The following is a 72,089-nucleotide window of genomic DNA, read 5'->3' as shown; positions in this document are numbered from 1 at the left end:
TTGAGGAATCGCCACACTGACTTCCACAATGGTTGAACTAGTTTACACTCTCACCAACAGTGTAAAGTGTTCCTATTTCTCCACATCCTCTCCAGCACCTGTTGTTTCCTGACTTTTTAATGATCGCCATTCTAACTGGGGTGAGATGGTATCTCATTGTGGTTTTGATTTGCATTTCTCTGATGGCCAGTGATGATGAGCATTTTTTCATGTGTCTGTTGGCTGCATAAATGTCTTCTTTTGAGAAGTGTCTGTTCACATCCTTTGCCCACTTTTTGATGGGGTTGTTTGATTTTTTCTTGTAAATTTGTTTAAGTTCTTTGTAGATTCTGGATATTAGCCCTTTGTCAGATGAGTAGATTGCAAAAATTTTCTCTCATTCTGTAGGTTGCCTGTTCACTCTGATGATAGCTTCTTTTGCTATGCAGAAGCTCTTTTAGTTTAATTAGATCCCATTTGGCTTTTGTTGCCATTACTTTTGGTGTTTTAGACATGAAGTCCTTGCCCATGCCTATGTCCTGAATGGTATTGCCTAGGTTTTCTTCTAGGGTTTTTATGGTTTTAGATCTAACATTTAAGTCTTTAATCCATCTTGAATTGATTTTTGTATAAGGTGTAAGGAAGGGATCCAGTTTCAGCTTTTTACATATGGCCTTGAATTTCAACTTGATGAATATTCTTTACTGTTTCTTGTAAGGCAGGTATAATGGTGAGGCACTCTTTCAGCTTTTGTTTACCTGGAAAAGTATTTCTCCTTCTTTTTTTTTTTGAGACGGAGTCACGCTCTATCACCCAGGCTGGAGTGCAATGGGCAATCTTGGCTCACTGCATTCTCCGCCTCCCAGGTTCACACCATTCTCCTGCCTCAGCCTCCCAAGTAGCTGGGACTACAGGCACCCGCCACCATGCCCAGCTAATTTTTTTTTGTATTTTTTAGTAGAGATGGGGTTTCACTGTGTTAGCCAGGGTGGTCTCGATCTCCTGACGTCATGATCTGCCCACCTTGGCCTCCCAAAGTGCTGGGATTACAGGCATGAGCTACTGCGCCCGACCCTCCTTCATTTTTGAAGAAAAGTTTTGCTGGATACAATATTCAAGCTGGACAGGATTTTTTTCCTTTTGGCACTTTCACTATATCATCCCACACACTTCTGAATTACAAGGTCTCTGCTGAGAAATTTGCTGATAGTTTTACACAGACTCTCTTTTATGTGGCATGTCACTTTTCTTTTACTGCTTTCATAATTTTCTCTTTGTCTCTGACTTTTGAACATTTGGTTATAATGTGTTTGGGTGATAGACTTTTTTGGATTCATCATTTGGAATCCGTTGGGTTTCTTAAATCTGATGTTCATTTACTTCCCCAGACTTAGGAAGTTTTCAGCCATTATTTCTTAGAATAAACTTTCTGCCCCTTTCTTTCTCTCTCTATTCTGCTTGTTCTGGAACATTCATAATGTATATATTTTTAATGGTGTTCCATAATTCCCTTAGGCTTTCTTCATTCTTTTTTCTTTTTGTTCTTCTGATTGGATAATTTCAAATGACCTGTCTTTGAGTTTGCTTTTTTCTTTTTTTGCGTGATCAATTCTGACATTGAATCCTTTAGTGAATTTTTTAGTTCAGTTATTTTATTATTTAGTTCCAAAATATATAACTCTTTTTTATATTTTCTGTCTTTCTTGATTTTCTATTTTGTTCATGAATCATTTTCCTGAGCTCACTGAGTATCTTTATGATGGTTATTTTGAATTATTTTTCAGGTAATTCACATACCTCTTTCCTTTTTTTTTTTTTTTTTTCTTTTTTCTTTTTTTTGTTTTTTTGAGATGGAGTCTCACTCACTCTGTCATCCAGGCTGGAGTACAGTGGCATGATCTTGGCTCACTGCAACCCTCTGCCTCCTGGGTTCAAGCAATTCTCCTGTCTCAGCCTTCCAAGTAGCTGGGATTGCAGGCTCACACCACCACGCCCAGCTGATTTTTTGTAGTTTTAGTAGAGATGGGGTATCACCGTGTTGGCCAGGCTGGTCTCAAACTCCTGACTTCAGGTAGTCTACCCACCTTGGCATCCCAAAGTACTGGGATTATAGGTGTGAGCCACTGTGCCTGGCCACATATCTCTTTTCTTTAGGGTCAGTTTCTAAAGATTTACTTTTTTTTTCTTTTCTTTTGGGCCATGCTTCTTTGTTTCTTTGTATACCTTGTAACTTTGTGTTGGGATTTATGCATTTGAAAAAAACAGACACACCTTCCAGTCTTTAGTAACTGGCTTTGTAAAGAGAAATGTCTTTACCAAGCAGCCTGGTGTGACGTTCTGAAGTGTCTCAAACATTTTCTGTGGAGACGTCTTCTCTGGACTTGTGCATGTAAATTACCAATTAGAGAGATTTACTGTTTTCTTTTTTTAGCACTCATAATATCTTGCTTTCCCTGGCGTCTGTTTGTAGTATTGCAGGTTCTCTGGATCTCTTTTCAGCCTCCTGGTTATTTTCCTCAGAACTTCCCAGGCTTCTAGCGCATGTCAGATCCTGTCAGTGCTTTGAGTTGTGCAAGATAAAAACCAGTTTTTTTTTTTTTTTTCAGAAGCCTCCACCACCACCCTACCCCCAGCAAAACTGTACTAGTGGATGCATGCTAAGTTATTCTCCCCTCCCTCCAACTCCCAAGGAAGAGGTCACCAAGGCTGTGTCTGTTATACTGCTGGTCCTCTGGCTATGTCTATTATATTGCTAGCTCTCTTTTGTTTTTATTGGCCCCCAGACACCTAGAGTATGCCAGGCTCTGTCAGCACTCCCAAACAGGTGAGAAATAGATCAGTCTCAGCCTCCCAAATGGACGGAATGTTGGACACACACTTCAACTCTTTCTCCAGGAAGAAGCCAGGAGCTGGGAGTTTCCCCCAGTCATGGCATGCTGAGCTGGAGAGAAGAGCTTAGGCAGGTGGGTGCTATGAATTTTTCTACAGTTCTGATGCAACTGGTTTTGTGCTTGCTGGAGGTGCAGAAAGCTCTTAACTGTTTTTGAGATTTCTCACAAAGGGAATTGGTTTATGTATTTTTGTTGATTTGGTGTCTATAAAGGAAACAAGGATTTTGGGCTTCCTACTCTGACATTTTGCTGGCCTAAATTAGTGGACTTTGAGTAATGCAGATTGCTCTCCATAACGTGGGTGGGCCTCATCCAATCAGTTGAAGGGCTGAATAGAACAAAAAGACTAACTTCCCCTAAGCAAGAGAGAGAATTTTTTGGCAGACTACCTTTGGGCTTCAACTGCAACAGCAGCTCTTCTTGATTCTACAGCAGACTGCCTTCAGACTGGAACTCACCATTGGCTCCATTTTGGACTTGTTGGTTTCCATAATAAGTCAACTTTTTATAATAAATATCATGTATGTGTGTGTCCCATTGGTTCTGTGTCTCTGGAGAACCTGGAGTAATACAATGGCTAAAACTACTGGTACAAATCAAGGCACCATGCTTTACTAATGTTTTTGAATTCTTTATTGCCACATGTTGAAAATAAAAACAAAATGCCAGTTTCACTTGGGAATGTTCTTCATGAAGCAGAAAATATATTGGTTTTATTAAATCTTGACCCTTGAGTAAATATCTTCTTAATATTCTGCAACAATGCAAAATATATATAAAGCACTATTGCTGCAGGTGAACTATGACCGTTAACTCAAGGAAAAACACTCTTGTGCTAAATTGGCAAGTGGAATTAGCTACTTTTTTTCTTGGAACTCCAGTTTTTTTTTTTTTTTTTTTTTTTTTAAAGAATAACTGGAAGACTATTCAGACTTAGGTATTTGGCAGACATTATCTTGAAAATGAGTGAAGTTAGCTTATCACTTGAAAAAAAAATGACTGACAGTATTTTCCACCAATGATAAAATTCAAGCTTTAAAACAGCAATTAAAATTTTGAAAATTGTGTTTGTCAGAGTGAGATTGTTATCTTATGAATACTTAAGCTTTTCTGATGAGATCAGCAGTAATAATAATGACTGATATTTGATGTTATAGAATCAAATGTGTTAACATGTTGGAAAATCTGCATGATTCTGTGAGCCAGTACAAAATCACCTATTGGTAAAAAACTTATTCAAAATACCAGAAGGGCCAATGGATTTTAACACAGCAGAAGATAAAAAGTTTAACGATAAGGTTTCACATAACACACAGCAACTAACCTTTAAGAAACTATTACTTGTGCACTTTTGATGTGGTATTAAATAAATATATCTACAGTTGTTTGAAAAAACTATTGAAATATTCCTCTTTTCCAGCTACACAGCTCTGTAGTCCTCACATGTTTCAGCCCAACAATATCTCACAACCTATTGAATGCAGGAGCAAATAGGACAATTTAGGTTTATTATTAAGCCAAACCCTTAAGAGACTTGCAAATTTTAAAACAATGCCACTCTCTTCACTAATGTTTTTCTGTTTTGGATAAAAGTTATTTTTAATAAAAATGTTTTTTATGCACATAATGGGTTTGTTATTGTTATTTTATAGTGAACTAATCAATATTAAACATGTTTGGTTTTAGTTTCTAAATATTGGTGGATACAACTCACGTAAACAAAATCTCTCTGCAGACTTCAATACATTTTAAATATATTGAGGGGGGACCGGGCGCGTGGCTCACGCCTGTAATTCCTGCACTTTGGGAGGCCGAGGTGGGTGGATCACTTGAGGTCAGGAGTTCAAGACCAGCCTGACCAACATGGTGAAACCTTGTCTCATACTAAAAAAAATACAAAAAATTAGCCAGGCATGGTGGCAGATGCCTGTAATCCCGGCTACCTGGGAGACTGAGGCAGGAGAATCACTCGAACCCAAGAGGCGGAGGTTGTGGTGAGCCGAGTTCATGCCACTGCACTCCAGCCTGGGCACCAAGAGTTAAACTCCATCTCAAAAAATAAATAAATAAAATAAAAATAAAAAATAAAAATATGAAGGGGTCTTGAGGCCAGACGTTTTGCTGCAGGGTAATGTGACCGGGCCGTTTCACCGGAGGGGCTCAGTTGCCCGTGTTCATGTGTCTTTTCTCTGGGCTATGTGGTGCGTTGCATTATTTGTCCATATAATTTTATTTTCTCCCTGCCTTTGCCATGAATCTGGGAGAGGTGCACTTCCCTGCCGTTTGGAGCTGTGTTTGGCCACGTGACTTGCTTTGGCTTTTGGAATGTAGAGCTGAGCTTTTAAATGTTTTTGTGGGTGTCCTTTAGTGTGCCCTTTTGTCCTTTGTTATCCAGCATAAGAACATGAGACAAGTAGCCACTGGCCCCAAATGGGGAGATTCATGAAGAAGACCTTAACCCAGCCTTCAGTCTGGAGCCTCCATGAGCCTAGATGAGCTAAACTGAACCCCAGCCAACCTGCAGGCTCACAAGTATGAAAAATAAATGTCTGTGATTGTAAGCCAGTGAGAGTTGGGGCTATGACCCAGCCTTATTGTAATGGAAGCCTTATTCATACAGAGTTCCAGAGAGGACTTCTGTGATCTCCTGCCTCAGGTGGGTGTGGGTGGGTGTGTAGGGATAAGGCTGGCTGTGGGCCTTTCTCACAGCTGAGTGGGGGAAGAGGATTTAAAGGGGTTGGGGGATGGCATCATCATGGAGCGTGTGGACCTTTCACCTAATCCTCTTGTATTGAGTATGATCCTTCTACTCACACCTGTGTGCGGTGACCCAGCTCTTAAGTCCCTTTGATTGGACATCTAGAGAAAGGGAACCTCCAGGGTTGATGAAAGTGCAGCTGATAAACTATGCTTAGTTTTATCAACTGTGCTATTAAAAATCTGATGAAGGTGCAGGATCTGCAATTCCTTTCAGACCTGTGGACTCTCACAATCGATACTTCATTCCTTGTTATGGCTGGATGATAGCTTATTTTATGAACGTACCGCATATTGTTTGTCTATTCAACAATTGATGGACAAAGTGACCTTTAAAAATGGTAAATCAGATCATGTCACCCCCTTTCACAAAATCCTCCAGCATACCAGTAACAAAATTCTCATGGCCAGCCAGGCCTTGCAAAACTGGCTTCTGTCCACCGTTCTTACTTCCTTTATCACGTCTCCCCTCTTGGCTCATTATATTACCAATCACACTGGTCTTTTGTTTGGTTCCTTGAAAATCCTAAGTTTAGACCTATCTCAGAGCTTTTGCACTTGATTTTTCTTCTGACCAGGGTGCTCTACCTTCAGATAGCTGCTCCTCCTTCAAATAGCTGCTCCTTTCCTATCCTCCCTGTCATTGCCTCTGTGAGGCCTTTCTACATTCTCTACTCAAAGTATTCCACACACCCTTCAACATTTCCTTTCTGACCCTCAGTATTGCCCACTATTGCCTAGTATTTCTACTTGTTCTCCTGTTCATGGCCTTTCTCTCTGTAATATAAGCTTCAAGAAGGCAGGTGCTAGCTGACACCTTTACTGCTCTATGCCTGGACATGGGGTAGGCCTGGCACAAAGTGAGTGCTAAGTCTGCATTCAATGAATGAATGAATTTAAGGTTATTTTTATATATTCCAATCCTGTAAAAAACTCCTGAATTACTCCTTTTATCACTTCCTGTGATAAGCAGAATAATGCCTCCTTCCAAGATGTCTATGCCATAATCCCCAGAACCTGTATGTTACTTTACATGGCACAGTGACTTTGCAGATGTGATAGAGATTACAGACACTGAAATTGGGAGATTATCGTGGATTATCTGGGAAGATCAAATCTAATCATATGTGTCCTTAAAATTAAAGATGCATTTCCAGCTGAGACTTTTCAGAGAGATTTGTTGCAACGTAAGAAAGGTCAAAGAGATGTGATATTGCTAGCTTTGAAGATGAAGGAAGGGACCATGAGCCAAGGAATGCGGGTGGCCTCTAGAAGCAGAAAAGTCAAGGGAACTGTTTCTCCCCTAGAACTTCCAGACGAAATGCAGCTACCTGCCCCTGGATTTTAGCCCAGTGAGACTTACGTTGTACTTCTGATGTCCAGAGCCGTAAGTTAATAAACTGGTACTGTGTTAAGGAACAACAGTGTGGAAATTTGTAATGGCAGCAATAAGAAACTAATATGTGACCTTGCCTCTGTTTTTTCTTTTCTTTCCTTCTTAGATGTTTGACTGAATTTAAGTCAGAATTTACTTGAATTTTCCCAGTGGTGACTAGTTTAAGCTTTCAGTTGGAATTTTAAGAGAGAGCTCTAGTTCAATTCTAGAAAAGTAAAGAAAATTCGATTTTGCCCATCTGACTTGTGGCCTGGCAAATACACATGCACTATGTATGGTTCTAGGATTCTTAGTATGTCATTGAAGCTCTGCTTAGTTTATCAAATGTGCTATTAAGAATCTGATGAAGGTGCAGGGCCTGCGACACCTTTTGAACCTGTGAACTCTCGGAATTGATACCGTCATTGATCCTGATTTAAAAACCTATGCATGAGTTTAAGAAGCATGTAAACCACTAAGCTTTTCCTGCCATCGTAGGCTTTTGTATCTCATTGCTACCCTCTTGGTGGCAGCCGCCTTCCCTCAGATGAGTGCCCTCCCTGGCTTCTGATGCATTTGTAGTGCCATCAGCTGCTTTAGACATCTGGTTCCAACTTTGAGAGCTCTTCCCTGATGGGTCCCAAAGTAGCAGGCACTTGGTCGCTTCCTCCACCTCACTTTCTGTCCCAGCAGAACAACGAGACAACATTTATATCTTTCCTTGCACTATTCACCCGGTCACACATTCAACAGCTATTTAACAAGAGGCACAGAGATTCTAGGCATTGTTACTGGTATAGGAGGATCAGAAATGAAGAAGTCTGACCACAAACAAATACAGAAGTCAACGATGTAGCATGTCAGCTGAGCAGAAGTGTGATGGAGAAAAGAAGAAAGCAGAGTAAGGAGAACATGCATGGGACTCCTGGTTTAGATCGGTGGTTGGGGAAGACCTCATTGAGGAGGTAACATTTGAGCAGAAGCCTGAAGGAGGTGAGGGAGTGAGCCAGGAGGCTATTGGAGGAAGGGCATTCTAGGAAGAAGGAGAAAGTGCAAAGGCCTTGATGCGGGATTCCACCTGGTATGTTTGGAAACAGCAAAGGAAGCCAGTCCCTGAAGGGATGAGTGAGGGGAAGTCAAGAGAAGGTACGCACAGAGAGGTAAGAGGTGATCTGATGGGCACAGGCTTCGTGGGCCACAGCAAGAACTTGACCGGCTTTTCCTCTGAGACTGGAGCCCCTGGAGGATTAAAGCAAAGGAGAGGCCTGAGTCTTTGAAAGTTTTGCTCCAGCACTGTGCTGAGCATAAGTACTGCGGGAAGAGTGGAAGCAGGGAGACCCGTTAGGGAAGGGTTGTAGAGAGGATGAGCACCTGGATCAGGATCATAGTGGTAGGACATGCTGGGATACTGTAAATATTTTTAAAAACTATTACGGAAAATTTAAAGCATAAAAGCAAAGAGAATAGTAAAATGAAACTGAGTAACCATCACTCGGCTTCCACAATAATCAACTCAGGATCATCTTGTTTCCTTGCTACCCACCCTGCTTCTGTATTATTTTAAAGCAAATTCAAGACATCTAATGATTTCATCTGTAAATATGTTAATAAGTGTCTTTAAAAGAGGCCATCTCATTACCTCCATACCATTATTGTACTAACAAGAAGCAACAAGAATTCCTCAAGATCTCCAAAAATGTCTAGCCCATGTTTGAAAGTCAAGCCAATGGAACTTTCTGATACATTGGATCTGGGATTGAGAGAAAGAGAGGGGTCCAGGATGTCAAAAATTTAGGGCCTGACAACTGGAAAAATTGTTTTACATTTACTGAGATGAGAGAGACTGTAGGAAGAGCAGGTTTTGGGGCTGGGGGTGGATAAGAATTTGCGTTTAGGCATTTTGTGACTTGCAGTACGGGTCTGGCTGTGTAACAGGAACGACCAGTGGATTAAATCAGAATTTTCTCCCCCTCTCATACAACAATTCTGAGAATAAAGCTATGCAAGGATGGTTCAGTGGCTACTGTGCTGGGGACTCGATCTCCTATTTTGTTGCTCTTCTATCCTTAAAAGAGCTTCCATCATGTCCTCCAATGGAAGGTGGAGCTCCACCCTCACTTCTACAGGAAAGAGAGAAGGAGAAATGAAGGGGATATGTCTTTTCTTTAAAGGCAAGACCTGAATGTGGCAGATGCCACTTCTCATGTCCCATCGGCCAAAACTCACATGGCCACATGTAGCAAGGAAGTAAATACAGGCTCTAGCTAAGTAGCCATATTCATAGCTAAAACCCAGAGGGTCTATACTAATGGAAGAAGGGGAGATTGGATGCTTGGAAACAGCTACTAAAAGTTAAGTCTGAGAGGCTAATGGGCATTCACATAGAGCTGTTGAGTTCATCATGGGTCTGGAGGTGGGCTCCAGTTGGGGATGTTTATCAGAGAGTTATCAGCATAAAGATGGCATTTCAATCCAAGGGACTGATAATCCTCCCAAGAAGCATAGCCAGAGAAGAGAAGAGAACCAACACTGAGCCCTAGGCCCCTCTGGTATCTCAGGGTTGAGGACATGAGGACACATCAGTGCAGGAGACCATGGAAGAGTATCCACTGAGGTAAAAGGAGAACCAAGAGGGTGGTGTTTTGGAAGCTGAGTGGTAATTTTGTGGAACTAAGTCGAATAAAACCCTCAGGTTTTAGTAGCCCAGGCAGGTGACCTGTTTATAATCTCAAATTGAATTTTGAGCCTTGCTATGTAGCCTATATATTAAATATACTCTTCAAATTTGAAAAGTATCCACTTAACCATTTTCAAAAGACACTGCAACCAATAAGAAATAAGGAAAATTTACCTTATTATTAAAGATTATAAAACTTCACAATGCCTTATAGTTACTTATGTGTATTTTCTCCATTCAATCATGAATATACCTCTAATGCAGAGACTGTGTTTTATGTAATTGTGTATTTAATTCTTTTTTTTTCTTTTTCCAACTTTTCTTTCGGGTTCAGGGGTACATGTGCAGGTTTGTTACATGGCTATATTGCCTGATGCTGAGGTTTAGGGTACAAATGATCTCATCACCCAGGTGCTGAGCATGGTACCCAACAGCTTTTCACCCCTTCTCCCTCTCCCCTCTAATAGTCCCCAGTATTTATTGTTGCCATCTTTATGTCCATGAGTACCCAGTGTTTAGCTCGTACTTATAGGTGAGAAAATGTGGTATTTGGTTTTCTTTTCCTTCATTAATTTACTTAGGATTACAGCCTCCAGCTTCATCCATGTTGCTACAAAGGACATGATTTTTTTTTTTGGCTGCATAGTATTCTGTGGTATGTTTGTATCACATTTTCTTTATCCAACCCACCACTGATGGCCACCTGGGTTGATTCCACATCTTTGCTCTTGTGAATAGTGCTGTGATGAACATGAGTGCATATGTCTTTTTGGTAGAACAACTTGTTTTATTTTGCATATATACCTAGCAGTGGGATTTCTGGGTCCAATGGTAGTTCTATTTTAAGTTCTTTTATCTCCAAACTGCTTTCCATGGTGGTTAAGCTAAATTGCATTCCTACCAACAGTGGATAAGTGCTCCCTTTTCTCCACAGCCTCACCAACAAATGTTGTTTTTGACTTTTCAATAATAGCCATTCTGACGGGTGTGAGGTGATCTCATTGTGATTTTGATTTATCTTTCTTTGATGATTAGTGATGTGGAACATTTTTTTCATGTGTTTGTTGACAGCTTGTATGTCTTCTTTTGAGAAATGTCTGTTCATGTCTTTTGCCCATTTTTAAATGGGGTTATTTGTTTTTAGTTGTTCAATTGTTTAAATTCCTTATAGATTCTGGATATCAGTGCTTTGTTGGATGCATAATTTGCAAATAGTTTTCCCATTCTGTAGGTTGTCAGTTTACTCTGTTGATAGTTTCTTTTGCTGTGCAGGAGCTCTTTAGTTTAATTAGGTCCTGCTTGTCAATTTTTGTTTTTGTTGCAATTGCTATTGAGGACTTAGCCATAAATTCTTTCCCAAGGCCAAAGTCCAGAATGGTGTTTCCTAGTTTATCTCCTAATATTGTTATGGTTTGTGGTCTTACATTTAACTATTTAATCCATCTTGAGTTAGTTTTTGCACATGGTGAAAATTTGCATCTGGTGAAAGGTTGTGAGTTTCATTCTTCTCCATATGGCTAGCCAGCTGTCCCAGCACAATTTATTGAATAAGGAGTTTTTTTTCCCCATTGCTTATTTTTGTCAACTTTGTTGAAGATCAGATGGCTATAGGTGTGCAGCTTTATTTCTGGGTTCTCTATGCTGTTCCATTGGTTTATATGTCTGTTTTTGTACCAGTACCATGCTGTTTTGGTCACTATAGCCTTACAGTATAGCTCAAACTTGGGTAATGTGATGCCTCCAGCTTTGTTCTTTTAGCTTTGGATTGCTTTGGCTATTTGGGCTCCTTTTTTGGTTCCATATAAATTATAGAAAAGTTTTTTCTAAAATGATGTGAAAGATTACTTTGGTAGTTTGACAGGAATAGCATTGAATCTGTAGATTGCTTTGGGCAGTATGATGATTTTAACAATATTGATTCTTCCAATCATGAACATAAAATGTTTTTCCATTTGTTTGTGTCATCTGTGATTTCTTTTGGCAGTGTTTTGTAGTCCTCCTTATAGAGATCTTTCACTACCTTGGTTAGATGTATTTCTAGATATTTTATTTTATCTTTTTGTGGCTATTGTAAATGGGATTATGTTCTTGATTTGGTTCTAAGCTTGAACATTATTGGTGTACAGAAATACTACTGATTTTCATACATTTATTTTGTATCCAGAAACTTTACTGAAGTCATTTATGAGTTTCAGGAACCTTTTGGTGAAGTCTTTAAGGTTTTTTAGTTATAGAATCATATCATCCATGAAGATAGATGGCTTGACTTCTTCTTTTTCCTGTTTGGATGCCTTTTATTTCTTTCTCTTGCCTGAATACTCTGGGTAAAACGTCCAGTACTGTGCTGAATAGGAGTGGTTGTATTTAATTTTTTATCTCCCTTACTATGATGCCTGGCATATTACAGATGCCCAATAAATATTTTTGATTTAAAAAGAAACATATTTTTGGGAATTCAGATTTGACCATAATTGTGTGTTGAGAAAATTGTCTCTTGATATGGAAACTTCCCTGCCTTTCTTCCCTGACTTTCTAAAATATCCTGTATTCAGAGAGCATTTTAGTCAGTCCAGGCTACTATAACATAAATGCCAGCGACTGGGTGGATCATATAACATGCATTTATTTCTCACACTTCTAGAGGCTGAGAAGTCCAAAACAAAGTTGCCATGTGATTTGGTTCCTGGTGAGGGCACTCTTTCTGGTTGCCAGATGCTATATCTTCATATGGTGGAGAGAGAGATTATGTTTCTCTTGTCTTTTTAAAATAAGGGCACTAATTCCATGCCTGAGGGCTCCACCCTCCTGACCTATCACCTCCCGAAGGACTCACCTCCAAATACTATCAACTGGGGATTAGGACTTAACAACATAGAAATTTTAGAGGGACACAACATTCAGTTTGTAGCCAAGGGACTACAAATGGAGTCAGAGATGAAAAAGATGGGCTGTCCCCCAGGCTGAGCCTGGGAAATGGGAGGCAGAGTGGCTTTGGGGCAAAGTCAGAAAAATCAGTTTAGGCCTGAGAGGGCCTAAATGGGTGAAGGTAATTAACTAAGTGCAGCTTTGGACTGGAGAGTTCAGAGAGAATTGGCTCCAAATATCCAGAAGCAGATCTCAAAAGAGGAATGAGAACTAAGAGCTCTCTTGGTTCCTGACAAATTTTCTGATTCGTGGCCTTTTGGTAAAACTCCCTTATTTTGAAAGTAGCCTGTGTGTTTGTTCTTTATAATCAGTCATTTCTTGGGGATGGTTGTAAATTAAAGATAAAGTTTTTTTACTATTTATATTTTTCAAATATCCTGCAATTATCATAGCATTGCTTTTATTTTTATTTATTTACATATTTACAGAGACAGCCTGTTGCCCAGGCTGGAAGCTCACTACAGCCTCAAACTCGCGGGCTCGAGTGATCCTTCCACTTCATCCTCCAAGTAGTTAGGACTACTGGTATGCATCACCACTCCTGGCTAAAGTTTAACTTTTGTAGAGACATCATCATCATGTTGCCCAAGCTGGTCTTTTACTGGTATACATTTATGAGGTACAAGTATAATTTTTTTATATGCATAGTAATTTTTAATCAGAAAATAATAGTATATTTGGGTCTAAACACAAGTTAAGGAGGTGAGGAGAGGCTGGTGGTCCTCTAAGGGCTGGGGTCCAGCTTGGAACTGGAGCCCAAAGAAGACAGCAGTTAGAGGGGGCAGAGCCACGGGGGTCCGCCAAGGGCTGTGGAGTGGGGAGCAGAAGCAGAGATGGCCTGCTGGGCCTGAGTCAGGCCAGAGCCCCCTCAGGAGCCCCCCAGAGCCTGTGGGTGGAGGGGAGCGCTATTTTGTCTTTCCCTCTCCTGAAGCCTTGGCAGCCCAGGTGAGGAGATGAGAGGTGCTGTCAGGCTTGCTAAGTAAGGTTAGGGGGCCGCTGTGGCCTCCAGTGCTGAAGGAGAGGCCAGATCCATCAGCTCTGCTGGCCCAAGGCCCCACATTTTTGTGTGTGTGCACCCCAGCACAGACACTTCTTGGTTTCTCAGTGGAGAGCACCCTCCTTGTCCCCTCTGCCACTAGAAGCTGCAGGAGCTAAGAGATCACTGCTGGGCAGCCCCACCTGGAGTGTCTTGTCTTTCATCGCCTTGGGGTGGTTGTGTTTGTTACCCTCCTTTCTTGATCTGATTGAAATGAATGGGCCAAGTAGCAAAATATCCATGATTGCCCTCCCAGGCTGGAGTCTCAGGACCTGTGCTTTGGAAAGCCTCTTCTCATCCTAGGAGCAGTGACTGTGGCACTGACTCTACCCACACTCACTGCAGCGTCATGGTCCTGGGAGTTTTTACTGACTCTCTTGCCCTGAGATGCATGGTATTCTGTAGGGTTTGCCTCATCTGTTCTCCACTGTCTTCCCTACTCTCACATCATAGCCCCAGCTAACACCTAACACCTCTAATTCTCTCTGCCCACAGTGACCTTTCTCACTGCCTGGAAACACCCCCACCTGCGTGCTTCATGGGTGTCTTGAACTCTGTATGTTCAAAACTAACTTTTCTGTCTTCACCCCAAAGCCAGTGTGCCTCCTCATGTTCCCAAGCTGAGACACTTAGTGTCCCAAACTGAAAACTGTTCCCATTTGAAACTCCTTTTTGTCCCTCACCCCTCCCTCTCCTATCTAATCAATCACAAAGTCTAACCATTTCCACTCCGACAATAACCTTAAATCCACTTTATCTTACCCATCGCTACCATTCCTACCTTGGTTAAGGCACTATTACATTTGTCTCTAACCACCTCCTTGTTGGTCTCCCTGCCTCCCTTAGACTCCCCCATAGATCCTCCCACAAACCCTTCCAGAGTGATTTTTCTAAGCACCAGAGCTGTCATGCCCCTGCCTAATGCCCTTGTCTCTTTTTCCCCACCAGCCTGACTCCCCGTCACTGTGCCCTGGGTTGCAGCCACACAGGGCTGCCACAGTTCCCTGGGCAGCCAAAACCTTCATGCTTTTTCCTCCATGTCCTTTCCCATTCTCTAGACTCAGCGCAGACACCACTTTTCTTGAGAAGTCTTCCGAGCTCCGTGAAGAACACTCTGTCCTTCCTCTTACTTCCCACAGCCCCGTCTTCTCTTTTACCTTGGTCCTCATGGTGCCGCGCTGAGATTGTTAATAAGCCTGACTGCCGTTGGACTGCACGACACCTCAGGGGCAGGGCCCCTTGTCACATTTAGTTTTGCACTCTACCAAGTACCTGGTCCTTAGTAAATGCTCCTACCATATGGAAAGAAAGACAAAAAGAAGGACTCAGTGGAGATTTTCTACTCAACCTTGTTGTGCTGGATTTTTAATGGCTGCCTCCTCACCAGGCATCCCCACTTCATGTAACTATGGCTCCTGCTATCTAGGAGGTACCCTCTCCTTCTGTCTGGGAACGCAATGGGGGCAGCTCTCGCTCAGGCCTGAGCAGAGCCAATCAGCACATCACATTCCTATGGCTTCGGTGAATCACTCAGAGCTCGCTGAGCAGTGCAGCCGGAATCACTGCAAGCACATCACATTCCTATGGCTTCGGTGAATCACTCCCTCCCCGCCTGCTTCACTTTTCATCTTTTAAGAAGGTTCTCTTTCCTGCTAGACTTGAACCAGGGGAGATGTAAGTCTGGGGCTGCTGTCACCTTCTTGCCACTATGTGGAGCCTGCAAATGACAGTGATTCCTGGAGGGGAGCAGAGCTGAACAGGTACAGAGGAGGTGAGGCCTGGTTCCTGAGTGGTTTACCCCTGGACTTTTCAGAAAACAGAAATGTAGTGGGTTGAAGAGTGACCTCTTTCAAAAAATTCATGTTCACCTGGAGCCTCAGAATATTATCTTATTTGGAAATAGTTTTGATTTTTTTTTCCAGACATAATTAAGGGAAGGATCAAGATGAGATCACACTGGAAAAGATGGGCCCTAAATCCAGTTAGAGGGTAGGAAGGCCATTATTCCGTCCTAATAAGAGACAGAGACGGGCACACAGAGATAGAGAAGGTCATGTGTTGATGGAGGCAGAGACTGGAGTGAAGCCCTCCCAAGCCAGGGAGTGCCTGGGTCCACCAGGTGCTAGAAGAGGCACTGAATGGATGCTTCTTGAGAGCCTTTGGAGGGAGCATGACCCTGCCGACACCTTGATTTTGCACTTCTGGCCTCTGGAAGTGTAAGAGGGTAAATTTTTATGGCAGCCCTAGAACACTAATCCCAGAGCCAATAAAGATCCCTCCTCCCCCGACCTTTGTAAAAAATGTAAGCCATTTTGAGTTTTTTTCCCCCCTTTGCAGGAATCCTCATTGGTAAACTGGTGGAATCCAGAGCAATTGTGCTTGACAAATAAAACCCAGTGATCTGGGTGATGAAAGCATAATAGCAAGACCAATCATGAGGAATCCTCAGGGCCCCCGATGAGGAGGGAGGTGAAGCTCCAGCTCTGCTGTACCTAAAGTCTGACAAATAAATGTCCTGAGAATGGAGGAGGTCTGGAGGTAAACGTCTTGTCTCCAGGTCTAACATAAACTACTTTTTGATGAACTTGGGAAGAGTTGACAACCCTCCATGAGGGATGAGAGGCAGAGTGAGGTCCTGGCTTGTCACCCTTGTTAGTATTTGAGTTTCCACATAAAAAGAAATGCCTGAGTTTGACTCCTCTGCATGCCATCCTGAGCACACATGGTATTTCTTATTGAAGTGCTGGGATGGGGAGCTTAGTGGTCCCTGTCTCCTAGACCACTACCAGGCGACAGAAGCACAACACGAACCACATAGATCATTTCAAGTGTTTTTGGCGCCACATTAAAAGGTAAAATGAGGCCGGGTGCGGTGGCTCATCCCTGTAATCCCTGTACTTTGGGAGGCTGAGGCGGGTGGATCACCTGAGGTCAGGAGATCATGACCAGCCTGGCCAACATGGTAAAACCCCATCTCTACTAAAAATACACAAAACTAGCCGGGTATGGTGGTGGGCACTTGTAATCCCAGCTACTCAGGAGGCTGTGGCAGGAGAATCGTTTGAACCCAGGAGGCGAAGGTTACACTGAGCTAAGGTGGTGCCACTGCACTCCAGCCTGGGTGACAAGAGTGAAACTTCGTCTCAAAATAAATAAATAAATAAATAAATGAATAATTTTTAAAAAAGGTAACATGAAACAGGTAAAATTAATTTTAGCAAATGTACATTTGATTTAACCTAATATATCCAGCAGGTTATCATTTCAACGTGTAATCAATATAATAGTTATTAATAGAATATTTTTCATTGTTTTATGGACAGGGGTCTCTACCAGCAGAGCACGTCCATGTTCTGTGTGCCTTAGCACCAGCTTGTGGTTATCAGCAGAGGGATTTACAAGTTTTACTCAAGGCTCTCACACCCTCCAGTTCCTGCATCCAGTTTCCATGAGGCCTCTTTCATTTTGGATCTGCCTGTCATCCACATTTCTCCATCAAGACTCAGCACCCCACCCTTTAAAAATAACATTTCAAATCATTCTTTCATGCAGCATGAGATTTTTGAGCTATGATTCACTTCAAATTTCTGCAGGGCTTAAGTGCTTTAATTTCCTTTAAAATAATGTTGGGAGAAAAGTCAAATAGCCCAGTGGAAAAATGTGCAAAGGATATTAACAAGCAGTTTACATACAAGGAGACACATTTGAGCATCATAAAAAATGCTCAGACTCCCTAGCAGCTGGGAAAGTATAAATCAAGGCAACCCTTTTTCCTACAAATGGGAGTTTGATACTGTTCAGTGTTGGTGAGGGTGTGGGGAAGTGGGTAAACCATGGGTGGGGGTGTTGTTTCCAACAATTTTCTAGAGAACAAATTTGACAGCATCTAGAAAGCTAAAAATGTGCACACCCTATGGCAGTTCTCCTTCCCGTCTTCCTCAGAGAAGTTGTCTCACGTGCACACCAGGAAGCAAACGGGAGAGTTTTGTAAACGGCATTGGTGGTAATAGAAAAAATTTGGAATTACCTAAATGTCCTTCAATAAAGGAACATATAAATACATCATGATAGACTCACATGAATAACGATGATATACCAATTAAAAAGAACGAGATAGATCTACATGTACTCATACAGCAAGAACTCTGAAGTTATACAGCTGAGGGTCAAAAAACAACTTGCAAAATAATACAAAGAATATGGTACTATTTGTATAAAAAGGTTACACTAAACAATACTAACATACTTTTGTGGGTAATCACGCATATGTTTGTAATGATAGAGGGAAGCTTTGGGAAGGAGACACACTAAATTGATGACAGTGAATACTCATGGGGAGACACAAAGAAAAGTGGGGCCGGGCACGGTGGCTCACGCCTGTAATCCCAGCACTTTGGGAGGCTGAGGCGGGTGGATCACGAGGTCAGGAGATCGAGACCATCCTGGCTAACATGGTGAAAACCCGTCTCTACCAAACATTAGTTGAGCATTGTGGCACTTGCCTGTAATCCCAGCTACTTAGGAGGCTGAAGCAGGAGAATCACTTGAACCCAGGAGGCGGAGGTTGCAGTGACCCGAGATTGCGCCACTGTATTCCAGCCTAGGCGACAGAGCTAGACTCTGTCACCAAAAAAAAAAAAAAAAAAAAAAAAGAAAGAAAGAAAGAAAGAAAAGTGAGTTTAAGTGTGGTGGCCAGAGGAGACATCAGCTTTATGTGTAGTATAAAAATATTTCTGGGAATATTCATGTATTACTTGTCGACTTTAAAATTAATGGAAAACACAGGTGTGAGAGCACCTCCTCCCCGTCCCTGGCAATGAGAAGCAGAGGCAAATCTTTCTATTAATACTTTCTGGGCCATCTGATCTCATTTTATTTTACCCTGAGTTTCTGAGCCTGTGAAGGGTTCTGGTGCTTCCTCAACTCATGGTATGACGTTGGAAGTTTCCTTTTCTAGGCATCAGTTTCATCTGTAAAATAAGACATTTCTGCCAGATGATACCTTATGTTTTGTGGCTGCAAAGTATTGAGTCCAAATGACTAAATCAGATTGCTGTTTCTAGAGGAAAGCTAATCTAACAAAAACTCCAAATCAGATGTGAATCGCTGATTCCAATGGCCCGTTTTTTTTTTTCAAAATGAGCTTGGCTGAATTTTATACAGCCATTGTTTCACCATTAAAGTGTGTCACAGATAATGACACACAAAATAAGATAAAATGTAAGAGGCACAATGCTTCATGAAAATACTATCTGGTATCAAATGTCACATTGTTGATTCGTGACTGAATGCCAAAGTCCTGACTTTCCCAAGAGTACTGAGATGGCTTCCAGAACAGTAGACCGTGAATCTAAATAGGAACTGTTAGAGAAAATTGAAAGACCAGTCCATTTGGGTGCACTGCAAATTTGTTGTATAATAAATAATTTGTCTGGCTTCTGTCACCAGTTCCTGGGAGGTGGCCTCTAAAACACTGGAATTTCCCAAGTGATAGAAGTGTCTTTGTTTTTTGTGGTGGGTTCCTCAGACCACACCTGAGCTTATGTTAATGAGATAACTTAGAATGGAGACTGAGCATGTCAGAAAGACCAGCCATGTGATTAGAGAATGAGGGCCAAACGATATCAGCCCAACCTCTAGCCCAGCCTATAAGAAGGCATCTAGAGTTTGAGTCTCATGGCCAATGATTTAATCGATCATGCTTACATAATGAAACTCCAATAAAAACTCTGGACATGGCAGCTTGGGTGAGTTTCCTTGGCTGGCAGTACTCTGTGTATTGTCACACACTGATCTAAAGAGTCCTGACTTCACAGGGAGAAGACATGGAAGCTTCATATTTGGGACCCTCTCAGAACTCTGTGTCTCTCTCTATGGCTGATTCTGATTTGTATGCTTTATAATAAAACTGTAATCACAAAGATAGTGCTGTCCTGAGTTCTGTCAGTTATTTTAGTGAATTATCAAACCTGAGGGAATAATAAAAACCTCTTGCAATGTTTTGGAACTGGTTTGAGTTGGCCCAATCTTGTGCAACAATTTATTCATCCAGCAACTATTGAGTGCTTACAAGTCAGATGAGATCTCTGCTGCCATGGAGCTTAAAGTCCACTAGTGGAGACTTTCCAAAGAGCAACAAAATGGCTAACACTTGCTGAGTGATTACATGTGATTCTAGGGGCTGTCCTAAGTGCTTCAGTGACTTATTTCACTGGGTCCTCATAACAATAACATGAGGTATAATTATTAACACAATCAGCAGATGAGGAAATTAATTAAAGCCCAGAGGGATACACTGACTTCCCTAAGATGACATATCTGGTTGGGACTGAATATGGAATTTTCTCCACATGGTTTGATACCAAAGTCTACACTCTCAAGTAAATAAACAAATGAGCATAGAATGGAAAATTGTGTAAGTGACATCTCCTCTTGGATGTCTGAGAGGCATCTCAAACTCAACCATCTAAGCTAAACATCATACCTTTTCTCCCCCACTTCTAGCCCCCAAATGCTTCTCACACAAGCTACCCTATCTTAGCTGATAGCAACTTCATCCTCCAAGTTTCTTAATCCCCAATCTTGGAGTCATTCTTCATTCCTCTCTTTCTGTCACATCCTAGTTAAATTCATTGGTTAATCTTGTTAGTTCTGCTACAAACATTATTATTATTAATAATTATTATTATTGCAATCTGACCACTTCCAGTGTTCCCAGTCTTGCCCAAGCCACTATTGTTTCTGGTTTGATGGCTTTCGTGGCTTTCTTTGTTTTTTTGAGACGGAGTCTCACTCTGTCTCCGAGGCTGGAGTGCAATGGCATGATCTCGGCTCACTGCAAGCTCCACCTCCCGGGATCCCGCCATTCTCCTGCCTCAGCCTCCCGAGTAGCTGGGACTACAGGTGCTGCCACCATGCCCGGCTAATTTTTTGTATTTTTAGTAGAGACGGGGTTTCACCGCGTTAGCCAGGATGGTCTCGATCTCCTGACCTCGTGATCCTCCCACCTCGGCCTCCCAAAGTGCTGGGATTACAGGCGTGAGCCACCATGCCCGGCTTTTAGTGGCTTTCTAACAGGGGTCCTTGACTCTAGTCTTGCCCACATAAGACTTTACTCAGTGTAGAAGCTAGAGTGATTCTTTTACAGTATAAATTAGGTCATGCCACTCTCCTCTGCTTAAAACCATGCAATAGCTTTCCTGCATCTCATTAAGAGTAAAAGCCAAAGTCCATGATCTACATTCCACTAGCTAGGATATAAGCTCTATGAAACCAGAGATCATTGTTTTATTCATGGATGATACATAGAGGGTGTTCAGTAATATGGCTGAATAAATTAATGAATAAGCTCATTTTAACTACCCTTCTAGGCATTCCAGATCAAGTATGAAGACGAGTATCTTGTTGGGAAGAAGTTTAATAGAGTGGTCAAGAGCATGGGTTTTGGTTGGTTGGGCTCAGTTCTGGCTCCCTTACTTCCTAGATGCATAATCTTGGCCAGGATACCTAACTTTGAGAACTGTTTCTTCGTCTGTAACATGTGGGTGATAATACTTAGCACTTCCCTCATAGCTTTGTATCTGGGATGAAGTGAGAAACTGCATGTGAGGTACTTAGCCCAAAGAAATAACTCATCAATATTAGTGCCTACCCTTGGCACACAATAACTTTTGAGAACTTCTGGCACCAGATACCCAGAGTTGAGTCAAACCTCACAAGTTAAGGCTCAGTTCTCCACAAAACTATTCTCACTTTAGACATCAATCGCAACTTCAGGGATCCCAAGGCCACCAGAACTTCTGACCAACTGGTTACAAATTTGGGGGTTCTTACTACTCCGTCAATTCACTAGAATGATTGACAGAATGCAGGAAAGCGGTCTCTTTGTGATTACAGTTTTATTATAAAGCAAACAAATCAGAATCAGCCGTAAGGAGAAAGAAGACATCGGGTGAGTTCTGGGAGGTCCCAAACATGAAGCTTCTGTTTTTTCTCACTGTGGAGTCAGGACGCTTTAACATATCAATGTGTGACAATACACAGAGTATTACCAGCCAAGGAAACTCACCCAAGCTGCAATGTCCAGAGATTTTATTGGAGCTTCATTACGTAAGCAGGATTGATTGAATCATTGCCCATGAGACTCAAACTCTAAGCGCCCTCTATTAGGCTGGGCTAGAGGTTGGGCTGATTATCACGTGGCTGAAGGCTCCTGTTCCCTAATAACATGGCTGGTTCTTCTGACATGCTCAGTCTCCATTCTAAGTCACCTCATTAGCATATCAGGTGTGGTCTAAGAGATCCACCACAAAACAAAGACACTCTTATCACTTGGGAAATTCCAAAGATTTAAAGGCCACCTCTCAGGAACTGGTGACAGAAGCCAGCCAAATTCTTTATTACACAGTAAAGAGGAAGGAGCATGTTGAGAGTCATTGCCATTTTCATCTCAAATCTCCTCCCTGCTTTTATGAAGCTGACCCTTCTCAGCTCATTATGTCTTGTTATCTCCAGCTCCCCACATGATAGACTGACAACCTTCTCAGTCCCGCTATTTGATTGTCCCCACTGAAGAAAGCACAGGTTTGAATTTTCAGTGCCCAGGCCCCATACATGAGTTTATTTTCTCTCTACAGTCTTGTCTTTTTCATATGACCCCTTAACTGACGGTGTTCCCCAGGGCTCTTCATCAGGGACCCATCTTCTCACAATGTCTTGTTCATACCCAAAGCTTCAATGTCCGCCTTTCAGCCAACCACTCCCTTGTCTCTCTCTCCAGCCTGAACCTTTCACCTGTGCTGCAGATTCCCATAAGCAACCTCCCACAGGGCACCTGCTCCTGGCTCTCCACAAGCTCCTGTTGGTCAGCATGTCCCTGAAGAAGCTCATTTCCCCACCTGCCAAACAAATTTCTTCTCCATGATTCCTCTCTTAGTATTGTCTTAGTCTGGTTTTTTGTTGCTGTAACAGAATATCACAGACTGGACATTTCATAAAAGAAGAGTTTTGTTTGCCTCATGTTTCTGGAGGCTGAGAAGACCAAGGTCCTGAGGCTGCATCTTGTAAGGACCTTCTTGATGTGTCATAACATGGCAGAAGGCATCATGTGGAGAGAGGACAAGAGCATGCATATGTGATCAAGTTTCTCTTCCTGGTTTTTTTTTTTTTTTAATACACCAGTCTCATCATGGACCCCCATCCCGAAGACCTTATCTAATCCTAATTATCTCTGAAAGGCCCCATCTCCAATCAACATATAAATTTGGAGACTGAGTTTCTAACACATGAAATATGGGGGACACATTTAAACCACAGTACTAATGGAACCTAACGGCCTGAGATTGAAATCTGAGCATCACACTCCTCCCCATAGCCCACCAGGACTTCAAGTCCTACAGCTTCTGTTGTCTACATATGTCTCTGCATGTGTCCTCTTCCTTCAGCACTTAGTCCAGGTGCCAAGTTTTCTGTATCCCAAAGCCCTTCATCTTAACTCAACAAAGCCTCTTATACTGTATTATGACCTCCTACCTTCTTGACTGTCTCTCTTCCTTGGCAGACTTCTTTAGCACCTGTTTGAATGTCCAGAACATACGACTTGCTCATCCTCTGTGTGTTAAATGAGTGAATGAATGCACAAATGAATGACTGCAGGGAGAAAAGGTAAGATTGGACAAGGAGTTGGGGATTCAATTCTAGAGGCAGTAGCCTTTGGACCAGACTTGCTGGACAGGGGTAGTTAGTGAAGGTGTTAGATTGGTAGGGGAGGTGACATGATTTAAGGGATACTTCCCCAAGATCAGACAACAAAGGGACACAAAGTTAGATTACAGACACTTCCAGTAACCTTTCAAGGCTCAGCAGAGGCATTAGTGGTTATTTGGTAACAGTTTCCTTCAGTTGGTTCAAGGGCCCCATGGTCTGATTCCAGGGCAGTACTAGAACGTGTGAGAAGAAACACTGCAAAGACTTGTCAAGTATGGAGAGAGGGGATCAAGCAGGATTATCATGGCAAATAAACCTCTCCCTGGAGCCTGGGGAGATGAGCTCAACAATGGCATGAGTGCCTTTTGAAAACCCCTCAAAAATAGCTGGGATCTTTGGGGTTTAGCTTTCTCAACAACAATGAAAAAATGTCATAATTGCCCATTTTAAAAAGCTTCATCCTTCTTTCAACAGGATAAAATGATCCTGGTAATTTGGAGCTCAGAGAAGAAGGCTCATTATGTCTTGTTATCCCCAGCTCCCCAGCTCCCCACATGAAAGACTGACAATGCACTTCCCCGCCTCCTGTTTTCAGTCTCTCCCTGTTAAATCTTGTAGCAATTAGCAGGCATTTCACGGCCCATTTCTGTCAAATAATGTGACTTGGCAAAAACCAGTACCCTTGTAACCATCCGAGGACTGCAAATCATTTTCTGTGTTCCAGATGAAGAGAGATTTTGAAATTTGTGGTGGGTGAGTTGCTGGAAACCAAATACAACCTTCCTGAATCCTGATCTCCTCTTAAGCTTAGACTTGGGGTTAGAGAATAGCATGGACACATCTGTCCCCAAGTGTCCTGACCCCCCGAGTCATTTGCTCCTCAGTTCCTCCTTGTGGAAACTCTATTTTCTTGGTTCTACAGCACCTTACATCTTGGCTGGCTGTTCCTTGGTGTCCTGTGTAAGTGCCTGCTCCCTTGTTGACTTGCTCTGTCCTGCCCAGCTCTCATCTTGGTTTTCTTGGAGGCATCTTACACAATCTTAGCTTGTATTTATGTTCTGACAATTCCCAAGTCTATATGACCAACCTCACCTCTTTTCTGCGTTCTGGACCACACATCTAGTAACTTGCCTGATCTACCCTCTTGAGCATCTCGTTAGTTTCTCCAACTCAGCACGTGCTGGTGTGGTCCCTTCTGCTGTTCTTTTGACTGTTAGTTGGACTGGAAACAACATGGATTATTATTTCAGATAGCCTCTCCAATGCATTTTCATAAAATAAAGTCTGATAGCATTCCCTTATTCCATATCCTTCAATGACTCTGCAAAGACATTCATATTAAGGTTAAATTTCTTACAAAACTCAAGGATTCCCTGACCATCTCCCTTACCACCCGTCTTGGCTCTGTCCATAGCCCAGAGGTTAAAACCCTGGCTCTGCTGCCAGTGAGAATTTAATTCAAATGTTGGCTTCACCACAAAAAAAGCCATATGTCCCTGGGAAGGTTATTTAACCCCGACAATCTTGAAGCTTCTAGCTTATGAGATGAGAGATCATAATTGTACCCTCTTACAGTAGGGGAGGTTAGTACCCACAATAGGAGGGTCGTGAGGATTAAATAGCCCAATCCACTTGATATCCTGCCTGGCAAATATACTCAAGAAGTACTACTTCTAAGTAATGTCAGCTTACCGACTGCCTTAGGGCATTACTTACCTTGTTCCCTCCTCCCTGCCTCACCAGTTCTGATTTAGAAGCCCTACTTCTACTGTGCAGTGATCAGGGTCTCATCCCAAGGCAGCACCTCACATCTATATGAGTTTACAGTTTGTCTGTCTCTTGCCTGGTACAATTAGAGCCTTAAGACCAGAAACTGGGTTTTTACCAAAGCTTATTTCTCTAATATTGTTTGGCTCTGTGTCCCCACCTAACTCTCACCTTGAATTATGATAATCCCCATGTATCAAGGGCAGGACAAGGCAGAGGTAATTTAACCATGGGGATGGTTTCCACCATGTTGTTCTTGTGATAGTGAGTTAGTTCCCATTAGATCTGATGGTTTTATAAGGAGCTTCCCCCTTCACTCAGCACTTATTCTCTCTTCTTCTGCCCTGTGAAGAGATGCCTTCCACCGTGACTGTAAGTTTCACAAGGCCTCCCCAGCCATGCAGAACTGTGAGTCAATTAAACCTCTTTTCTTTTATTTGAGATGGAGTTTTGCTCTTGTTTTCCAGGCTGGAGTGCAATGCACAATCTCAGCTCACTGCAACCTCCGCCTCCTGTGTTCAAGTGATTCTCCTTTCTCAGACTCCTGAGTAGCTGGGATTACAGGTGCCTACCACCACACCTGGCTAATTTTTTTTTTTTTTTTTTTTTTTTTTTTTATTTTTAGTAGATATGAGGTTTTGCCATGTTGGCCAGGCTGGTCTTGAATGTCTAGTCTCAAGTGATCCACCCATCTTAGCCTCCCAAAGTGCTAGGATTACAGGTGTGAGCCACCATGCCCAGTCTAAACCTCTTTTCTTTATAAATTACCCATTGTGGGTATTTCTTCAAAGCAGTATAAGAATGAACTAATATAGCAAATTGGTACCACAGAGAGTAGGGTGGTACTATAAAGATACCCAAAAATGTGGAAATGACTTTGGAACTGGGTAACAGGCAGAGGTTGGAACAGTTTGGAGGGCTCAGAACAAGACAGGAAGATGTGGGAGAAAACTCATTTTATCAGGAGAAAGTCAACCCAGCTACAGAAATTTGCATAAGTAAAAGGAGCCAAATATTAATTGCCAAGACAATGGGGAAAATGTCTCCAGAGCATGTCAAAAGTCTTCATGGCAGCCCCTCTCATCACAAGCCTGGAGGTCTAGGGGAAAAAAAACAATTTTGTGGGCAGGGCCCAGGGTCTTGCTACTTTGTGGTCTCAGGACTTGGTGCCATGCATCCCAACCATGGCTAAAAGAGGCCAACATAGAACTCAGGCTGTTGCCTCAGAAGGGACAAGCCACAAGATTGGCAGCTTACACATGATGTTGGGCCTGTGGGTGCAAAGAAGTCAAAAATTAAGGTTTGGGAATCTTCACCTAGATTTCAGAGGATGTATGGAAACATCTGGATGTCCAGGCAGAAGTTTGCCACAGGGGTTGAGCTCTCACAGAGAACCTGGGTTAGGGCAATGCAGAAGGGAAATGTGAGGTTGGAGCCCCCATGCAGAGTCCCCACTGGGGCACTGCGTAGTGGAGCTGTGAGAAGAGGACCACAATCCTCCAGACTCCAGAATGGCAGATCCACTGAAAGCTTGCACCATGTGCCTGGAAAAGCCACAGATACTCAATGCCGGACTATGAAAGCAGCTGGGAGGGGTCTGTAGCCTACAAAGCCACAGGGTTGGAGCTGCTGAAGGCCATGGGAACCTACCTCTTGCATCACTGTGATCTGGATGTGAGATATGGAGTCAAAGGAGATCATTTTGGAACTTGAAGGTTTAATGATGGTCCTGCTGGATTTCAGACTTGCATAGGGTCTGTACCTCCTTTGTTTTGGCCAATTTCTGCTATTTAGAATGGTGTAGTTACCCAATGCCTATACTCCCATTGTATGTAGGAAGTAACTAACTGGCTTTTGATTTTACAGGCTCATAGGCAGAAGGGATTTGCCTTGTCTCAGGTGAAACTTTAAACTTGGACTTTTGGGTTAATGTTGGAGTGAGTTAAGACTTTGGGGTACTACTGGAAGGGTATGATTGTGTTTTGAAACGTGAGGACATGAGATTTGGGAGAGGCCAGGGGTGGAATCATATGGTTTGGCTCTGTGTCCCCACCCAAATCTCACCTTGAATTGTAATAGTCCCCATGTGTCAAGGGCGGGACCAAGTGGAGGTAACTGAATCATGGGAGGTGGTTTCTGCCATGCCATTCTCATGATAGTGAATTAGTTCTCATGAGATCTGATGGTTTTATAAGAGGTTTCCCCCTTTGCTTGGCACTCATTCTCTCTCCTTCTGCCCTGTGAAGAGGTACCTTCCACCATGATTGTAAGTTTCCTGAGGCCTCCTCAGCCATGTGGAACTGTGAGTCAATTAAACCTCTCTTCTTTATAAATTACCCAGTCTCAGGAATTTCTTCAAAGCAGCATGAAAAAGAACTGAATCAGCATACCTAGTGCCTAACACAATCCGTGGAATTTTGCAAATGTAAAACAGATATGTATTGAAAAAGTGAATGGATGGATGGATAAATGGGAGGATGGATGATAGCTGCATAAGCGGGTGGTTGTGAGGAATTGATGGAACAAGTACTGTATGTGGAATTGTCTATACCAGTGCTGTGCCTGGCCAGGCTCGGTATATGTTGTTTCCCTTCCCTTTCCCTTAACAATCATCCTAGAATGCTTGGTAAGAACAATCTAGCAAGGCAGCTGGGGTTGAGTAATTTTGCCATCATTTTTCTCATTGTGCAACCTTGAGAGTGTTGTTTTAACCTCCTTGCCCCTCTGTTTTCTTGGGGATGAGTCAACCACCTATAGAAAGAGCTAAGAAATCTGTGGAATATGGTGGCCCTTACATAAGATTAACAGAGGGCCTCATGCCACTGGAGAATGTTGTGGGGGGTGTTTAGCAGTGTGACCATCTGACAGAAGTATGGAGCAACATTTGGGGAATGACAGCTTGGTGAAAATCACTGGCACCATCCAAAGAGGACTGTGGGGTCTGGTTGAGAAATCATTAACTGTAAAGGCAGGGAGACAGTGTCATCATTTTATGAGACGTGCCAGGAGCCAGCTGCAAAATAGGAAGGAAAGAAAGACTTCTGAATTCCAGCCAATTTTGGGTAATCAGAGATTGGTGTGGCCGATTGGCCACTAGAGAGCACCACTAGCACCAAAATGTTGCAGGAAGAGTGGGCATAGGGTGGGTGAAGACCCCTTAGAGGAAGGAAGAATGTTTGCCGGCAAATTTTCTTACAGGAATTTAGCATTCTATGAGGCCATCTGTATGATTTGAGAGAGCAGAAACAACATCCAAATATGTTTGTGGAAATGAAGTGAATCAGAACAAAATTCACATGCATCTTTCTGATAGCTTCCTTGCACCGTGTTCCCAGTGTGTTCCTATGCATTCTAAATGTGGAATGTTACACAAAAGTTTTAGTATATTTTCATAGTTTACATTTGACAAATTGAAATTTTTAATACACATACATTCTAAGGCTCTATGTGTAAACTCCTCAGGTGGTAATTGCAAAAGTCTAAATTTGAAATCTCAACTTGGGCCAAATAGCACGCACGTCTGCCTTTCCCACTGGTGGGCTCTGAATATTGGGGATGCTTTCATCCAAATAAATTATTTCATTGCAAAAAAAAAAAAAAAAAAGGGAAAGGAGATAAACAAACATGAAGGAAGAAAGGAAGAGGAGAAAGAGATAAGAGAAGAGGAAGAAACCAAGGAAGAAAGGAAGACAAGCTTAAAATGTCCCTAGTCTAGATTACTCTTTAATAAGTTGAAATTCTCAAACTCATGGTTTCTTCCGAAAGGAAACAGGCAGGATTTGGTTTGGTTTTGCCAGTATCACTCTTAACAAGAGGCAGCTCTTTGAAAAATCAAACTGTCATTAATTTCTTGAATCCTGCTCTAAAACTATTTTTCAAGCATCAGTCATTCAATCATTTTAGCTCCTCTGCAGAAGAACCCTGAAATCTCAGTGTCTTGGCACAATCAAAGTTTATTCTTGAATCATATAAAGTTTAATTGCTATTGGGGTAGAAAGGGAGAGTCTCTGGTCACATGCTCACTCAGACTCAGGCAAACAAATGTGCTGCTAGTTTCCAAAGGGTCCCCAGGGCTGCTCTGGGTATAGCCATTTGATGAGATCCTGGGGGTCAAATGGGGGTATTCATGAGTCCCACGGACCAAATGTTGGTGTCCCCCAAAATTCATATGTTGGAACCCAATACCCAGTGAGACAGTATTCAGAGTTGGTGTTTTTGGGAAGCAATTAAGCCATGGGGGCTCCATCCTCATGAATGGGATTAGTGCCCCTATAAGCCAAGCACCCTTGCTACTTCTGCCATGTGAGGATGCAGCAACAAGGTGCCAGCTATGAAGCCCTCGCTGGACACTAAATCTGCCATTGCCTTGATCTTGGGCTGCCCAGCCTCCAGAACTGTGAGAATATATTTCTGTGTTTATAAATTACCTAGTCTATGGTATTTTGCTATAGCAGCTTGAAGGAACTAAGAGAATGGGCCAGGTTAGGAAGTGATGTGTGTCACCCGTGTCCTTATTCTATGCACATAGCTCCTTCTATCTGCGAAGAGGTGGGGAAATGTAGTCCCTGGCTGGGAAGTTGCCTCCCAGCAACAATTCTATATTAGAAGAAGTGAGAACAAATTGTTGGCCAGTTAGCCCTCTCCATCATATCACTTCTCAGTTCTTACCATGTCTGGGAACCATCTGGACAATTATGCACTTAAAATATTTCTTTAAATTGACTCTTTTTTTTTTTTTCTTTAAAAATGTATTTTAAGGGTCAGGTGCAGTGGTTCATGCCTGTAATCCCAGCACTTTGGGAGGCCCAGATGGGTGGATCACCTGAGGTCAAGAGTTCGAGACCAGCTTGGCCAACATGGCTAAACCCCATCTGTGCTAAAAATACAAAAATTAGCTGGGGGTAGTGGCGGGTGCCTGTAATCCCAGCTACTCAAGAGGTTGAGGCAGGAGAATCGCTTGAACCCGGGAAGTGGAGGTTGCAGTGAGCCAAGATCATGCCATTGCACTCCACCTTAGGTGACGAGAGTGAAACTCCAGCTCAAAAAAATGTATTTAAAAATATGGATTTACTTCTCTAAATGGAAAGAAGCTGCATTACCGGCCACAAGTTAAATGTAGCAGAAAAAGCAACAGCATAAAAACAAAGCAAGATGATTAAATTCAAGCCAGACACTGTTACCCAGAACAAGTGCTGAGCTTGAGGCCTGCTCTGTGTTAAAAAGGGAGGCAAGGCATGGGGCCAAACTGGCTTCTAACCCTGTCGGCATCATCACGATCAGGAGAAGGGCAAAGGTCAAGCTTTCCCTCCTGAACCAAGTCAGTGTCCCTAAAAAGACTGCTTCTGCCCATTGTCATTGTGTGCCACTTGCTCCTCTGACACTTTTGGAAGCTTCTCTGCAGGAAGAAGAGGGGGTACTCCTTGTAAGAGCAAAACAGCAGTGGCTTTGGGTTCTAATGTGTACATTTCTTATACGAACGCTTGTAAATTACTTTCTCTCTCAGTCTCAGCGAGGAGGGAATAGCTAAGTTATTGAAGGAGGCAAACATTGGCAAAGTGCTTTGCAAACCACTTGGTTGGGAGCATATTGTTAGCTGAAAGTGTTTGCATAAAATGCCCCACGGCTATCCTTCAAACCCAAGACTCTAAAGAATTGTTCATTACAAGTGCTACGGACTGAATGTGTGTCCCTCAAAATCTGTATGTTGAAACCTAACCCCCAATGTGATGGGATAGGAGGTGGGGCCTTTGGGAGGTGATCAGGACATGAGGGAGGAGCCCTCATGACTGGCATTACAGCCCTTATCAAAGAGGCCCCAGAGAGCTTCAGTTTCTTCCACCATGTGAGGAAACAGTGGCAAGACACTATGAAGCAGAAAGCAGGCCATCACCAGACATTGAATCTGCCTGCACCTTGATGTTGGAATTCCCAGCCACTAGAACTGGGAGAAATAAATTTCTGTTGTTTGCAAGTACCCAGTTTATGGTATTTTGGTATCACAGCCCAAATGGACTAAAACAATGAGGGAGGCCAGAGCAAGGAAACTAATGTTAACCAGGAAGACTTCACAACAAGGTCCTCAAGAATAGCTAGGTATTCCCCAGGGGAGGGAATCCCAGGCAAGGTGGCAGTCATGCAGAGACCCAGAGCTGGAAGAAGGGTGGAGAGGCTGAAACTTGGAGTTAGGGCAAGATGGGAAGAGAGATGAAGTCAAACAAATGAACAGGGCTCAGATCCCACAGAGCCTTCAATGCTGATCCAAGGAGCCTGGACTCTATGCACAGGCAGTGGGAGATGCAGAAGCATGACAGGATGAGATCTACATTTTGGACAGATTTGATCACTTTGACAGAAGTCTGTAAGAGGGGATACAACGGTGGCATGGCACTATAGGGAGGACTGGCTGAGGAGGGATAAGCCTGGAGAACCAGGCAAGGTGCCATGTGGCAGACTGAGGAGCAGTCAGGCCTGGGAGGATGAGGGGTCAGGAAGTGTAGCAGCCGCCCAGGGGAAGATGATGGTCTGAGACTGTCAATGGCAGTGGGGTTGGAGACTGGAGGATGCTCTGGGTGTATTGGACAGGACTTGGGGAACTTGGGTGAATTTTGCACCCTTGACCTTGACAACATCAGAATTCATTCATCCCCAAAATATTTATTAGCACTGGGAATATGGCCCTGGGAATAGGGCTGAGAGGCAAGTGGGGTACCTATGGCACACAATTTTGGGAGGTACTCCGTCTCTGGGCTGTGTGATAGAGAATCTGAGGTTGAGAGTCAGTGCCTCCTTAAATGCTGTGCTCAAGGCACCTTTCTTGCCTCATTCTGACAAGAGCAACAGGCTACTCTCATGGAGTTTATGATCTAATCAAATTTACAGACAACATGCAAATAACCCATGAAAGTGATTTTACATCATGGTGAGAAACACGAGGAAGACACCAAGGTGTGGCATGTGTCTGTGGGGCAGTGGCCAGGTGGGGCAGGCCCTAGACCTTGCGAGGGGCCTGGGATGCATCCTCATCGCGATGGGAGCTGCCGGAGGGCAGGAACCCTGAAACTGTCCTCACAGGGCTCACAAGAATTATATGCCAGGATCTGGTCAGAAATACATTTATAATTAAGTGCTAATCAGACTGCCCTTTGGCCTACTTCCTTGTAACCGAAAGTCACACAGCACCAGGTACTGACCATTTGCACCCCTATTGTTCCTGTAGATAGGATTTCTGATGTTAGAATCATAAGGCTTTTTCTTTAAGATTTGCTTAAGATGCTCTTCAGACTCTAAATTGCAGTGGAAGAGCTAATGCCAACCAATTTAAAGACCCCCGCAGAGGAACCAAATCAGCGCAAGAAGGCAGTTTCTTTAGCTCCCTGTTACATGAATTCACCTGGCACTCTTCAACTAATCGAAGATCCCCACACCTCGGCCCACTCCGAACCCCTTAAAATTCCTACCCGCAGACCCCTCGGGAGACAGATTTGAGGTTTCCTCCTATCTCCTTGTTTGGCTGCCCTGTGATTTTTAACCTCTGTCTCTGATGCAACCTCTGTGTCTCATTATATTGACTTGCTGTGCATTGGGCAACAAACCCGTGATGGTTACAATACAACACAATTTGGCTCCCATATTTGTACAGCATTTGGCTACACGAGGAGAATGGACTGAAGGGGGAAAACTGGGAAGGCTGGAGGCCACAGGGAGGTCATGGCCATCGTCCATGCAAGAGAGGGTGATGGCTTGGACTGGGTGTTGGCCATGGGAATGGGAGGAAGAGGATAAATTTGGAGACTGTTTCTGAGACAGAGCAGCTGGGACCTGCTGTTGGAGTGGAGACATGGAGAAAAAAAGGACAAGAGAGGATGGATGTAAAGGCACCTGAAAGAACAATTTCAGTGTCTCCAGCTCAGAACTCGCATTGAACAACATACGTTTCTAACGTTTTCTGTTTCTGCCCTTGTTTGGCCATCTGCCTTCTGGTTGATGAAGCTGGTGTGAGGCCTTCAGTTGCTGTCCACAGTGGTTTCTCCTGTCAGAGTCATCTTGGGTTAGGATGGCCAAGGGAGTCAAGGATGAGGAGATGCAGGGTGTTCCTGAAGCTTCATGGGGATGAGAACATCTTTTTAAGCCCTTCATTAATGAGAAATGTCCTCCCATGGGCAGGGAGAGAGCTTTGTGTTTGTGTGAAAGTCCATTAAACTTCATTATTTAGTTGGGAAGATCCTGCTGGGAGCTGGGGAAGGGAAGAGAATCCATTTTCCCTGAGGGCTGAGGCCCTCTGAAGGGTGAAAGAAAAAAGTCCAAGTTAAAGAAAGGAAATAATCTCCTTCAAACAGCAGGTAGACCTGGCAGGAAACGTTAGCCCTGAGTGGAAGAGATAGAGATTCTGGTAAGAAGGGGGCATTGTGTAGCTTTAAGAGACACAGCTTCCACCCTTGCTTCCTCACTTGAGGGCAGCTGCTTGCATCTGTGGGTCTGGCTTTTCTGCGGCAGCCTGGCCAAGGATTTTTGGGACTGGGGCTGGGTGGGGGTGGGAGCCTTGCCTCCCCGACCTCTGCTAGGATAAGTAAACAAGCAGGCAAGGACAAAGGCCAAGGGCATTAAATCCCAATTATTCACTAGCCCTAAATACTTCCTGTGAGAACAATTTGTCATTGACATACTTAATTAGACTCTTGACCAATATTTTCCAGATGTGGGGATTCTTGCTAAAAAAAAAAACAACAAAACCTCAAGCACAGATGTTTTCCATATTTAATAGGACAGCTGAGGCAAACCCTTGGGGAAGGAAAAGAATAGGAGAGCTACAGGCACTGCCATCGTAGCTTAGTGGATCAGGAAAGAGGATCTATTGGCCTTGGGGTCTTTCAAAACAAATAAATGCTGGCAAAGACAGAGGTCACCAGGGGCTGTCTGCTGTGGCCACGGCCCTGGGCTTCCACATCCTCTGAACTTAGAGCATCCCTGACATTGGAAAACTCTGGGTCCATTTTACATATGTGGGCAACTGAGGAGGAAAACTCTGAGAGACCATGAGTTTGAGAGTCAGGATTTGAACCCAAGTCCCTAAGTCCTGGAGTGAAAGAAGCAAGTCAGTCATGTTGAGCAGGATACCAAGGAGCAGGATACCTATTTCCTTTGGAAAATAGGGCTTCAACAGTTACATATTCTTCCACACCACTAATCCGGGGCCAGACCTGGGATGAGGCAAGCAAGAGACCCCTGAAAGCAAGCTTTAAGGGGGTGCTTAGTCTCAGGTGCCCACCCCTGCACTTGTGTGTCTCTGAGAGCCAGCACTTCCTTAAATTTTGCATCTTGGGTTCTTCATTTGTCTCATCCTAGTCCTGTCCCTGAATTTCCATCATTGTCCCAATCTTGTCTTCCTTGACTTCTCACCTAGATTTATCCAGTTGCCTCCTAACTGGTCTTCTGCCCTGTTTTTCCCCCTCATCTATCTACCCTCCACTGCGACAGAGAGATCTTCCTACAGCCTGAACTCCATCCCTGCACTCCCCGGTACAAAACCCTCCCAGAACTCCCGATGGCCCTTGGGACTAGGTCATGCTTCTTAGCAGGACATTTAAGGCCTTCCATCCTCAGCCCTGCTGGGCTACCTGTGAGCCTCCTGCCTTCTCTGCCTCCACCCCACAGTCTTACTCACACCCTGCAACTAACCACAGGACTGTTTGTGCTTTCCCTAGTACATCTGGCTGCTATCCTGGCCTCTGTCTCTGCAACCCAGGTGATCCCGTGGCTGAGAACTCCCTGCCTCCTCTCCTCCCACTCTGCCCCCACTGCGGCTCCTTAACCAGGAGAGCCTCTGTCTTCAAGACACAACCTTTTCTGGCCTGTAGACTCTCTCCTCCTGCTTTGTGTCTACACTGTGCTCCACGCATGGGCCTCTTGTGGCAGCCAGAATGCCTGACTTGTTCACCGGGCTGTCGCCATGGGGCAGTCCATCCCACGAGGACTGCCACATCCCCCTTCTTATTCCTCCCTGCTCCTCTGTGGAACAGACTGAGCCAGGCAGTGGCCACTTGTTTGCTGACTGAATTAATGAGGTAGTTGGGGTGGACGCTCACCACACTCTATAGATGAAGAAATAGGCCGGTCTAGCAGAGATCACAAACTCAAGTACCCCATAGGAACAGGTGGGAGCTGTACCTGAGCGAGGCACGGGGATTGCTCACCATGCATCGGGGCTGCTGGTCCTCTGCTGGGGCCCACGGTTGTCCTGTGCAAAGTGTCACTTGTTGTGGCTGCATCCATCATCTGGATGAGTTATAAAAGGCAAGACAGGAAGATTATATTTGACAACAAGTTGAAATGATTTAAAACACTCTGCATGCAGCCCAAAGCAAATCCACCTGTGTGCGAGTCAGTTTCTACCTGGGGGCTGCTGGTGTGCGACCTCTGAGAGGTTGGGTGATTGTTTCATGCATCTCAAAGCCAGGCCTTCCTCGGACTCTCTGCCCAGCACTCTCTGTACCTTCCTCTCCTCACAGCTCCCATGGCAGGAACAAACAGGTGGCATTTGAGCAAGGGGCAACAGTCAGGGACCTGCATCCCTCCGGCCCTCCCAGTTGCTCACGCCTCTTCCCCTCCCTTGGTCATGGGGCTGCTGCCTCCTTTACATTGTGACTCCCGTGGCATTTGGAGATTGAACTTGATAAAGCTCAGAAGGAAACTGGGATGCAAAGAGAAGAAGGTAATCATGGGGTCACATTTTCCTGTGCTTGTGAAATGACCTGCTTTGACCTAGGATAGTTTCTATCTGTTTTATACCTTTTATTCCTTTAAAATTCTCAAATTGTCAAAATCCTACCTCGGACATGTGGCTAAAAGGGACAACCTTGCCCAACACAGCAATCTGGTGAACAATCACTTGTCCTCTTTTTTTTTGGCAGAACCCCACCAGAGAGAGAGGGGGGGGGAGAGAGAGAGAGAGAGAGAGTGTGTGTTTAAAGAACAATCTTCATTTGATTATTTGATTTGTTGAAAAGAACAAAGAAACACCAGGCCTGCGATCAGGAAACCTGGGTTCTAATCACAACAGTAGTCCCTTCCATGCTCTGAGATCTTGAACAAGTCTCCTCCTTAGTAAAATGAGTGTGCGATAGAGTTTTACAGGTGATTCTGAGGGTAGCAGAGTCCCGTGTGGAAAAGCACATGATACACAGACTGCGATGTGGAGCAGGTGCTCAGTTAAGGACTTGTTGAATATGAGTTAAGGAACAGCAAAACTGGAAGGAATACTAGATATCGACTATAACGGTGGTCGATAATCTATAACCGATGGGCCAAATCTGACTTCATGCTTGTTTTTGTAAATGACGTTTTATTTTACAAACTCATTTACATATCATCTATGGGTATTTTTGTGCCACAACAGCAGAGTGGAGTAGTTGTGACAAAGACTGCATGGCTTGCAAAGGCTGAAATATTGATTGTCTAGCCCTAAACAGAAAAAAGTTCACCAACCTCTGATCTGAATTCCATTCAGTGTGTGTCCATGGAGCAACAGTGTCAGCCTCATCAGAGAGCTCATTAGATGTGCAGAATTTCAGGCCCCCATCCAGACCCACAAAATCAGAATCTGTATTTTAATTAGATCACCATCTGAGTCATATGCACATCAAAGTTTGAGCAGCACAGTTCTGGGTCTAGAGATGCATTCATTTTCCACATACTGCTGTTGCCCAGCAAGATGAAGTGATTTGCCCAGGACAGAACCAAGACTAAGAACTGGTCTCCTAATTTTCATCCCTTTCCTACATCTGCCGTGCCAAGTTTTGTCTCCTCTTTTGCTCTCTGGAGCCTCCTGTTTTCCATCTCCTTCTCGACCATCTATGTGGCACCCAATGTGTAAAGCGTGCTTGGTCAGCATCCATTGTTGGACTTGCTGATGAGAGCAGCTCAGGTTCTTTGAGACCCTGTGCTTTCAGCTGCACTACAGTTTTCCCAGATAAGGAGATTGAGGCACAAAGAAGTTATGGCACTTACTGAAGGTCACGGGGTCGGGATTTGAGCACAGCTGTCTGACCCAGGAGCTTGGAGGTCCTGTCATTGCATGTCCACAAGCTTGTTCTGTCTCTCTCTCTCTCTCTCTCTCTCGCATGGTGAGCCCTCAGCTTATCCCTGCACTTCCACATGGTGAAAACACTTTAGGAAATAACTTGGTTACCCCATTCTTTCATCTCCCGCTAATCCAGGGGTTTTCAAGCCAGAGTTTTATAAAAGGAGGGGGACTTCTTCCTTGAAGAAATGGTCAAGACCAAGTGAGACTGGAACATCTTGCTGAGCCAGAGAAAAAGGAGGCCCTATCAGGTAAATATGATCATATCAGAAGGACAGGACAGCTAGCTTGAAGGAGCTCCCACTGACCAAATTTGGGATGATTTGATTAACAAGGTAAATAATGAAGGGAACATATTTTAACATACTAATTTAAAAATATCCATGACTCCATAGCAGCATGCGTATAATCTCCAAAGAGACCATCTGAGCAACCTACAGATCAAGTAAAGCAATATTTATAAGATCTACTGCAGTAAAGGACACCATCTTGATAGAGTCTCAGAAGGGGAAATACAGGGAAGAACATTTGTAACATTTTTGGGCCTGGTATAGGTGATATTGAGATTGCATGTAGGGTGATCAGCTGTCTCAATTTGCCCAGGGCCTTGATGGTTTTAGAGTTGAAAGTCCTGCATCCTGCGAAAGCCCTCGGATCACTGTCTTTTTTTTTTTTTTTTTAAACTGAGTTTTGCTCTTTTCATCCAGGCTGGAGTGTAATGGTGTGACCTCGGCCCACTGCAAACTCTACCTCCCAGGTTCAAGCAATTCTCCTGCCTCAGCCTCCCAAATAGCTGGGATTACCGGCACATGCCCCCAGGCCCGGCTAATTTTGTATTTTAAGTAGAGATGAAGTTTCACCAGGTTGGCCAGGCTGGGCTTGAACTCCTGATCTCAGGTGATCTGCCCACCTCAGCCTCCCAAAGTGCTAGGATTACAGACAACAGCCACCACGCCTGGCCCTCAGATTACTTAGTCATTGTGAAGGAGAAAATGTGTCTTTATAATAGAGAGAGATGATGTAACAATTTGAACCAAATGGTCAAGTCTTAGAGCTGCCCGTAACAGGATGGCCTGGCATACTGTGCCTCCTGAGAGGACACAGTGGGAGGCATACAAGCCACCCATGCAGTGGTCTTATTGGAAACGTTTGGCCTGAATGTTTGAGTTGAATAACGGGAAGATAGCTGAATGCAGAAAGTACATCTGTTCTGGAATCATGACAGTATTTAATGAGGGGGGTACAAAAATTAAAAAGTGAAATGCAATCTATGTACCTTTACTGAATCCTGGAGAAAGGAAGAAGAAACAAAAAGAAGGAAGGAAAGATGGAAGGAAGGAAGAAGACAGTTTTAGAGAACATTTGGGGACAATCAAAATATATTGAACATTGCATGTTAGATGGTGTTATTGAATTAATTCTGCTTTTCTGATGTGAGATTTTTTTTCTGCTAGTGCCTTGATCTTGGACTTCTCACCCAGAATAGTAAGAAATCAATGTCTGTTGTTTAAATCACCCAATCTGTAATATTTTGTTATAGCACCCTGAATGGGCTAAAATAACCCCCAAATTTACAGCCCATTCTCCAAAAACTGACTGTTGCTCTGGCAAATGGCTCACTTGAGTTAGGATTTTTAATTTATTTGGGCAGAAGTTTGTCAATATCATTTAGAAAACACAATAGATGTCCGTCATACTGCTCCAGAATGAAACGCTGTTATAGTGAGTTGCAGAAAAGCCACACCGGTGAGAACAGGGCAGTGAATCAGTGCACCTGTTGGGGTCCGTGTCGGGGGTGGTGGAGAATGAAAGAACACACAAAAGACAAAGACACATAGAGAACATGGCGGCCGTGTTCAGAGTCTTTGTCTCATTTTATTTATACTTTATAAACCCCACGTCAGTAGAAAGAATGTAATGTAAAACAAACTTTCTTTTCTCAGATGTAACCTTCCTTGTTCTATGCTCTTCCTTATCTGCCCGCCTTCTTGGCGCCTACGGGAGTTCATTAAAAGTTTAATTGGAGATACTGTCCTTGAGCCCTATCTATTCTCAGCATACTGTTTTCAAAGGCCCCTGCATTTTTTCCTTTTTGTTTCTGTTTTGTCTTAATTTTAAAAAGGTAGTCCATATTTGTTTTTGTGGTTTTTTTTTGTTTTTGGAGGCGACGGAGGGAGTATTGAATTACTAAAAGAAGTAGACCCAATTTAAGTGCCCAAAGTAATATACTTTTAGAGATTGTAGAAATTTATGTTTTTATTTGGGTTTATGAGTTAAAGGCAGTAAGGCGTTGACCCAGTTTTTGTAGGGTTACGGTTTTAGACAACATATGTAATTGTTGTCGAAATGTTTTGGAAATGTTTTGAGTGAGTTTTTGGATGTTCAAACTAATATTTTTATGGCCTACTAATAATTTTTGGATTACGGTTTAATTTTGAGAGATGTTAAAAGGCATAGGCGTTACACAAAATTGAGTGGAGTTTTAATTACATTGTAATGTCATTTGAGTACTGAGTACAGTGAGCTGATTTTTAAGCCATGTTAATGTTTGTTTTATGTTGTCCAATTTTTTAGTAAGTTGAGAGTCAATGTTTTGTTGTTGAAGTCATAACCGGTGAGATTGTTTGTGTCATTGTTGTACAAATTTAGTATTTTGTATACTTTGATGTAGAGTGAGTCCTGTTACGGCCGTAGTGGAGACGATGGTGACAAGGCTCATCATTGAGGCAATTATAAGTCTAAGGGCACGGCGGGTTTGTTGGAGAGAAGTCCAAGTATAAGTTTTAAGAGGTGATGCCCCCCACGGTTGTGTAAGGTTAACAGGTAGTCAAATTTTTTTATGAGTCCTGAGGATATAAATATTTTTAGTAAAGTTATGCCACCAAGAATGATTGAGGCAAGACAAAAATGTACACGTATTTGTACAATTAACAATTTTTGTATTATTATTACATGTTAAATTTTTTGTTAATAATAGGTAGGGCTTACGGACACAAGTAATAATATATTGGGAGGTATTTTGATATAACTGAATATGAAAGGAGTTATTTGGGTTAGAAAGATTAAGGGACATATTTTTCACAAAAGTGTTAATGGCATTCTCTGTAGTTAACAACTTTTAAAGATGAGTTTGTACTTTAGGCCTTTTTTACGTTGTATTAAGGTTTTATTACTGTTAGTAGTAATACTTTTATTTACTCAGTGTTATTTTAAAGGTATGTGACTAAATTTTATTTGAAAATTATCGTGTACACTTTAATTAGTTATTTACATTTTATTGTATTTTAATAAAATTTGGGGTTTAGTTTTCCGACATTGTTGTCACTTTAGTATCTTAATATTAGGAGAAACCTCTAGAATAGGACAAAAAATTAAAGAACTAGGAATAGTTTTATTACTATATATAGTATGATTATATTAAAAGCTTTTAGTTACAATAATAACAGTTTTAGTAGTCATATGACTATGATTATAGCGAACAGCCCAGGCTTTATGTGATTTTTGGAGACAATGAGGACTATTTTTTATACATATTGGAAGTCCTTTTACTTTAAATTGGTATGTGTTGATTATAATTTTTGTTTTTTGTTTTATGTTGTTTTTGTCCATATAGGGGGACGGCATTTAAGTAATGTTATTGGTGAAAACCTTGATTTTTGTCTCTTTTTAGGTGACTTTTTGATATAAGGGCAGAAAGGGAATATAAGTCCAATATTTATACAAAGTCTTACTAAGAGAAATAAGTCCCCCGCCGAGGCACATTTAACAAAGGAAGAAATGTATGTTGAATTTAGTTTTTTTTTTTAACAGGGTTTTAATTATTTTGTAGGAAACCACTTAGGTTTGTTTTTTGTGTCCCGTTTTTGTTTTAGAACTTGTTTTTGAACATACTTACCTTTTTTATTAGGATACCAAACCTTTAAATTGTTAGAGGGGACTATCACCGAGGGAGGTGAGGAAAGATGGGTTACGGCAGTGGAATTTTGTAATTGTTTTTATTGATTTAAAAAAATTAAGGTAAAAAGAACCTTTAAAATTTGGTTTTTGGGGGGCTTTTTTTTGTTTGTTTGTTTTAGTAGTTGAGTTTTAAAGTTAAATTTGTGTGTTTAATGATGGCTTGACCTTGATTGTTGTCCGGGATACCGGTGATATGTTGAATATTGTATTGTTGTAAGAAAACTTGTAATTTATGAGAGACATAGATAGGGGCATTATTAGTTTTAAGTATAAGAGGAATGTCTATGATGGCGAAACAAACCAAGAGATATGTAATAACAGAATTAGTTTTTTAGATGGCAACGGAGTGGCCCATTGAAAATGAGAAAAGGTATCAATGGTATGATGAACATACTTTAATCGTCCAAAAGAAGGGACATCTCATGGATTAACCCCAGGATGGAAGGATGGAATGCTTAAAGGAGCACAGGAAAGACAAGCTCGAATAAGAGAACGAGCTTGTTTTGTTTTGTAGTATGTAGGTGGCCGATTAAAAGCGAATTAATTTGAGTATTACCATGAACTAATGGTCCAGGAAATTGAGAATGAGAACGAAGATGAGTGATGAATAAAGGAGTTTGACGTTGGCTCAAAGTAGAAGATAACAAGGAAAAGAGTTTTTGAAGAGAAGAAGTAGTACAAAGAGGTAAAGTGGCCTGAGAAACATAAGAAGTAACATAATCGGCGTATTGAGAATTACTAACAATGTTACAACCAGTAGTAGGGAAATTAAGTAAGACCATGAGAATAGTAAACAGTTTTTTCTGTTGCACCAAGGGATAAGGATAAACTGTAACTTGAGATTGATGAACACTTTAATATTTAGTCTTATTATTGTTACTAGTGTTAGTAAAAAAGGTAGGACCTTGAACAGGAAATACAGAAATTGGTGAGAAAGGCAACACAGAATGCTGCCTAAAAAATGAAAAGATTGGAGACTTAGGATATTGGGTAGAAAATTGTCCAACAAAAGAAGTGTAAGTAACTTGTCAAGAATTAGAAGTTGTAAGAAGATAAGTGATTTGATTATGAGTGAATTGAGGAATAATTAAGGAAGGATTTTTTTCCCAAAGTTGTTGACAGTGATGTCGTTCTTTGATGATTAGTTTAGTTAAACGATTGATATAAGTAGTTAAGTGTTTAGATATTTTATTGGACAAAAAGATTTATTTTAGTGGTCGACTAGTTTGATGAATTATTTTTGTGGGAGGAGGTAAAGTATGAAATAAACAAAAGGAAGGGCCTTTTGAAGTTGTTTTTTAACAAGTTGGAGTTTTTGTAAAGTTAAAGGAGTTAAATGGCGTGAGTTGTCCAAGTGACTGTTTTCTTTTAGAATAGAAAAAAGATGTTATAACTGATATGTTGGTATTTTTAAAACAGGATGTATTTAATTAATGTTTTTTAGAAGTTTTTGAAAATTATTTAATGTTTTTAAATGATTATGTCGAATTTGAATTTTTTGGGGTCGAATATTTTGTGTTTTTAAGGTATAACCTAAATATTGAATAGGAAAATTTAGTTAAATTTTTTTTTGTGGCAATATTAAGTGAGTAGAAAGAAAGTTGAGTTTGTAATGATACAAAAGTATTTTGTTGTTTTTTTTTGGTGGGTGTAGTAAGAAGAATGTCATTCATATAATGATATAAAAAAACAGAAGGATGACGTTTTTGAACAGGATTCAAGGCCCTATGGACAAATTTTTGACACAAGGTAGGGCTATTTAACATACTTTGAGGTAAAACTTTTTATTGATATTGAGAAAGTGGCTGCAAATTATTAAAAACAGGGACAGAGAAGATCCATACAATGATAAATTAACACAGTTAGAAACTGATTGTTTACAGGATTTAAAGTTTTATGTACGAATTTTTGACATATAGTAGGGCTATTAAGTACACCCTGGGGAAGAAGTTTTTGTTGATATTTTTGAATAGGTTGTCTATTATTATATTTAGGAATAATAAAGGTAAACTTTTTACAATTTTGAGGTTGTAATGGAATAGAGAAAAAACAATTTTTGAGATTTATGACCATTAATTTTTAACTTTGTGGGATAAGGGCAGGATTAGGAAGACTGGGCTGTAAATTTTTTTTGGTTGAATGTAAACATTTATAGTTTTAAGAACAAGACAAAGACGGGAATTTTATGTAGAAGTACGTGGCTTTAGATTTTTTTTGGCCATTTGTTTTTTGACTTATTTTTTTTTAAATTTTAAGTATTTTTTTAGATAATGGCCACTGTTTTACCTAAAGAGGAGTGGTTGTTTTACACTTTAATTATAAAACTTGAGGCTGGTGAACAGTGGTTATGAGTTTAAAGGATTATAGTCCATTTTGAACATTATATTTTTGACAGTTGAGGAAATATGAAGAATGTTTAAAAAAGTACCAAATTGTTATGAAAGATTTTGTCTCCAAAGATTAATATTGATAGGAATAATATAAAAAAACACTTCACCTTGTTGACCTTTAGGACCGACATAGGTTAAAGGTTTTATGTTTTGATAACCACAGAAGTAGTACCCAAGTCAGTGAGTATAACTGAAACTTATCTTTTTTTTATTGTATAGGCCACTAATTTAAACAAATAATAGACATATTTACCCTCATATTAATTAACTTTTTAAAAACTATTTTATTAATATGTAATGAATATAAGGGCTTTTGATTAGAAACTAAAGTTTTTTAAAAAACAGTTTTTTTTGTGTTACCAAACCCTCCCTATTGAGAATACGTTTTTTTGTCTTTAGGCATATAAATTGTGAACCTGTACCATAATAAGAATTTTATTAGTAACATTAAGATTAATGATTTTTGAAATTATTATTAATTTTTATATAGTACTGTTGTTTTGACCTAACAAAAGTCCTACATGTTTTTTTTGGCAAAGGGCCACACACTTTAATAGTTAATTTATATACTTTTTTATTAGGAGACAAAGTATAAGGCTGAGTAATAGTTAAGTCAGTAGCGGCGTTTTGTTTAGTTGTCGTATAAAGTTGAGAAACTGGGGTAAGGTGTGGGATTTTTAAGGAGGACTTGAATTTATCTTTTAATGTTGTAGGCCATTGTTTACTGAATGTTGTAGTAGACTTGTATTGTAATTGTTGGGGCCTCAAACCTGTGGGCCCCGACTTTTGTTTTCCAGGAGAGGAGACAGTAAATTTTCACTTTTATTAGTTTTGGAACGACATTTATTTGTTTAATGTCGACCTTTATTACAACATTTGTACATCTTTGAAGGCAGTTTTCTGCCTCGAGGGATAAAAGTGTTTAATTTTTATGACATTTTTTTTTTTGAAATGTCTAGGTTTACCACACTGAAAGTAAACACCTTGTTTGTTATTTTTTTTAAGGCTTTAGACAAAGTTTTAGTAAATAATTGAGTATTATAAATAGTCCCTTCAACACTAACACAAGTTTTAATATATTTATTTAAATTGGCCCCATTGGCTTTTAACGATTTTAACAATTTTTGACAGTCAGTATAAGTATTTTTAAAAGACAATGTTTGTAACAAAATTTTTGAAGTAAAGTCAGTACTTAAAATTTTTAAGACAGTATCCTGAAGATGGGCTACGAAATTTGGATAGGGTTTATTTGTGCCCTGTAAAATCTTCACAGAGGAAAGGGAAGATTTTTTTGTTATTTCTACCTTATTTTAGGCCCTTAAAAACAAAGTCTTGATTTGAGTAAAGGCAACATTATTTAGACCAGTCTGAGTATTAAGAGTAGTATATTGGCCCGTGTCTGTGAGTTGTTTCTCAGTGGGTCCTGGGGATTACACATAACATTTTTTTTAGCCTGTACCTGTGCCTTGTCCATTTACCAGCTGTGCAATTATAACCACTGAGAACGATCAAGAAAAGCCTTCCCCAAAGTCTTTTAGTCTATAGGAATCATCAAATTTTTTGATGAAAAAATATCAAGAAGACCAAGGATAGGGGTCCATAGTTAGAAATGGCAGCTTTCATTTCTTTTAAAAATTTAATTTGTAAGGCATTAAATTGGACATTATTGCCACCATTTGAAAACTGAGCATTAGGAGTAAAAGAAGTACAAATAATTAGAAACAGATCCAGCTTCTTAAAATTTTTTTTAATTAAAAGTATATATAATATATAATAATACTCATATCCCCAAATATAAAGAATCCCAACATATTAATAAGAAAAGGCAAATAACCCAACCAAAAGTAGTAGAACAAAGAAATGACAATAAACCTATATGTCTAACATCATTACTCACTAGGAAATATGTATATTAATACCAAATTGAGAATCATTACATACATAATACAATGGTTAAAATTTAAAAACACAGAAAATATCAAGAGGTAGTTAATGTGTTAAGTAACTCGAATACTCAACTTCTGTTTGGAGTGTAAATTGGTGGAACCTATGTACCCCTATAACATAACAATTTCCTAGCTGGGGTTATTAATACTATATTAATATTAATAGTTAATATTAATGTGCTTATTTATTGACTATTGAAATACTCACAATATTTTAACAAACAATAAGATATACATATATACTGGTTTTGACATATTAAACAGGTGTTTAGTATAAATTTAAAGTATGTCTGATGTGAACAGGGTTTCAACTTTGCCAAACAAAGGTAAAGATAAGGAAGCCGGGGGGTTGGAGGCTCTGGAAAATCCTTTTTTAACAGGGCAGAAGGAAAAGAAACGGGGAAAGCTCGCAAAGGTGAATTAGAAGAATATATCTGTAATATTTGTTGAAGTATTTCCATAATACACTGTATGTCAGAATTTCCCTTAGAAGAAGGAAAAGCTGGCTTTTTCTCTTCTCCCCCTTTTGCTATCCCCCCCATCCTCTGTTATCCTGGCACAAATGGGCTCCATTTCAGATTTATTTTTTTTCCCAAATCCTCAGATACCTTTCCTCCTGTGGCTACATCACCACACTCTGAATCAGTCTCAAGTAACTCTAATGTCTGAGTGATAGAGTTACACAAGGTCCACAATTTTAGAGGCATAATATCCCCTAACTGGAGAGCTCTAAGCAGAGTTTTTACTACCTGTAACCATTCTCTGCGATTCAGCTGCACTTTAGTCTGATACTGAAACCAGTAACGATGTTGTTCAACATGGGCAAACAATCGCTTCAAAGTCTTTTTCTTTCACTTCTACTCCTATAGACAGCAATAGTCCTTGAAACAGCCGTAAATATTCTGAGGCCAGAGAGATGGAATTCCCATAATGAAAGCTTAAGAAGGTTCCCCTTAACAATATCCGGGCCTTACCCGCCCCTAGGGGGGTTCCCCTTCTTTTTCTCCCCTACTCACCCGTGCTGACCCTGCTCGCTGCGCCACTTGTTGGGGTCCGTGCCGGGGGTGGTGGAGAATGAAAGAACACACAAAAGACAAAGACACACAGAGAACACGGCGGCCGCGCTCAGAGCCTCCGCCTCACTTTATTTATACTCCATAAACCCCACGTCAGCAGAAAGAATGCAATGCAAAACAAACTTTCTTTTCCCAGATGTAACCTTCTACTCAGTTCTTTGTTTCTATGCTCTTCCTTATCTGCCCGCCTTCTTGGCGCCTACGGGAGTTCATTAAAAGTTCAATTGGAGATACTGTCCTTGAGCCCTATCTATTCTCAGCATACTGTTTTCAAAGGCCCCTGCAGCACCCTCTTTGTTTTTTGAATGAGAGTGCTGAAGGTCAGAGAGGTTGACGGTTTTGACTCAGGTCACACAGCTAAGTGCAAACAGAACTGGGGCTGGAATCAAAAACTGCATTATGGTGCCAAGCTTCTCATCCTTCACGTACTGACTTTTGCTTTTTAACCCTGTCCATTTCTCTGCTAGACTCAGCAGAAAAGCAAAGTAGCATAAGATACCTGTAAATAAGAGAGACAAGGCACATGTCCCCGAAGTTAAATAATCACAACAGGGAAGCAGACTACAGGTAGCAGCTGCTGTGGCGTTCCCACAATTCCCCTCCATCAAATCCTCTGTGTCCATACTGTAGCTGCTAGGACCGTCTGCAAGGCTCAGAGCTTATCTGTCACTGGAAATAGCCCTTGAGTGAGGAGGATTGCCCTTTTTAGGGAAGCACATGGCCCATGACTGGCTGATGTGTGAATACAGAAGCTGGCCCCACTTGCCTCAGTTTGGCATGACCCTGCAGGGTTAGAGCAGGCCCTGATGTCCCCAAGAAGCGATCAACATTGGACTCAGTCGCAACCGCATGTAGCTCAACTTCTCTCTGGCACACAGCCACTTGCGAATCTTCCTTCTTCTTCTGACCCCACGGAGCTTCCCTGGGTTTTGGGGTGTCCTGCTAGAGATATTCTCTCTCCATTTCTCTCTCTCTCTGTCTCTCTCTCTCTATATATGTATATATGTATACATATATACACGCACACACAAAACTGCAAATATTCACATTGTAAAAGTATAAATGATGGAACACAATACAGTGTTTTTTTTTAACAAACAATGTACTTTGGAGATCATTCCATTTCATACATATAGATCTACCTCATTTAAAAATATGTATATAGTTATATAGTATTCCAAAGTGTGGATGAACTGATTTTATACAACCAGCTCCTACTGTTTAACAATTAGCTTCACACTTCTAATATTTCAATCAGGGCTGCAATAAATATTTGCATGCCCGTGTGATTGTTTCCATGTGTGAATATACATCTAAAACAAATTCCTAAAAGTGGAATAGCTGCATTCAAAATGGATGTACATTTTAATTTTGTTACAGTTTGGAAATTTGCTGTCAAGAAATGATACTAATTTGTACTCTCAGGAAACAAAGTGTCTGTTTCCCCATAGAATAGACACCAGATGAACACGTCTGCCATCTCCCCAGAGAGGACAAACAGTCGCTTGGTTTGCTGTCAAAATGCAACGCAAAGGTTGAAGCCACGCACCTCCTCATTCAACAGCATGCAGGACGATGGAGAAAACCTCCAACTGGGACCCTACTGGGGCTTCTCTTCTTTGAAAAGCCTGCATCTCCTTGGGTGTTACTGCTCATCCTGTCAAAACCAAAACTTGGCCGTCCTCTGATGGAGCGGAGTTTCCATACAGACAGAGCAGTCAGGTCCCCATGGAAACCCCAGGCTTGCTGACCCCAGAGGAAAATGCTGTTACTCACAGTGCTGGAGGCAGATTCATGTAGAATAACCATAATGAAAGTCATTATCCTCGTAACTGTAGGGCCTTGGGGTTTACATTCATTTTTTTCTGCTTAAACTCCCGTGATTTGCACATTTGCGTCTTTTGAATGGGGCCTTCAATGGAGAAGCTGATTACCACAGCATAAAAGAATCTTGTAGCCCTTTCTGGCATGAGATAGGTGTGCACTGCAGAGACGGTCACCACCCCTAAACCTAACGTTCTGGATGAATATTTATCTCCTATTCTCATGAGAGCCAAGTGGTGCCTTCTCACTCAACACCTGATCAATTATGTGGCAATCAAACAAAACCATCTTTAAAAGCACTGATTTCCAGCCCCAGTCTCATTTGGTCCTATTCAACACCAAATGCCTAGTGACAAGCATCATCATTGCCTCATCAGAAACATTGAGAGGCTTCTTTCAATGAATCGTCAACCCTTCATAAGCGTTAGAAAAACTTTTAGCTAACAGAATGATTCTAGACATAGATATTTAATCATAGCAATCTTTACCATACAGATATTTTATGTATCAAGACAAAGATATTGGACATTCCCAATTCTTGCTTTTTCTCCAAATATAAAATCTTCCAGGAATTTATGGATATTAAAAAATATTTAGACCGGGTGAGGTGGCTCACGCCTGTAATCTCAGCACTTTGGGAGGCTAAGGCTGGTGGATCACAATATCAGGAGTTCAAGACCAGCCTGGCCAAGATGGTGAAGCCCCATCTCTACTAAAAATACAAAAATTAGCCGGGCATGGTGGCGGGTGCCTGTAATCCCAGCTACTCAAGAGACTGAGGCAGAGAATTGCTTGAAGCCAGGAGGTGGAGGTTGCAGTGAACCGAGATAGTGCCACTGCACTCCAGCCTGGGTGACAGAGCGAGACTCCGTCTCAAAAAAGAAAAGAAAAAAATATATATATATATACACACACACACACACACACACACACATATACACACACACACATATATACACACACACACACATATATATATGTGTATATATATATTTAACTTGCTCTGACTAAGCCTGTGTTTTAACAAATACCCTTAATAGCCTCTCTTGGGATTTCCTATTGGTATGTGCTTATCTTCTTTGTTAACTCAGTTTTGCAGAGGAAAATATGTGCTTACTTTCAAAATGTATATATGGCCACATCTTTCGTGAAATGGTGGCTCTGGACTAGGCTGATGGTCAGAGGGGATAGAGGGGGAGTGTAATGTGTCATGTGGTCCAGCAGGCATGCTCAAATCCCATTAGCTTTATGACCTTGTGTGGCCTGGCTAACCTTAGTTTCCTAATCCCTCTGCATTTTCTAAACTGAAACAATTCCATAGCAGTAGACTCCAGAAAGGTTGCTTGCATTGCAAACATAGTAGCTTAAAACAATCACCTTATAGAGTATCTGTGCTTTGGTAGATCAGGAATTTGGGAGCAGTTCAGTTAGGTGGATCTGGCTTGGAGCCTCACACGAGGTTGCTCTCACATGATGACTAGAGCCGTGGTCATCTCAGATGTGTTTTCTCTTATACGTCTGAAGCCTGGGCTGGGAAGACTCAACAGCTAGGGGCTGGGAAAGCAGGGGATCCTCAACCTCTCTGTCACGGCGGCTTCAGAGTAGCTGCACTCTCCATACAGTGACTCCTGGAGCCAAGGCAGCATGTGTAGAAAGACCAAGAGCTGAGCGGAAGCCACACCTTTTCCATGACCCGGCCTCGAGGACAGGCCATGTCACATCTGCCTCTGCCACTCACTAGAATTGAGTCCCTAAGGATGGCTTATATGAAACGGGAAAAGGATTAGTCTCCGTCTTTGATAGGAGGAATATTAAAGAATTTGTGGGCGTATTTTAATATCACCACTATATAGAATGCATTATTGCAGCCCTTGAAATGAAGAAGACTGTTTGCGCTGTGACAAAGAGAGGAAGCTGGGAAGGTCCCAAATGTGTTCTTGTGTACCCAAGAGTGTGGTGAGTGTGAGGAGGAGAGATAGGGGCTATGGCAGGGTCTCTAGCATCCCCAAGGACAGTGGAGGGGGATGGCAGTGGCGCTTGTGCCGCCTAAATCCCAGCGGGGACTCAGAGACTCAGAGGGTTTCACTGTGAGCAATGAGCAGGACTGGACATTGCAGTGGACACCAGCATGGACTAAGGGCGGCTGTGGGCCAGACCCTCCCTCGCCCTCCCTTTGCCTACATGCCATGGAAGGCCCCCAGAGCTATGACCAGGGAAGCAGGAAGAAAAGGGCCAAAGAGGGAAGTTCTGAATTGACAGAGTTTATGTCAGTGACTGAGTGTGTCTGGATTATATGTTCTGATATCAGGACAAATAGAAGCTTGAGATAGAAGATGTCTTAGTCTGCTTAGTGTTGCTATATAGGAATACATGAGGCTGGGTAATTTGTACAGAAAAAGGTTATTTGGCGCATGATTCTGATGGTTAGAAAGTCACAATTGGGCATTTGCATCTGGGGAGGGCCTCGGGCTGCTGATTCTCATAGTAGATGGTGAAGGGGAGAGATCACATAGGGAGAGCAGAAGCGAGAGAGTGGGTAGGTGCCGGGCTCTGAAGGAATTAATAGAGTGAGAACTCACCTCCAAAGGAGGGCATTCATCTACTGATGAGGGATCCACCCCCATGACCCAAACACCTCCCATTAGGCCCTGCCTCCAACACTGAGGATCACGTTTCAACATGAAGTTTTAGGGGACAAACATCTAAACTACAGCAGGAGCTGAACTCACATATAGGAAAAAAAAAAAAAGCTGCATTTCTTGCATATTAGAATTTTTTCTTTTTTCTTTTCTTTTTTTTTTTTTTTTTTTTTTTGAGATGGAGTCTCACTCTGTCGCCCAGGCTGGAGTGCAGTGGTGCGACCTCAGCTCACTGCAAGCTCCACCTCCCGGGTTTGCACCATTCTCCTGCCTCAGCCTCCCGAGTAGCTGAGACTACAGGCACCCGCCACCACGCCCAGCTAATTTTTTGTACTTTTAGTACAGACGGTGTTTCACCATGTTAGCCAGGATGGTCTCGATCTCCTGACCTTGTGATCCACTCGCCTCAGCCTCCCAAAGTGCTGGGATTACAGGCATGAGCCACCAAGCCCATCCAGAGCTTTTTCTTAAAAACATCATATATACTTGAAGATAGGGGACCTGGATTTAGTATCTGAATAATCTTGAGTAAGTTACTGAATATGCCTGCACATCAACTTTTTTAACCCAGGGAAACTCGATCTTAGTGGAGTTTTGTGAGTAATTCAAATGATACAATTGTTGAGAAAATATATTCAAAAGTGGAAAATGCTGCAAGCACGTGAGGGGCAGCACAGAGCCACTCCCTATCACCCCTCTGAGATCCCACCCTGTGATTCACCACCCACAGGCTTCAGGTTCACTATTTTCATAAATTCGTTGCCTTTATGCTGAGAATTGCCCATGAAATCACACCCTTGTCAGAAGTAAATGAGAGTTTTGAGGAAATAGGAATGTCAATGTTTTGCCCTTCCAAACATGACAGGATTCCTAAGTGATCCCTAGGCATGGAATAAGAGCAGAATAGGCATTAGTACCACTGCTTAATATCTCAGGACAAAGTTTCTAGGACTGTCTTGAAGGCAACCTTTTATCTTGTATCTGCAGAGCCAAGACTTCTGTAAACCAAACCTGAAGTTTATTCCTGCAGGTGGCGGAATTACAATGGAAGTTAAATTCTCAATCTCACAGTGTTTCTTTTGTTAAAGTCTGGGGAAAGAGAAGACAGATTCCAGTGAAGTCAGAGACATTAGATCCCTAAGTTCCACAAAGCAGCTCTCCCACCCCTGCCTGGGGGAGCTCACCCCTCCTTGACCTGGACAACCTGTGTAGTTTCCTCATACGGCTCTGCTGGTCCTCCCCAGATTCTACCCCCACTACCCCTCCTTGCTTCTTGATCTATGACTAGGCTCAAGTTCTGGCCAGTCCTAGAAGATGAGGTGTAAGGTGTGACGTGTGACGAGGTGTGATACCAAAAGATTGGTGAGATTTTTCCAAGTTATATCGACAGAAATCAGAGGAATGTGTGTGGATTTCAAGAGATTAAAGTGGAAAAAATGTAAAGGTAGATCAGGTTGCATTGACTGTTGTGCATCTGCCTTAGTTAGTTTGGGCTGCTATAACAAAAATACCCATTCAAACGGGAGCTTAAACAACAAAAATTTACTTCTCATGGTTCTGGAGGCTGGGAAATCCAAGACCACGTGCCAGCCGATTCTGTGTCTGGTGAGGGTCTTCCTCCTGGTTTGCAGATGGCCATCTTTTCATTGTATCCTCGCATGGTAAGAAAGCAAAGAGAAAGAATAAAAGCTCCTTTGTGCCTTTTCATTAGGGCATTAAATTCATTTATAAGGGCTCCACCCTCATAACCTAATTACCTCTCGAAGGCCACACCTTCTAATACATTACATTGGGGGTTAGGATTCAACATATGAATTTGAGGAGAGGGGTGGTGGTGACACATTTAGTCCACAGCAGGGTCCATTAGCACACTGCAAATTTCGTATTGTAGCTCACAGGGCCAGGAGTGACTCTAAAGTTTGCTTGATGGGTCAACTGAAATATGGACCCAGAGGTATGTTAGACTAAATAAAAGTGAAAATGGTGGAATTCCTTTGCCATACTGTGAAGGAAGGTATCCACAACTTAGGGAGATTGGAATGTTGCATTTAATTTATCATGTATGACTTGTTCACATTCCCTGGGAGGGCCCAGAGGACATGCTCCTCATCATGGTTGTGGGAAATAAACTAGTGAGGAAAATCTGGCAACCTTGAAGCTTTCCATGGTGGCTGTCAGAAATTAGCTTGTGAACTTCTACCACTGATCTGAGACTCTAACACAGTGGGGATAATGGGATTTAAGGTGGGAAGGCCCGAGAGGTGGCATTTAATCACAAGATGAGGTGGACATGGCTAGGGTAATGGACAGAGGAGTCAAGTCAGTCAGTCATCAGAGCAGCCTGAGTTACAGAGATTGTTGGCATCAGCTAGTTAGTTGTGGCATCTGTAAAACTGAAAGAGATGGTCAATGTACTGAAGTCTTACTTGATCTGTATAAGCAGAAAAGCTCTAGATCTAATGATCAGAGTTCTGGCTTGAAGGATCAAAGCAGAGAATAATGACCCCTCAATTAATTCTCAGGCTTGAGTTAATTTACAGACCCCACACTCCTTGAATGAAGAGGAGGCTGGATCCCCTTGAAGAACGGCCCTGCTATATTGCTGAGAATGTATACTGTTAATCTTCCTCCCCAGCCTTCCACAATGGAATCTGTGGCTATTTACACTGGGGAAGGGAAAATAACAAGACTCAACCAGGATCACTGGATAATGGCTGTGAATTGACACTAATGCCTGATGATCCAAAACATTACTGTGGTCCACTGGGGCAGGTAGGGGCTTATGGAGGTCAGGTGATCAATGGAGTTTTGACTCACATCTATCCTGCAGTGTGCCCAGTGCAACCCAGAGGCCATCCTCTGGTTATTTTCCAGCTCTCTGCATAGTTGCAATATACACATTCAGCAACTGGCAGAACCCCTACATGGGTTCCATGACTCATGGAGTATTATGCTGATAAAGATCAAGTGGAAAGCACCAGAACTGTGTCTACTGATGAAAATAGCAAACTGTATTCCTAGAGGAATTGCAGAGATTTGTGTCATCATCATCAAGGACTTGAAAGATGTAAGGACAGTGATTCTTACCACATTTCCCATTCAACTCACCTAGATGACCTGGATAGAAGATAGATCTTAGAGAATAACAGAGATTTATTTCAAATTTAATCAGGTGGTGATTGTAATTGCAGCTGCTGTGGTTTTGTTGCTGAAGCAAATTATCGCATTATCTGGCATCTGCTATGCAGCTATTGATTCACTTTTTTTTCTCTGTATCTACTGGCAAAGACCATCAAAGGCAACTTACTTTCATCTAGCAAAGCCAGAAACACACCTTCTTTGTCCTACCTAAGGGGTACATCCACTCTTTATTCCTAACTTTTAATAGTCTTCAGAGATCTTAATTGCCTTTTCCTTCTAGAAGATGCTGGTCCATTACATTGATGCTATTATGCTGATCGAAATTGGTGAGCATGAAGCAGCAACTGCTTTAGACATATTAGCAACACACCTGCATATACCAGGGTGGAAAACTTCAGGGTCTAGCTATGTTGATGAAATTTCTAGAGATTTAATGGTCCAGGACTTGTCAAGTCATCCCTTCTAAGGTAAAGAACAGGTTGATGCATCTGGTCCCTCCTATTACTAAGAAGATGACACAATGTCTAGTGTGCCACTTGGGAGTTGAAGGGAGCATAAGTTTCACTTGTGTACATTTACTGAGTGACCTGAAAAGCTACTAGTTTTGAACGGGGCCCAGAGCAAAAGAGGGTTCTCCAAAAGATACAGGCTGCTGTCCCTCCTGCTCTGTTCCTTGAACCGTATGACCGAGCATATCCTACAGTTCTAAAGTGTTAGATAGGGAAGCTGCTTGGAGCCTTTGGAAGAGCCCTGCAGGCAAATCACAGTGAAGATTCTTAGAAAAAAATTTTTTTTCCAGAGACTGGGTTTTGCTATGCTTCCCAGGCTGGACTGAAACTCCTGGGATGAAGCAATTCTCCCATCCAGCCTCCACAGTAGCTGGGACTACAGGCATGAGCCATGATACCCTGCTAGATCCTTAGTATTTTTGAGCAAAGACCTGCTATCTTCCGTGAATAACTATTCTCCTTTTGGGAAGCAGCTTTTGGATTGTTACTAGACCTTAGCAGAGACTAAACACTGACCATGTTACCATGTGATCTGAGCTGCCCATCACAACCAGGGAATTGTCTGACCCACCAAGCCATAAAGTTGGAGGTACAAAGCAGTATGTCAACCTCAAATGGAAATGGTATATGAGAGATCAAGCATAAGTAGGTCATGAAGTTACAAAGCAGTTGCATGAGGAAGTGGCCCAGATTCTCACATCCCCTACTCCTGTTACATTGTCTTCTTCCTCCAACCTGCATCTATGGCCCCATGGTGAGTTCCCTGTGTCCATTTGACAGAGAAAGAAAAAGCTTTGCTTGGCTTACACATGACTTACACGATACACAGGACTCATGCAAAATTGGAGAGGTGCAATGCTGCAGCTCCACTCTGAGTTGGATCTGAGGAGCACTGGTGAAGAGAAATCCTCCCAGTGGGTAGAACTTTGAACGATGCGTCTGATTGTTCCTTTCACATGGAAGAAGACATGGCAAAAGACATGGATCTACATTGATCATGGGCTGTGGCTAAAACTTTGGTTACATAATCAATGACTTAGAATGAAATGGATAACTTCTCTGGTGACAGAGAAGTCTGGGAAAGAAATATGTGAATGGACTCCAAATGGGCACAGAGTGTAACAATCTGTGTTAGCCAATTTTTATTGCTATAAAGGAATACCCGAGACTGGGTAATTTATAAAGAAAAGAGGTTTAAGTTCTGGGTTACAGTTTTGCAGACTTTACAGGAAACACAGTGCCTGGGTCTGCTTGGCTTCTGGTGAAGCCCAGGGAGCTTTTGCTCATGGCAGAAGGCAAAGCAGGAGCAGGCTGGTACGTGACGAAAGAAGAGGCAAGGGGCAAGAAGGTACCAGGTTTTTTAAACAACGAGCTCTCACATGAACTCACAGAGTGAGAATCAGAAGAAGAACTCACTTATTACCATGAGAAAGGCACCAAGCTATTCATGAGGGATCCACTTCCATTACCCAAACACCTCCCACCAGTCCCCACCTCGAACATTGGGGTTCACATTTCAACATGAGATTTGGAGGGGATCAAATCAAATATATACCATGTGAATGCAATTAAAGGATGACTCCAGGAGAGAGAATTCTAATAAGGGCCTGTTCTGTGGACCAGCCTCCTTTCCAGACTCTTCTGTCATTGCCTAATGGGCTCATAAACAAAGTGGTCATGGTTGAGGGGGTGGAGATTATGTTGGGCTCAGCAATGTGGACTTCCATTTATGAAGGCTGACCTGGCTATAGCCCCTGCTGAGTGCACAATCTACTAGCAGCAAAGACCAACACGGAGCCTTTGATATGGCACCATGCCTTGGGGGATCAGCCCGTTACCTTGTGGAAGACTGGTTACACTGGACAACTTCTATCATGAAAGGGGCAATGTTTTGTGCTTACTGGAATAGTCATGTATTTTACATATGGATTTGCCTTCCCTTACTGTAAAGCTTCTTGTATCTTTCAGGAATAATTCTTTTTTTCACATAGGTTTTGCACATTTTTTGCTAAATTTATTCCTAAGTATTTAATCTCAGTTGTGATTTAAAATATGGTTTTCCTTAATATTATCCCTCCTCCCTCCCTCCATCCCACGACAGACCCCAGTGTGTGATGTTCCCCTTCCTGTGTCCAGATGTTCTCATTGTTCAATTCCCACCTATGAGTGAGAACATGCGGTGTTTGGTTTTCTGTCCTTGCAATAGTTTGCTGAGAATGATGGTTTCTAGCTTCATCCATGTCCCTACAAAGGACATGAACTCATTCTTTTTTATGGCTGCGTAGTATTCCATGGTGTATATGTGCCACATTTTCTTAATCCAGTCTGTCATTGATGGACATTTTGGTTGGTGCTAAGTCTTTGCTATTGTGAATAGTGCCACAATAAGCATACATGTGTATGTGTCTTTACAGCAGCATGATTTATAATCCTTTGGGCATATACCCAGTAATAGGATGGCTGGGTCAAATGGTATTTCTAGTTCTAGATCCTTGAGGAATCTCCACACTGTCTTCCACAGTGGTTGAAGTAGTTTACAGTCCTACCAACAGTGTAAAAGTTTTCCTATTTTTCACGTCCTCTCCAGCACCTGTTTTTTCCTGACTTTTTAATGATCACCATTCTAACTGGTGTGAGATGGCATCTCATTGTGGTTTTGATTTGCATTTCTCTGATGGCAAGTGATGATGAACATTTTTTCATGTGTCTGTTGGCTGCATAAATGTCTTCTTTTGAGAAGTGTCTGTTCATATCCTTTGCTTACTTTCTAATGGGGTTGATTTTTTGTTCAAGTTCTTTGTAGATTCTAGATATTAGCCCTTTGTCAGATGGGTAGATTGCAAAAATTTTCTCCCATTCTGTAGCTTGCCTGTTCACTCTGATGGTAGTTTATTTTGCTGTGCAGAAGCTCTTTAGTTTAATTAGATCCCATCCCTCAATTTTGGCTTTTGTTGCCATGCTTTTGGTGTTTTAGACATGAGGTCCTTGCCCATGCCTATGTCCTGAATGGTATTGCCCAGGTTTTCTTCTAGGGTTTTTATGGTTTTAGGTCTAACATTTAAGTCTTTAATCCATCTTGAATTAGTTTTGGTATAAGGTGTAAGGAAGGGATCCAGTTTCAGCTTTCTAGATATGGCTAGCCAGTTTTCACAGAACAATTTATTAAATAGGGAATCCTTTCCTCATTTCTTGTTTTTGTCAGGTTTGTCAAAGATCAGATGGTTGTAGATGTGTGGTATTATTTCTGAGGGCTCTGTTCTGCTGCATTGGTCTATCTCTCTGTTTTGGTACCAGTACCATGCTGTTTTGGTTACTGTAGCCTTGTAGTATAGTTTGAAGTCAGGTGGCATGATGCCTCCAGCTTTGTTCTTTTGGCTTAGGATTGTCTTGGAAATGTGGGTGCTTTTTTGGTTCCGTATGAACTTTAAAGTAGTTTTTTCCAGTTCTGTGAAGAAAGTCATTGGTAGCTTGATGGGGATGGCATTGAATCTATAAATTACCTTGGGCAGTATGGCCATTTTCATGATATTGATTCTTCCTATCCATGAGCATGGTATGTTCTTCCATTTGTTTGTGTCCTCTTTTATTTCATTGAGCAGTGGTTTGTAGTTCTCCTTGAAGAGGTCCTTCACATCCCTTGTAAGTTGGATTCCTAGGTATTTTATTGTCTTTGAAGCATTTGTGAATGGGAGTTCACTCATGATTTGGCTCTCTGTTTGTCTATTATTGGTGTATAGGAATGCTTTGATTTTTGCACATTGATTTTGTATCCTGAGACTTTACTGAAGTTGCTTATCAGCTTAAGGAGATTTTGGGCTGAGACAATGGGGTTTTCTAAATATACAATCATGTTATCTGCAAAGAGGGACAATTTGACTTCCTCTTTTCCTAATTGAATACCCTTTATTTCTTCCTCCTGCCTGATTGCCCTGGCCAGAACTTCCAACACTATGTTGAATAGGAGTGGTGAGAGAGGGCATCCCTGTCTTGTGCTAGTTTTCAAAGGGAATGCTTCCAGTTTTTGCCCATTCAATATGATATTGGCTGTGGGTTTGTCGTAAATAGCTCTTATTATTTTGAGATACGTTCCATCAATACCTAATTTACTGAGAGTTTTTAGCATGAAGGGCTGTTGAATTTTGTCAAAGGCCTTTTCTGTATCTATTAAGATAATCATGTGGTTTTTGTCTTTGGTTCTGTTTATATGATGGATTATGTTTATTGATTTGCATATGTTGAACCAGCCTTGCATCCAGGGATGAAGCCCACTTGATCATGGTGGATAAGCTTTTTGATGTGCTGTTGGATTTGATTTGCCAGTGTTTTATTTAGGATTTTTGCATCAATGTTCATCAGGGATATTGGTCTAAAATTGTCTCTTTTTTTGTTGTGTCTCTGCCAGGCTTTGGTATCAGGATGATGCTGGCCTCATAAAATGAGTTAGGGAGGATTCCCTCTTTTTCTATTGATTGGAATAGTTTCAGAAGGAATAGTGCCACCTCCTCCTTGTACCTCTGGTAGAATTCAGCTGTGAATCCGTCTGATCCTGGACTTTTTTTGGTTAGTAGGCTCTTAATTATTGCCTCAATTTCAGAGCCTGTTATTGGTCTATTTAGGGATTCAAATTCTTCCTGGTTTAGTCTTGGGAGGGTGTGTGTGTCCAGGAATTTATCCATTTCTTCTAGATTTTCTAGTTTATTTGTGTAGAGGTGTTTGTAGTACTCTCTGATGGTAGATTTTATCTCTGTGGGATCAGTGGTGATATCCCCTTTGTCATTTTTTATTGTGTCTATTTGATTCTTCTCTCTTTTCTTCTTTATTAGTCTTGGTAGCTGTCTATCAATTTTGTTGATTTTTTCAAAAAACCAGCTCCTGGATTCATTGATTTTTTGAAGGGTTTTTTGTGTCTCTATCTCCTTCAGTTCTGCTCTGATCTTAGTTATTTCTTGCCTTCTGCTAGCTTTTGAATGTGTTTGCTCTGGCTTCTCTAGTTCTTTTAATTGTGATGCTAGGGTGTCAATTTTAGATCTTTCCTGCTTTCTCTTGTGGGCATTTAGTGCTATAAATTGCCCTCTACACACTGCTTTAAATGTGTCCCAGAGATTCTGGTATGTTGTATCTTTGTTCTCATTGGTTTCAAAGAACACCTTTATTTCTGCCTTCATTTCATTATGTACCCAGTAGTCATTCAGGAGCAGGTTGTTCAGTTTCCATGTAGTTGACCGGTTTTGAGTGAGTTTCTTAGTCCTGAATTCTAGTTCAATTGCACTGTGGTCTGAGAGACAGTTTGTCATAATTTCTGTTCTTTTACATTTGCTGAGGAGTGCTTTACTTCCAACTATGTGGTCAGTTTTGGAATAAGTGTGAAGCGGTGCTGAGAAGAATGTATATTCTGTTGATTTGGGGTGGAGAGTTCTGTAGATGTCTATTAGGTCTACTTGGTGCAGAGCTGAGTTCAAATGCGTGTTAACTTTCTGTCTCGTTGATCTGTCTAATGTTGACAATGGGGTGTTAAAGTCTCCCATTATTATTGTGTGGGAGTCTAAATCTCTTTGTAGGTCTCTAAGGACTTGCTTTATGGGAGCATATATATTTAGGATAGTTAGCTCTTCTTGTTGAATTGATCCCTTTACCATTATGTAATGGCCTTCTTTGTCTCTTTTGATCTTTGTTGGTTTAAAGTCTGTTTTATCAGAGACTAGGATTGCAACCCTTGCCTTTTTTATTTTCCATTTGCTTGGTAGATCTTCCTCCATCCCTTTATTTTGAGCCTATGTGTGTCTCTGCACGAGACGGGTCTCCTGAATACAGCACACTGATGGGTCTTGACTCTTTATCCAATTTGCCAGTCTGTGTCTTTTAATTGGAACATTTAGCCCATTTACATTTAAGGTTAATATTGTTATTTGTGAATTTGATCCTGTCATGATGACGTTAGCTGGTTATTTTGCTCGTTAGTTGATGCAGTTTCTTCCTAGCCTCGATGGTCTTTACATTTTGGCATGTTTTTGCAGTGGCTGGTACCGGCTGTTTCTTTCTATGTTTAGTGCTTCCTTCAGGAGCTCTTGTAAGGCAGGCCTGGTGGTGGCAAAATCTCTCAGCATTTGCTTGTCTGTAAAGGATTTTATTTCTCCTTGACTTATGAAGCTTAGTTTGGCTGGATATGAAATTCTGGGTTGAAAATTCTTTTCTTTAAGAATGTTGAATATTGGCCCCCACTCTCTTCTGACTTGTAGAGTTTCTGCCGAGAGATCTGCTGTTAGTCTGATGGGCTTGTGGGTAACCCGACCTTTCTCTCTGGCTGTCCTTAACATTTTTTCCTTCATTTCAACTTTGGTGAATCTGACAATTATGTGTCTTAGAGTTGCTCTTCTTGAGGAGTATCTTCGTGGCGTTCTCTGTGTTTCCTGAATTTGAATGTTGGCCTGCCTTGCTGGGTTGGGGAAGTTCTCCTGGATAATATCTTGAAGAGTGTTTTCCAACTTGGTTCCATTCTTCCTGTCACTTTCAGGTACACCAATCAGACATAGATTTGGTCTTTTCACATAGCCTCATATTTCTTGGAGGTTTTATTCATCTTTTTACTCTTTTTTCTCTAAACTTCTCTTCTCACTTCATTTCATTCATTTTATCTTCAATCACTGATACCCTTTCTTCCAGTTGATCAAATCAGCTACTGAAGCTTGTGCATGTGTCACGTAGTTCTCGTGCCATGGTTTTCAGCTTCATCAGGTCATTTAAGGTCTTCTCTACACTATTCTAGTTAGCCATTTGTCCGATATTTTTTCAAGGTTTTTAGCTTCTTTGTGATGGGTTCGAACATCCTCCTTTAGCTCAGAGAAGTTTGTTATTACCAATCTTCTGAAGCCTTCTTCTCTCAACTCATCAAAGTCATTCTCCGTCCAGCTTTGTTCCATTGCTGGCAAGGAGCTGCGTTCCTTTGGAGGAGAAGAGGCACTCTGATTTTTAGAATTTTCAGCTTTTCTGCTCTGGTTTCTCCCAATCTTTGTGGTTTTATCTACCTTTGGTCTTTGATGGTGGTGACGTACAGATGGGGTTTTGGTGTGGATATCCTTTCTGTTTGTTAGTTTTCCTTTGTCAGGACCTTCAGCTGCAGGTCTGTTGGAGTTTGCTGGAGGTCCACTCCAGACCCTGTTTGCCTGGGTATCACCAGTGGAGGCTGCAGAACCACAAATATTTCCGAACTGCAAATGTTGCTGCCTGATCGTTCCTCTGGAAGCTTCATCTTAGAGGGGCACCTGTCCGTTGGCTCCTACTGGGAGGTGCCTCCTAGTTAGGCTACTCGGGGGTTAGGGACCTACTTGAGGAGGCTGTCTGTCCATTCTGAGATCCCAAACTCCATGCTGGGAGAACCACTACTCTCTTCAAAGCTGTCAGACAGGGATGTTTAAGTCTGAAGTTTCTGCTGCCTTTTGTTCAGCTATGCCCTGCCCCCAGAGGTGGAGTCTACAGAAGCAGGCAGGCCTCCTTGAGCTGTGGTAGGCTCCACCCAGTTAGAGCTTCCTGGCAGCTTTGTTTACCTACTCAAGCCTCAGCAATGGTGGGCGCCCCTCCCTCAGCCTGGCTGCTGCCTTGCAGTTGGATCTCAGACTGCTGTGCTAGCAGTGAGCAAGGCTCCGTGGGCACGGGACCCTCTGAGCCAGGCACAGGATATAATCTCCTGGTGTGCTGTTTGCTGAGCCCGTTGGAAAAACATAGTATCTGGAGTGACCCGATTTTCCAGGTGCCGTCTGTCACAGCTTCCCTTGGCTAGGAAACCCTGACCCCTTGCACTTTCTGGGTGAGGCGATGCCTCGCCCTGCTTCAGCTCAGTCCATGGGCTGCACCCACTGTCCCGCACCCACTGTCCAACAAGCCCCAGTGAGATGAACCCAGCACCTCAATTGGAAATGCAGACATCACGTCTTCTGTGTTGCTCATGCTGGGAGCTGTAGACCAGAGCTGTTACTATTCAGTGATCTTGGAAACTTCCTCCTGACTTTTTAATAATCACCATTCTGACTGGTGTGAGATGGTATCTCATTGTGGTTTTGATTTGCATTTCTCTGATGATCAGTGATATTGAGCTTTTTTTTCATATATTTGTTGGCCATGTAAATTACTTTTTTGAGAAGTGTTTGTTCATGTCCTTTGCCTACTTTTTGATGGGGTTGTCTTTTTCTTGTAAATATAAGTTCCCTGTAAATTCTGGATATTGGGCCCTTGTCAGATGGGTAGATTGCAAAAATTTTCTTCCAATCTGTAGGTTGCCTGTTCACCCTGATGATAGTTTCCTTTGCTGTTCAGAAGCTCTTTAGTTCAGTTAGATCTCATTTATCAATTTTGGCTTTTGTTGCAATTGCTTTTTGCGTTTTTGTCATGAAGTCTTTGCCCATGTCTATGTCCTGAATTGTATTGCCTAGGTTTTCTTCTAGGGTTTTTATGTTTTTGCATTTTGTAAGTCTTTAATCCATCTTGAGTTAATTTTTGTATAAGGTGTAAGGTCAGGGTCCAATTTCAGTTTTCTGCATGGCTAGCCAGTTTTCACAACATCATTTACTGAATAGGAGATCCTTTCCCCATTGCTTGTTTTTGTCAGATTTGTCAAAGATCAGATGGTTGTAGATGTGTAGTGTTACTTCTGAGGTCTCTGTTCTGCTCCATTGGTCTACATGTCTGTTTTGGTACCAGCACCATGCTGTTTTGGTTACTGTAGCCTTGTAGCATAGTTTGGAGTCAGGTAGCATCATGCCTTCAGCTTTGTTCTTTTTGCTTAGGATTGTCTTGGTTATATGGGGTTTTCTTTGATTCCGTATAAAATTTAAAATAGTGTTTTCTAATTCTGTGAAGAATGTCAATGGTATTTTAATGGGAATTACATTGAATCTATAAATTACTTTGGGCAGTATGGCCATTTTCACGATATTGATTCTTCCTATCCAGGAATGTTTTTCATTTGTTTGTGTCCTCTCTTATTTCCTTGAGCAGTGATTTGTAGTTCTTCTTGAAGAGACCCTTCACATCCCTTGTTAGCTGTATTCCTAGGTATTGTATTGTCTTTGTAGCTATTGTGAAATGGAGTTCATTCATGATTTGGTTCTCTGCTTGCCTATTGTTGGTGTAAAGGAATGCTTGTGATTTTTGCACATTGATTTTGTATCCTGACACTTTGATGAAGTTGTTTATCAGTTCAAGAAGTTTTTGGGCTGAGATGATGGAGTTTTCTAAATATAAAATCATGTCTTCTGCAAACAGAGACAACTTGACTTCTTCTCTTCCTACTTAGATAACCTTTATTTCTTTCTCTTGCCTGATTGCCCTGGTGAGAACTTCCAATACTATGTTGAATAGGAATGGTGAGAGAGGGCATTCTTGTCTTGTTCCAGTTTTCAAAGGGAATGCTTCCAGCTTTTTTCCATTCAATATGATATTGGCTGTGGTTTTGTCATAAATAGCTTTTATTATTTTGAGATATGTTACATCAATACCTAGTTTACTGAGAGTTTTTAACATGAAGGGATGCTGAATTTTATCAAAGGCCTTTGCTGCATAATCATGTGGTTTTTGTCTTTGGTTCTGTTTATGCGATGGATTATGTTTATTGATTTGCATGTGTTGAAACAGCCTTGCATCCCAGGGATCAAGCCAACTTGGTTGTGATGGATAAGTTTTTTGATGTGCTGCTGGATTTGGCTTGCCAGTATTTTATTGAGGATTTTCTCATTCATGTTCATCAGGTATATTGGCCTGAAGTTTTCTTTTTTTGTTGCGTCTCTTTCTGGTTTTGGTATCAGGATGATTCTGGCTTCATAATATGAGTTAGGGAGGAGTCCCTCCTTTTCAATTGTTTGGAATAGTTTCAGAAGGGTTTGGAATAGTTTCAGAAGGAATGGTAGCAACTTCTCTTTATATTTCAGGAAGAATTCAGCTGTAAATCCGTCTAGTCCTGGGCTTTTTTTTTTTTTTTTTTTTTTTTTTTTTTTTTGGTTGCTAGGCTTTAATTATTACCTCAATTTCAGAGCTTGTTACTGATCTATTTTAGGGATTCAACTTCTTCCTGGTTTAGTCTTGGTAGGGTGTATTCATCGTGGAATTTATCCATTTCTTCTAGATTTTCTAGTTTTTTTGTGTAGTGGTATTTATAGTATTCTCTAATGGTAGTTTGTATTTCTGTAGGGTCAGTAGTGATATCCCCTTTATCATTTCTTATTGTGTCAATTTGATTCTTCTCCCTATTCTTCTTTATTAGTCTAGCTAGTGATCTATTTTGTTAATTAAAAAAAAAAAAATAGCTCCTGGATTCATTGATTTCTTCGAGGGTTTTTTGTGTCTCTATCTCCTTCAGTTCTTCTCTGATCTCAGTTATTTATTGTCTTCTGCTAGCTTTTGGATTAGTTTGCCCTTGCCTCTCTAGCTCTTTTAATTGTGACGTTAGGGTGTCAATTTGAGATCTTTCTAGCTTTGTGATGTGGGCATTTAGTACTATACATTTGTGTCTTAACACTGCTTTAGCTGTGTCCCAGAGATTCTGATACACTGTCTCTTTGTTCTCATTGGTTTCAAAGAACTTCTTGATTTCTGCCTTATTTTCATTGTTTACCCAGGAGTAATTCAGAAGTTCGTTGTTCAATTTCCATAAAATTGCATGGTTCTGAATGAGTTTCTTAATCCTGAGTTATAATATGATTGCACTGTTGTCTGACAGACTGTTTTTTATGATTTCAGTTCTTTTGCATTTGCAGAGGAGTGTTTTACTTCCAATTATGTGGTTGATTTTAGAATAAGAGCCATGTGACACTGAGAAGAATGTAAATTCTGATGATTTGGGGTGGAGAGTTCTGTAGACATCTACTAGGTCCACGTGATTCAGAGCTGAGTTCAAGTCCTGAATATCCTGGTTAATTTTCCATGTCATTGATCTGCCTAATACTGACAGTGAGGTGTGAAAATCTCCCACTATTATTGTGTGGGAGTCTAAGTCTCTTTGTAGGTCTCTAAGAACTTGTTTTATGAATTTGGGTGCTCCTGTATTGGGTGCATATATATTCAGAATAGTTAGCTCTTCTTGTTGAATTGTTCCCCTTACCATTATGTAATGCCCTTCTTTGTCTTTTTTGATCTTTGTTGGTTTAAAGTCTGTTTTGTCAGACACTAGGATTGCAACCCCTGCTTTTTTTGCTTTCCATTTGCTTGGTAAATTTTCCTCCATCCCTTTATTTTGAGCCTATTTGTGTCTTTGCACATGAGATGGGTCTCCTGAATACAGCACACCAATGGATCTTGACTCTTTATCCAATTTGCCATTCTGTGCCTTCTAACCAGGGCATTTAGCCCATTTACATTTAAGGTTAGTATTGTTATGTATGAATTTGATCCTGACATCATGCTCCGCCTCCCGGGTTCACACCATTCTCCTGCCTCAGCCTCCCGAGTAGCTGGGACTACAGGCATCTGCCACCATGCCTGACTAATTTTTTGTATTTTTAGTAGAGATGGAGTTTCACCGAGTTAGCCAGGATGGTCTCGATCTCCTGACCTTGTGATCTGCCCGCCTCAGCCTCCAAAAGTGCTGGGATTACAGGCGGATATAGTTTCTTTATAGTGTCATTCGTCTTTATATTTTGGTGTATTTTCACAATGGCTGGTACGGTTTTTCCTTTCCATATTTAGTGATTCTTTCGGGAGCTCTTGCAGCACAGGCCTGGTGGTAATAAAATTCCTCAGCATTTGTTTGTCTGGAAAAGATTTTATTCCTCATGGCTTATGAAGCTTAATTTGGTTGGATATGAAATTCTGGGTTAAAAATTCTTTTCTTTATGAATGTCAGATATTGGCCCCCAATCTCTTCTGGCTTGTAGAGTTTCTGCTGAGAGGTCTGCTGTTAGTCTGATGGACTTCCTTTTGTAGGTGACCTGGCCTTTCTTTCTGGCTGCCCTTAACAGTTTTTTCTTCATTTTGACCTTGGAGAATCTGATGATTATGTTTTTTGGGTTTGGTCTTTTCATGGAGTACCTCAGTGGTGTTCTCTGTATTTCCTGAATTTGCATGTTGACATATCTTGCTAGGTTGGGGAAGTTCTCCTGGATAAGATCCTGAAGTGTGTTTTCTAGCTTATTTCAATTATCCCTGTCTCCCTCTGGTACTCCAATCATGAAGTCCCATATTTCTTGGAAGCATTGTTCCTTCCTTTTCATTTTTTTCATCTATTTTTGTCTGCATGTCTTATTTCAGTAAAGGTGGCCTTCAAACTCTGGTATCCTTTCTTCCACTTTGTCAGTCTGGCTATTGATATTTCCATATCCTTCACGAAGTTCTCATGCTGTGTTTTTCAGCTCCATCAGGTCATTTATGTTCCTCTGTAAACTGGTTATTCTAGTTAGCAATTTCTCTAATCTTTTATCAAGGTTCTTAACTTCTCTGCCTTGGGTTAGAACATGCCCCTTTAGCTCACTGTAGTTTTTTATTACCCATCTTCTAAAGCCTACTTCTGTCAATTCATCCATCTGATCCTTCGTCCAGTTCAGTGCCCTTGATGGAGAGATGTTGCAATCGTTTGGAGAAGAGGAACTCTGGCCTTTTTGATTTTCAGAATTTTTTCATTGATTCTTCCTCATCTTTGTGAGTTTGTCTATTTTTGGTCTTTGAGGCTGCTGATGCTTGGATGAGGTTTTTGTGGGGGCCTTTTTGTTGTTGCTGTTGATGCTATTGTTGTCACTTTCTGCTTGTTTGTTTTTCTTTCAACAGTCAGGTCCCTCTTCTGTAGAGTTGCTGCTGTTTGCTGAGGGTTCACTTCAGGCCTTATTCTTCTGATTCACTCCTGTGCCTGGAGATGTCACTCAAGGAGGCTGGAGAGCAGCAAAGATGCATGCCTGCTCCTTCTTCTGGGACGTCTGACCTTGAGGAGCACCAACCTGATGCCAGTAGGATTCCTCCCGTATAGGGTGTTTGATAACCCCTGTGGGAGGGTCTCACCCAGTTGGGTGGCACAGGGAGCAAGACCCATTTAATGAAGCACTTTGTCCCTTGGTGGTGGGTGTGCTTTTTGCTAGGGGGAAACCCACTTGTCTGGGTTGCCCAGATTCCTCAGAACTACCAGGAGGAGAGGCTAAGTCGGCTGGTCTGCAGAGACTGTGGCTACCCCTCCCCACAGGGGCTCAGGCCCAGGAAGATACGAAATCTGTCCCTGTGCTTCTGACTGGAGTTATTGGAGATCCTGCAGGGAAGCCCTGTCCACTGAGGAAGGATGGGTCAGGGATAAACATGAAGAGGTACTCTGGCTGCAGACTGCCACAGCCAGTGTGTTGGGCCGTGGGGACAAGTCTTGGGACCAAGCTGTCCAGCCTCCCTTGCCCCAGCAGGGGAAAAGCTCATCCTGGAGCTATAGAAATGGGTGCCGCCCTGTCCCCACCCAGGGAACTTAACGTGTTAGTCAGTTGTGAGTCCCAGTGCTGGCTGCTGCCTCTCCCCCAAGGAGCTCAAATGGCTTAGACAGCAGGTAGCCACAGCTGGTGCTGGTTGACCTTCTCCTCAGGAGTTTGGTAGGCTTAAACTGATTCCAGCTGAGAGGCCGTAAGAATTAGCATGTTCTGGGGTTGGGACACTAGGCCCTGGTGACATGGGTTTGTGAGTGGGCTTTTCCGATCCATGGGTTGCGTAGTTCCATGGAAAAAACACAGCTTCCTCAGCTGGGGTAGTGTGCTCACTCACTGCCTCCCTCAGCTGGGGGGCGGGGATTCTCCTTCCCTATGTGGCTGACAGGTGGGCTGCAGAACCACACTGCTCTTCCTTCTCTCCGTGGGTCATGCCAGCCTTCTAGTCAATTTTTTTTTTTGAGACAGAGTTTCACTCTTGTTGGCCAGGCTGGAGTGCATTGGCACGATCTTGGCTCACTGCAAGCTCCACCTCCCGGGTTCAAGCAATTCTCCTGCCTCAGTCTCCCAAGTAGCTGGGATTACAGGCATGTGCCAACACGCCCAGCTAATGTTTTTGTATTCACCACGCCCAACTAATGTTTTTTGTATTTTTAGTAGAAACAGGGTTTCACCATCTTGGCCAGGCTGGTCTTGAGCTCCTGACCTCAGGTGATCCACCCCCTCAACCTCCCAAAGTTCTGGGATTATAGGCATGAGCCACTGCGCCCAGCTTCTAGTCAATTTTGATGACAGAACCTGGATACGTTGGTTGCCAGTGAAGGATTCACATACTTATTATGATTTTTTTCAACGGGGGCCTCCAAATGGTGCTGCTTCTAGTCAACCATCTTGGACCCACCTCCCCTGTAGTAAATTTTTAACTTCAATTATTGTATTTTTCAGCTCAAGAATTTCTCTTATTTCTTTTTATGTTATCTATGTCTTCAATGATATTTCCAGTTTGTGCATACATAATTTTTTTGACTTCCTCCATGTCTTCCTTTAGTCGAAGGAAGCATCTTTAAGACAGCTGTGTTCAAGTTTTGTTTGTTTGTTGCAATCTATCTCTGTGCAGAGGAGTAGTGGCAGTAGTAGCTCCTGTTACTGAGGAGCTCTAAGTAAAAAACCTTGCTAACAGATTTAAGAGCATTATCCTGTTTAATTCTTACAACAAACCTACCTGATGGATATCTTTAGAAATAATTTTTTTTTTGCATGCCCTGGAAGTCATTTCAGCAGGACAGGGTCTTACAACAATGCCTACTTTTTCAGACAGAATCATGCTTCTCCAGAGGTTCAGGGTAAAGATGGCTAGAAGGCCTGTCGGGAAAAATCTCCTCTTAGTATTTTTTTTTTAAGTGTGATGAATATATTTCTTTCTTTCTGTATATGACCCACTCTGTATACTTAAGATTTTCAAAGGCTACAATCTTTCCCCAAATTGCATATTTGTCTGTGGGAGTCTGAGTTATGTAAACTCTGCATATACTCTAACCTGAGGCATTTTGAGGTAGATTAGTTTTTCGGTGGTTAGATCTGTCAACAAACCACGAATTCACACACTGTGATGCTGGTATTTCTCTTCCTCAACTTTCTGAATTGCATCAGCATAACACTCTCCGTTCAGGTGCCCAAGCTCATCATCTTAGAAGCATTTTTGATGTTTCTATTTCTTCTTTTTGTAAGCTCTCTAAATTACGTTTGTTACCAAATTCTGGTATTCTACCAGGGTAACATCAACAAAGATCTGCTGAGTGTCTCCTACGGGAAAAGAGCTTTCCTGCTCATGTTTTCCAACCTGCCCAGAGCTGGGGTATAAACCCCATCAACAATGGCCTCCTGCCTCTTTGTCTGCACCTCCGTGATCAGAAGCTGCAATCAGTGATCCGTAATCAGAGGACAGGACAGATCCCAAATATTTGGAGAACAAGGTCCTTTCTGCCCACTCTAGTTCTATAAGGCTGCAAGCAAGCTGCTCTGGGAACACACGGACAGCTGCCTGCCATGGGGCTGGGTGGGGGCTGGGTAGCCACTGCTGTGCTAAGAGTTGAAATTGACTGAAATTAGCTGTAATTTACCATCCAAGCCTCCCCCTGGAAGTTAAAAGCCTTCAATAGATCCAAGGTTTCAAAATACTTACCTCATACATATTTTGTCAGTGCAATTGTTGTCTAGGTGGGTAGACAGATTTCTGGTGCTTCTATTCTGCTATCTTCCCAGAATCCTTTAACTGAAGGCTGCAGATATTTTATGTCAATTTTATATCTTGCTATTTTACGGAATTCTTTTGTTGTTTGAGCTAGTGTCATTGATTATCTGGGATTTTCTAGTTATACTAATTACAACATCTGTAAAAAGAGAGAGTTTTGCTGCTTCTTTTCTGTTCTTATGCTTGTAATAGGCTTCTCTTATCTATTAAAAGTAATGGCAAAAACCACAATTACTTTTGCACCAAAAAAATAATTGCATTGGCTACTACTTTTAGTTCAATGCGGAATAGTAATGGAGGCAAGTTACTAATTATTGATAAAGAAATCAACATTTCTCTCCCCAAGATATTTTTATATTAGAAAAAGGGTCTCAATAAAATGTTAGAAACTTATCAAAGAAATAACATTTCAGATGTGAGAGTTTTCATATTGAAAGAGCTTTATCCTGAAATACTTCAGAAGTAAAATACATGTATTTAACCCAGTCATTCTGCTTACTAGCAATCATCGCCCTGTTAGTATTTTGAGCTATGACAAATCGAATTGGTGGTTTCTCCTCTATGGCAAAAAGTGAAATGACAAAAAGAATAGGTAAAGGCTGCCCGAATGCAGAACGTTAGGCTGAGATCCTTCTTCCCGTTACAAGTCCAATGACATACAGTTGCAGAAGTGTGTAAGAAGACAGCATCCTTTAGAAATGTTTGTTGCTGACTCCTCACCATTGTCCAAGAGTCAGGAAGGAGCTGGGCTTTTTAGACCTAATATTTACATTTATTAATATATAGAAAAGAAATAAAATCCCAAAGAGAAAGGAAGAAAAATGTTCGCTAGAACCATGTCTGTAAGTTGTAAATCATATGCTTTAGAAGTGAAAAATTTACTCAAAATTTCTTGTTAGGTAGTTGTTCATATCACACTCACTACATCATTTGGTGAATTACTGAAACTTTTCACTTGCGTCCAAAATATTTAGTGCAATATAGATATTTAATAATCCTTTCAATAAATATTTGAATTGGAGTAAATTTCTACCAATAAATAATCACCATACAGTGAAATGAATTCTAGAATAGAGATGTGTGCAATAGAAGTGGTCCCTAATTTAGCCGGGCATGGTGGCTCATGCCTGTAATCATAGCACTTCGGGAGGCCAAGGCTGGCGGGTCACCTGAGGTCAGGAGTTCAAAACCAGCCTGGCCAACATGGTGAAACCCCGTCTCTACTAAAAATACAAAAACTAGCCAGGCACGGTGATAGGTGCCTGTAATTTCAGCTACTTGGGAGGCTGAGGCAGGAGAATTGCTTGAACCTGGGAGGCGGGGTTGCGATGAGCTGAGATGGCGCCATTGCACTGCAGCCTGGGTGACAGAGTAAGATTCCGTCTCATTAAAAAAAAAAAAAAGTGGTTCCTAATTTTAATTTTGGCAGGAGTGCGAATGAGCCTTAACATAAGAAGGTGTTTTATCAACTAGATCAGAAAGAACATTCTAAGCAGAAGGAGAAGCTGATAGAAAGGAACAGAATGTTGAAATGGGGTACCAATTTTAGGAAACTACAGCTGAGTCATTCCAAGGAACTGGAGCTCAAACCCGGCCTCCTGTTGGATTTCAGCCTTGGCAGATTCATGCGAACTTCATCTGATGGCGTCATAAGGTACGATTGGCTCTTCCTGTCAATTCCACCAAATGTCACTCTTTGGTTAAATTGCAATGAATTCTCTCTGCAGAAAAAAGGTCTTAAGAAATTTTGTCTGACTCCTTTTTCTCATTTAAAATTCCGAATCTCTTATTGCTTTCC

The 72,089-nt window shown here is 41.7% G+C and overlaps 1 long non-coding RNA gene across 1 annotated transcript; it reads right to left on the bottom strand.

Moving 5' to 3' along the window:
• Positions 1-15,608: 15,608 nt before the first annotated feature.
• LOC126956401 (uncharacterized) lies at positions 15,609-46,871 on the bottom strand. Its single transcript, XR_007726305.1, has 3 exons — positions 46,498-46,871; positions 23,172-35,384; positions 15,609-18,260 (listed from the first exon to the last, which is right to left on the bottom strand). It is a non-coding gene; the product is annotated as an uncharacterized LOC126956401 (long non-coding RNA).
• Between the last annotated feature and the right edge of the window lie 25,218 nt (positions 46,872-72,089).

Source organism: Macaca thibetana, chromosome 6, assembly GCF_024542745.1.
Source record: "Macaca thibetana thibetana isolate TM-01 chromosome 6, ASM2454274v1, whole genome shotgun sequence".
NCBI classification, from domain to species: Eukaryota; Metazoa; Chordata; class Mammalia; order Primates; family Cercopithecidae; genus Macaca; species Macaca thibetana.
Note: the sequence above shows the minus strand (reverse complement) of the source record. Positions and strands in the feature narration are given on the sequence as shown.